General features: G+C 34.8%; 7 protein-coding genes and 1 non-coding gene across 10 annotated transcripts in view; 6 read left to right on the top strand and 2 right to left on the bottom strand.

Annotated features, from left to right (window-relative positions):
* The first annotated feature begins 5,513 nt into the window (after positions 1-5,513).
* On the top strand, positions 5,514-12,406 carry LOC121236084 (UDP-glucose 4-epimerase GEPI48-like). The gene is made up of 9 exons (XM_041132577.1): positions 5,514-5,794; positions 6,716-6,765; positions 7,301-7,436; positions 8,244-8,345; positions 10,139-10,366; positions 10,586-10,664; positions 10,848-10,930; positions 11,534-11,625; positions 11,887-12,406. The coding sequence occupies exons 1-9, from the start codon at positions 5,612-5,614 to the stop codon at positions 11,978-11,980; spliced, it is 1,047 nt and encodes a 348-aa protein (XP_040988511.1). The 5' UTR covers positions 5,514-5,611; the 3' UTR covers positions 11,981-12,406.
* Positions 12,407-14,065: 1,659 nt separating this feature from the next.
* Positions 14,066-14,656, top strand: LOC121235516 (subtilisin-like protease SBT1.5). The gene has a single exon (XM_041131861.1). It carries the CDS (start codon positions 14,066-14,068, stop codon positions 14,654-14,656), a length of 591 nt encoding a protein of 196 aa, XP_040987795.1.
* A 4,064-nt stretch (positions 14,657-18,720) lies between these two features.
* Positions 18,721-31,292, top strand: LOC121234878 (dynamin-related protein 5A-like). The gene is made up of 16 exons (XM_041131011.1): positions 18,721-19,083; positions 19,946-20,009; positions 20,101-20,208; positions 20,457-20,558; positions 20,970-21,020; positions 22,863-22,924; positions 24,327-24,417; positions 24,559-24,623; positions 27,347-27,541; positions 27,667-27,786; positions 27,994-28,064; positions 28,175-28,400; positions 29,000-29,050; positions 30,376-30,604; positions 30,700-30,839; positions 30,954-31,292. Exons 1-16 carry the CDS (start codon positions 18,955-18,957, stop codon positions 31,080-31,082), a joined length of 1,833 nt encoding a protein of 610 aa, XP_040986945.1. The 5' UTR covers positions 18,721-18,954; the 3' UTR covers positions 31,083-31,292.
* Positions 31,293-34,185: 2,893 nt separating this feature from the next.
* LOC121236282 lies at positions 34,186-34,315 on the top strand. Its single transcript, XR_005934716.1, has one exon. It is a non-coding gene; the product is annotated as a small nucleolar RNA snoR80 (small nucleolar RNA).
* Positions 34,316-36,681: 2,366 nt separating this feature from the next.
* Positions 36,682-41,838, top strand: LOC121234646 (GDSL esterase/lipase At4g10955-like). Its single transcript, XM_041130673.1, has 3 exons — positions 36,682-36,971; positions 39,742-39,852; positions 40,549-41,838. Exons 2-3 carry the CDS (start codon positions 39,791-39,793, stop codon positions 41,519-41,521), a joined length of 1,035 nt encoding a protein of 344 aa, XP_040986607.1. The 5' UTR covers positions 36,682-36,971; positions 39,742-39,790; the 3' UTR covers positions 41,522-41,838.
* Positions 41,839-43,010: 1,172 nt separating this feature from the next.
* On the top strand, positions 43,011-47,145 carry LOC121234645 (GDSL esterase/lipase At4g10955-like). 3 transcript variants are annotated; one of them, XM_041130670.1, is made up of 4 exons: positions 43,011-43,215; positions 44,746-44,856; positions 45,495-45,633; positions 45,880-47,145. In XM_041130670.1, exons 3-4 carry the CDS (start codon positions 45,572-45,574, stop codon positions 46,850-46,852), a joined length of 1,035 nt encoding a protein of 344 aa, XP_040986604.1. In that variant the 5' UTR covers positions 43,011-43,215; positions 44,746-44,856; positions 45,495-45,571; the 3' UTR covers positions 46,853-47,145. The 3 variants fall into 3 exon arrangements, with proteins under 3 accessions (XP_040986604.1, XP_040986606.1, XP_040986605.1); XM_041130672.1 differs by having other exon boundaries at positions 45,782-47,145; XM_041130671.1 differs by lacking the exon at positions 44,746-44,856.
* Positions 47,146-48,792: 1,647 nt separating this feature from the next.
* LOC121236204 lies at positions 48,793-49,636 on the bottom strand. The gene has a single exon (XM_041132740.1). The coding sequence runs from the start codon at positions 49,548-49,550 to the stop codon at positions 48,936-48,938; it is 615 nt and encodes a 204-aa protein (XP_040988674.1). The 5' UTR covers positions 49,551-49,636; the 3' UTR covers positions 48,793-48,935.
* An 8,199-nt stretch (positions 49,637-57,835) lies between these two features.
* Positions 57,836-60,948, bottom strand: part of LOC121236022 (phosphatidylinositol 4-kinase gamma 4) — a 3,209-nt gene continuing 96 nt past the window's right edge. The window contains exons 1-2 of the mRNA XM_041132510.1: positions 58,900-60,948; positions 57,836-58,418 (exon numbers count right to left, since the gene is read on the bottom strand). The exon at positions 58,900-60,948 is cut by the window's right edge and continues 96 nt beyond it. Of these exons, the coding sequence (XP_040988444.1) occupies positions 58,038-58,418; positions 58,900-60,270 (1,752 nt within the window). The 5' untranslated portion in view covers positions 60,271-60,948 and the 3' untranslated portion in view covers positions 57,836-58,037. The remainder of the gene's footprint in view (positions 58,419-58,899) is intronic.

Below are 60,948 nucleotides of genomic sequence, written 5' to 3'. Positions count from 1 at the left end.
CCAGCAGTCAAATAAAGGTGTCAAAATGAGTGGGCATCCTAGTATTTTCCTTTACAAATTTCCTTATACCAGTGCTCATACTATTTATCAGAAATTCAAATTAAAAAAATTTGGGCACTAAGAATGTGGGAATGTAATAGTGATTTATTTTTCATCATAAGATTTTGCGTCATGATAGTTTTATTTATGAGATGAGTGAAATAATTATATTGCGCAGGTGGGTGAGTTTTTTAACAATTTTTTTTTTACTACTTATTAAATAATATGTACACAAATAATGGAATTAAATGTGGATATGATACTGTTGTCTTTTTATTGATAATTATTTTGTTTTATTTTTATAAATTTCAAGTTAGAAAAAATTTGCATACAAAAAGTAGTAGGAAATTATTTTGAAATTTATGTTTGATTTATGTTATTTATTAGTAAAATATTTAATAAATTAATTATCCAATCATTACAACAACTTCTCAATCATTAGTGTGATTCATACCTTTTTCAATTTCTCATAAATAAATTTAAATTCATCTTAATATCTAAATATATCACTCATCTTAAGTGGGTTCTATAAAACTCACTCTACTATCTCAACTTATTACTATTCATAAAGAATTTAATTCAACTTAATTCAACATCTAAACACAACTTAAGGCTATTGATATTGTGCCGATCAGATCAATACTGGGCCTTTCAACGAATATCTCAATAAAATGACAAATATGCGCTAAGGTTATAACTTCCAGCTCCCTTCGTAAATTAGATTAGACTTTTTCATATTCAAAAAATAAAAATCAGTATATCACCGATTTAATAAATTCGATGATTAATGATAATTTTAAATCGATTATTTGAATTTTAATAAAAAGTATTAAAAATCTTATATAATGCAATGCAAACATTTTATATCATGTACAAAAGAGTATAAAATATAAATTTATTGACTAGTTTCAATAAAAATATGATATGAATCTAAATAATTTTAGTAAATGTCTTGATTTATACATTTAACCTCAATTGTCCACATCTTTTTACCTCATATACGAATATGAAGAAGATAAAGACCATTAAATTATAAGCACTTGACAAATGTAGTATTTTATGCATAACCACAAATCTAATATAAAATACTAGTTCGTCTCTTGATTTTTTTATTTAACTAAAGAAAATAATGAACTACATATTTTATCTTCCAATTTTTATACGATTCTTATTGAATTCAATAATAAAAAATTTAATAAATATTTAGTTATATCATATTTTTATACCATAACAAAAATAAAAATAAACCTCAGTTGTTAGACAATATAAAAATAAATATAATTTTCAATAAGTCTAAATCAGTCGATTGAGGCGGTTCAGAGAACAATTTAAAAAATTTATTAAAATCAGTTCGATTTCTAATTGAATCGGCTTAAATCAAACAATTTTTTCAAGCCTTGATTTACATGGTCACGATGTTTTATAATTGATTTCACGTTGGAATATGAATTTCTTAGAATTTTGTTTGGATTCAAAATAAGAGAGGTATATATATATAAAGAGAATCCCATAATATTTATTAACCATTTAATGATATTCAAAAAATTCACATAAATGTTATGAAACATCTCTCTCACCTTACGCCATTTAATTCGAACAGGAACTCTAGGGATCTAATTGAATAATTTCTCATTTTCATCTTCAAAGTAGGTAGATTCAAATTCAATCTATTCAGTTGTCATCTATCTCTTAAATACAATAAACATATGAAAAAGTAATAAATTGGATTAAAATAAATTATGTCAGATGTGTATCAAGAATATTCCGTTGTTACATTAAGAGCTTGCTTGGTAACGTAAATGAGATGAGAAAAATTTCTCATAATGTTCTTTTCAAATATAACTCAAACATAAAATTTTTTAATTTCAAATATTCAACTTTCTCATGTTATCATTAATTAATTATTAAAATTTTTATAAATTTAAAAACAAAATACAAAAATAATACAATATTTTCAAACTTAAATACGAAAATAAAAATAAAAAATTATATTCAAACAAATTTTTAATTTTATAATATTATTATTCAATTTTTTTCTCATTTTTTAAAATCTAATAAAATATCTTAATTCCAACCATTTTACTATTTTTCACATTCTATTTTACTAGTATATATATAATCATGATATACTCAAGTGCCTAAACAAGTCATAAATTGCATCATATATAACAATTATCTCCACAATTTTTGTACTCGTGAACATTATAACTCTTTATTCTCTTTAGTATTGTAAAGAGATAGACATGTCAGTTGAGTTACGGCTCTAAGAGTATTTTTAATGGATTAGTCAAAGTTAAAAGGATATTTTTTATGAATGTAAGAGAAATTTAACTTTTAACTATTTCATTCATATAAATTTTCACATCGGATAGTTATTTTTTTATTATATAACAATAAAATAATATAAAATGAATTTAATTTTAGTTATTCACATAAAATCTTCACATTGGATTATCTATTTATTCATTATATAGTAATGAGTAACTAATAATTTAAAAAATATTTAATTTTTTTAATTATTAATTTATTTAATTTTATCATATTTTACTATTCTACCTATTATATATTAATTAATAATCATATTCTAATTAAATTAATATATCACTAACTCAAAATAATTAGAATTTAGCTAATCCATTGTGAGCATATTTTACTCTCTAATAGCTAAATACTTAATAGATTTAACTTTTAGCTAATCTATTGAGAATGCTCTAAGGTCTAATAAAATATAGAAAATGCCCACTGATACCCGATTTGTTTTTTGTTTCGTTTTCATTTAATGGTTAATGAAGTGCTTTTAAACGAGTATATGATTATTTTAAAAAAAAGTTTAAAGTGATTTAAAAAACATTAAAAAAAAATACAAAATAAAAAATATATATTTTATACTTATTGGTGGAAACTCTTGAGAACACTTCTCGGTGGCCCTAACAGTGTGGCACGTCTCCCCTTTATTTTTATTTTTATTTTTATTTTTATTCTCTCTCCTCCTCCTCCCCCTTTGCCAACCCCTCACTGATGTTATTGCCGCAACCTCTCACCAACATCGTTTTTGAACCTTCCTCTCCCCTCGTCAACGCCATTGTCGCACCCCTCACCTTCATCGCCACTTGCCGATGTCGCTTTTCATCTTTACTTTCGCCATCATCGTTGCTGCTGCCGCCTCTCATTGACAGGTACAAAATTTCTCTCTCTCTTTTCTCTCCGTTCAACTGACGGGGTGGGGAGAGGGAAAGGGAGAGGCAGAGAGAGGCACGAGGAGAGGGAGAAGAAAGAGAGGAAAAAAAAAAGGAGATGTGACACATTGATAGTGTACTATTTCAATATGTGGGTTCCATCTGTAAGATTATTTTGTATCTATAATATTTTTCTTTTAGTTACGCAACACTGTCTAAATATTAGTGCACAAATATTATTTTCTCTAAATAAATAAAAAAACACTGGAATCCGTGGCTTGGACGGCGAACTTTAGGCGGAGCATTCACGAAAGCGGTACCCTTTCCCCCTTCCGTGTTAACGACGTCCACTACGAAGGATGGAAAATGGCTTTTCTTTCTTTATTACTTTACACATACGTATTTCACCTTCCAATTGAGAATATACATAATGAGAATATACATAATTGGAAGTAAAACTCAGATTTGTTCCATTTTATCTAATATTTATAACAATTGTTACAATAATAAAAAGATTTTATAAAATTAAATTCATACGTGATTTTATATAATCTATTAAATTATTATATGATAAGAATTTTATAATTTGATGTACAATATCAAATTATGTCAATTGATAAATTTATTTTTATCAAATTCTTTTATTTATCAATATAAATATTTTCAAAACATTAAAAGTGAAAAGTAATTAAGTCCTCTAGAGAAAAAAAAATAATGTTATAATTCCAATTTTCTTTTTTAAAAAAATTATACTTCATTTCCCCCTACATTCGTTGGCAATCTATTATATTTAAGAAAATGATACATTTATAATTATTTTTTACAATTTTTATATAATCATGTATAAATTTTTATATAATCATGTTTTATACATGATTATATAAAAATTATAAAAAATAATTATACATTTATCGTTACTATTATATTTAGAGTAATACTAGGTACAAACTTAAAAAAAATAAGGACTGATTTGGTTACACAAAACTAAACTATCTTATCTCATTTAATATAATTATTACAACTTTCCAAACTCTCACTTAAAATATAATAAATAATTTAAATTTTTTAAATTTCAGAATAAAAATAATATTTTAATAATATTTTATTTAATTTTTAATTTTATCTCATTTCATCTTATCTCATCTGTATAACTAAATGATATTTATAAAAAATAAATCTCACTAATAAAAAATAATTATTTTTATACATTTTTTTTAGATTGAATCTACTTTTTTACCATAAACTTGTCTGAAGTTAGTAAAAATTATTGGAAAATTATTTATCTTGCACTTATGGGCATGTCAATAATTGGGGGCATTATGATTCTTGCGTGGTTGAATGAGATTCAAATTCCATGAATGAATTGACGTCTGGCTGACAGACAATTCATGTTTTAATATTCGTCGGTGCGTATAAATTATTATATGCTAGCCCTACGTATGAAAATATCTTATCATTAAAACTTTTTAAAAAAGATATATATATATATATATATATATTACAAAATTCCGACTTGCATAAGGAATTTCTTTACAAATGTACGTCCAATAATTTAAAAATTATTTAGATAGGATGATCTCTAAAAAATTATTTACATATTCAATCATTCGTTTGGTTATTAAACCTATCTCAATTCAACATTACAATTTTTTCAAATTTCAATACAAAATATAATAAATAATTCAATTTTTTCAAATTTTAAAATAATAATAATATTAAAAAATAATATTCTAATAATATTTTATCATCTCAACTCAACTCAGTTCAATATTCAAACGTAATAATTATTAGATCAAAGTCTGAAATCATTATTTTAGTTTCACCAATGTGGCATACAAGCATTAACTATAATAAGATTCTTTATTGAATTTATGATATTATCGCCTCATTATATAAAATGCGACTTTTTTTTTTTATCTCTCTTAAATAATCTTTTATTTTAAAAAAAAAGAGCTTAAAAATTGATAAATAATGTATCATAATGAAATAAAAACGTGGTATATCTGTCACATACATGAATTTATGTCAATATTATACTAATGTTGTCGTGCAAAATATCACATAAATAATTTTACGTGAATCTAATGTTACGAGTATAACATTATTTTCATTTAAATAAGTTTTGTGGGTACATCTTTTCCTCAAAAATCAAAATAATAATCCCATTTTTTATTAGTTTTTTGGAATTTATTTATTAAATTCCTTAAATTTTCATCATTTAATGTGTTGTTATTTAATGTTTTAAAAAACGTCAATCCTGGCAACAACAGGAGCAGTCAATTCCTATAAATAGGCAGCAACCTCATCCTTTTCGTGTTCCTGTTAGGCTGTTATAACTAAAACTCGTTCCGAGCTTCGTTGCTACCGTCTTGCCTTTCGTAACGCTTTGAATCGCCATGACCAAGAACATCCTCGTCACCGGTGGAGCCGGTTACATTGGCAGCCACACCGTACTCCAGCTCTTATTCGGCGGTTTCAAGACCGTCGTTGTCGACAACCTGGACAACTCCTCCCCCGTCGCACTCCAGCGCGTCAAACAACTCGCCGGCGATTTCGGCCAAAACCTCTCCTTTCACCAGGTTCCAAGTCCAACTCTTCCCATTTCGATTTCCCGAGTTTATATTTCTCTTCCACGAAAGAATATATCTGAACTCTAGACGAAACTTATTTATTTTGTATTTGTTTTGGTCGTTGTTTAATTTCAACACGCGGTTTGCTGTTTTGGTTTGGAAAGGTTTGAGCTTTAATGGTTTGTTGATTCATAGGTTGCCTATTATTGCAGTTTACGCGTGTTTGAAATTAGGCTCTGATCCAAACATTTGTATTAAATGTTTATATACGTTGGACGTAGAAATGTGAGTGTACATATACACATATACATACTTATATAAATTATATATTGCTTTATGGAAACTTTATTCTGAACACAAACGTAAAGTTACGGACTTTATGTGGTTGATCTTTTTCCGCAACGTATTTTTTGTTTAGCGGTGTTCCGATTTAGATTGATTATGTTTTCCTTCTGCTTTTTGTTCAACTTTTTTTTGGGGTTTTTTTTTTAGTTTTTTTTTTCAACCTTTTTGTTTTTGTTTTCATATTGATGTTTTTCTACAGTGTTGCGACTTATTCTGATGGTCCTTGGACCAGATAGCATCTTTTCCCCCCGTAAATAAGAGGTGGAGGGTCAGATTATTGTTTCCATCCCTGAGTTCGTGAGTTGTGTATTGACCTGCCAAAATATAGAAAATGGATCACATGTTATTGGGCTTCAAATTTTGAAGTTTCAAGAGGAGAGTAGAGTTTGTTTGATGCGGGTTGTTATGCAATAGTCTAGACACGTGCCATCACTATCATATTCTGGTGTCATATATATCAATCAAAGAAACTTTACCTTCTTTAATCTATATGCGCGGACCAAAAGTGTCGTGTTGTAAGATCTGATGCGAGTAAAAACACATGGTTATAGTGCTATTCTTTACATTTTCTATTTCCACTCTCAGGTAGACGTCCGGAACAAACCAGCACTTGAACAAATTTTTGCTTCAACACAGTAAGTACTTTATGTCTATGATAGACATGACAGTTTTACATTATGTTTGAACTTCCGTTTAGATAGGAATTCAGTCATATGACCCTTTCTACCCGTTGTCCTCTGACTGTTATGCACATTGTTTGCTTCAAACTTTGATGGCTATCATTCTATGCAACTGTTGTCAAATATTATTGCACTTCTTCAACATTTTCAAAGGCAATCTCCTTTGCTACAGGTGGTTTTCCTTTTGGTACATGATTTTTCAAAAGTAAATCACCAGGGTTTTTTTATCCAATCAAGCTCTATGTAGTTATATTAATGTTTCTACCTTGAAGACAAATATAACCTCTGATGTTAAGGCATGTGTAAGATCGTCTCGCCTGAAAAACAACCTTTTTTTTTTTCTTTTTCTTTTTTTTTTTTTTTAATTTTTACTCATACAAAACCATTTATAATTGTTTTTGAAAAAAATTGATATTTTGTTCTTAATTTTTATCCTCGTGCTTAATTATTCAGGCCATAAGTTTTCTTGTCTGTCCTGTTTTCACTGCAGATTTGATGCTGTCATACACTTTGCTGGGTTAAAAGCAGTTGGTGAAAGTGTGCAGAAACCATTGTTATACCACAACAACAATTTAATTGGGACAATTACTTTGTTGGAAGTCATGGCTGCACATGGATGCAAAAAGGTATTCTGCCATTTTTTGCTTTAAAACACTGGCACATGTGTATACACGAGGTTCATGTTTTTCTAAAACCAAAGGTGTTTTAACAAACGCAAATTTTTCTGCTTGTCTATTATTCTGTTCTTAGCTTTAAGAGAATATCAGTACTCAGGAAAGGGTTTCTTAACAAACACTTGTTTTGTTATCTAGAATCGACGATCTCTTTTGGACGTCCTCCTTGTAAATCTGTGGCAATGATTTGCACTGTTGGGATTCTCTTCTTTAAATTGTTCGCTTCAGTGTTTTTCTGGCCCTGCAAATGTTCTGTTAATGCTTGTACCTCAGTTGAATTGATACATATGCAGCATCTGATCTGCTTATATTCTTTTCATCAGTATTAAAACCTCATTTTTTCACTAAAAAACTGTAATTACAGTGGAACACTAATATGCCCTTTCCTCTTTTTTTTTTGTATAATTAAGAAATAATATGCTCTTTACTACGGGAACAAAAAGTATCTATTAGTGAAACAAGAGCCATGTAGTTCAATTCAACTAAAGTCCAGAGCCCGCAATTGCCTATATTGCAAATTAATAAAACATGATGCATTACGGCTTAGTTAAGTTTGAACATGACATTCGTTACAGAGGCCATATCTTTGAGTTGTTCCTATTGTACTCTTATGTTGATCTCATTATTGTATCTTTCTTTTAAGTTCCATTTCCCCCACATTTTCCCCCTCGATGGTGCTCCTTACCTGAAAAGCTATCTTATAAATAATTACATGACTTTATATTACTTGAACAATTCCTTATTCTTGAATTATTTCAGCTTGTGTTCTCATCTTCAGCTACTGTCTATGGCTGGCCAAAGGAGGTTCCATGCACAGAAGAGTTCCCTCTTTCTGCAGAAAACCCATATGGACGAACCAAGGTATGTAATACATTTATTAGGTACTTAGTAGGCAGAAAGCCAAACATGCATCTGATAACTAGTCAACAACAAAAATGATATATTGTAATCAATAAAAGATAAAATATTTGGGGGCCTTTGACTCGAGCCCCCTACTTGTATTCACCCTTGGATTTTTTGGCTTCCCACAATTTTTTTTTGATAGTTAATAAGAGAATTTTATTCCAAGTAAATAGGCATAGCCCAAGTACACAGGATGTATACAAGTGAGTACACCTAAATACAAGCTAAAACAAAACACAACTAAAGCAAAACATTACAAATGTTCCTATCCCTTACAAGATTCTTCACCCAAAAACTTAAAGTGCTAAAAAAAAAGTCCCTGAGTTCCCCCATAGAATGTTTACAATCTTCAAAACACCTCCCATTCCTCTCCAACCATAGGCACCAAAATAAACACAAGGGGATCATCCTCCACATTGCTGCACTGCCTCTACTCCCCACTAGACATTGCCAGCAAGCCAAGAAATCGACCACATGCATAGGCATCACCCAAGCAATGCCTACCCTTGCAAAAATCTCATTCCACAATGCCGTCACCACCTCACAACGAAGAAAAAGATGGTTAACGGATTCACCATCCTTCTTTCACGTATAACACCAATCAACCACCAATAAACCGCTCTTTCTCAAATTGTCCGTGGTTAATATTTTCCGAAGAGACACCAGCTAACAAAAGAAAGCAACCTTGCTAGGCACCTTTGCCCTCCAAATACGTTTCCAAGGATAGTCTTTAGCTCCTTGACTAGTTAACACCTTGTAAAAAGATTTCACTGAAAATCTGGAGTTATTAGCTTGCACCCTCAGCAGACTCTCGTCCCTATTCTGATCAATCTTCATATCATATAATCTTCCAAAAAAATCAGATACTTCACCCACTTCCCAGTCCTGCACATCTCTGTTGAATTCCACGATCCAATGTAACATGTTATTAGAAAACTGATAAGAATCAGCCACTGCAGCCCCTTTATCTCTAGCAATCCTAAAAGGATTAGGATATGCATACTTTAGAGTTGAATCCCCGCACCAAGTATCATGCCAAAAATAAATTTTTGTCCCATCCCCCCACTTTGAATTTTATGTTTTTGACAAAATCCTCCCATTCCAACCGAATGGACTTCCACAAACCCACCCCATGCACCCCTTTTACTCCATTAGTACACCAACTCCCCCACATCCTCCTATATTTAACATCCACAATTTGCCTCCATAATGCATTACTCTCGTTATGGTATCTCCAAATCCATTTCCCAAGTAAAGTTTTGTTGAAAAGCTTTAAATTTCTCACACCCAAAACTCCACATGAAACCGGTTGACAAACCTTATTCCAACTCACCAAATGAAAATTTCTTTCCTCCCCATTACCATTCCACAATAAATTCCGAAAAATCCTCTCTAATCTTTTTGCCACCCCGGTAAAGGAAAAAGAGAAAGGAAATATGTAGGGAGATTAGACAATATACTTTTATCAAGGTAACTCTTCCCCCTTTTGACAAATAGAGTTTTTTCCAACCAGCTAACCTCCTCCCAATCTTCTCAATAACCCCATCCCAAATAGAAATTGATTTGTGAGGAGCACCCAAAGGTAGTCCAAGTTATCTCAAAGGTAAAGAAGCTAGCTTACATCCCAAAATATTAGCCAAATAAAAAATATTCCTGACCATACCCACTGGAACAATTTCAGACTTAAAGTGCAATTGAGAAGCATCTCTTTAGAATTTACTTATGACATCGGATGCGCCTCATACTTTCAGCTCTTCATTGAAGAAATTTGTCGTGATGTCTACCGCTCGGACTCTGAATGGAAAATCATATTGCTAAGATACTTCAATCCAGTTGGTGCACATCATAGCGGTGATATTGGTGAGGATCCCCGTGGAATTCCAAACAACCTCATGCCCTTCGTGCAGCAAGTTGCTGTTGGCAGACGACCTGCACTGACTGTTTTTGGAAATGACTATTCGACTAAGGATGGTACTGGGGTATGTTCTTTTAACTTGATTCAATTCTCTCATTACTGGCTTGGCATCCATTTTTCTTATCTGTGTAAGTGTAGTGTATGAATAATTCATACATATTTTGTATATTTGTCCTGCATTACTGTAGAAGAAAATTTGGGGTCATTATAACTGCATCTATTATTTTTCCTTCTTAGTTTCTGGTCCTTGCTTTTGATTATGATACTGCTCATCTCTTTTCAGGTGCGCGACTACATTCATGTTGTTGATTTAGCTGATGGGCACATTGCTGCCTTGCAAAAGTTGGACGAGCCTAGTATAGGTAGGCGCTATGAAGCTGATGTGTTAAATGATTATATGGTTGGTTTTATTACAATATTTGATGGGGTTATTATGACAATTTCACAATAGTCATATTTCAGGCCTAAATTTCTTGTGATGTTTATTACTTAAGTATAGAGTTTCCTCTGTACCCTTACATTTACCCAATCTGTAATATCCACAGGTTGTGAGGTTTACAACTTGGGAACTGGTAAGGGAACATCGGTTCTGGAGATGGTTTCTGCATTTGAAGAGGCATCTGGCAAGGTAAAAGAAAGAGAACTCTACTTTTGTATTCAGTTTTCCAATTGTTCCTATACATTTTACTGAATTTTATTATTTATTTTTTTATAGAATAATTGCTTGGGGGTTCATTTTGCTGAACCCAAGTAGTTCATGTGAGCTAATTGTTACTCTGGGCGTTCTCTGTTATTGAGTAGGGCGTCCATTATATTTGGTTTCCAAAATCCAAGTTTCATGGTGTTCTACCTCAGTGGGATTCCTCTCGTTCCTAGTTTTGAGTGTTGCCTTATGTACAACCTTTGAATTTGGGTTAGAGGCAGAATATTGCATGCATATACCAAGAATACTGTATAAACTGTTGTGAAAATATGTTAAGCATGGAACAACTGTTCTGATACTAACATAGCCACAATCTGGACAAGTGTAATTGGCCCGTCTAAGCATAAAACTTCTGACGACGCCAAATTTAAATGTTAGATCTTTATTCTGCCTGAACTGGAGTAGGCTTGCATGAGTCTGGTTCCTTGATGTAGGCCTTTTTAATTCTCTGAATTGCGCTGGAAGAATCTAGGATCGCATTTGTTTTTCTTAAGCTTGAGTTTTACTTCAAATATCTTACTGTTCCAGAAAATTCCACTCGTAATGGCTGGGCGGCGACCTGGTGACGCTGAAATTGTTTATGCATCAACAGCAAAAGCAGAAAAGGAATTGAATTGGAAGTAAGTACTAATTTACAAGCAAATAAGTACTCAGGTGTAGATCATTCAATCAACACTAGCTAAAGGGATTCGTGATGTCCACATGCTAACACTTCCCATTATTTTAACCTTATAAGTTCTGCTATAAATAACTATAAAAGGTGAGAAAATGTATCAAAATTGTTTTTGTTTCCTTAAGTGGTAAATTTTTTTCAAGGCCTCTAGCTTTGGGGCATTTCCATGTGGTGTTGCATCTTCTTATAAGTTTAATGTCCTTTGCAGGGCCAAATATGGCATCAACGAGATGTGCCAGGATCAATGGAACTGGGCAAGCAAAAACCCTTATGGCTATGTATCACCCGAGTCCACGAACTAGTACGTCGTTAATATTCCATTTAAAGGTTACATGTCGCCTGTGGTGTCATGCTGTTGAAGCCTTCTGAGAATAGGTGTAGCTAAATTTTAAATTACAGGATACCGTCCTTTTTTTTTTTTTTTTAAACAAGGGTATAGCTGAATTTTGTTGGTGGACTTTTAAGCTGATAATCATTGTGGCGTCATAGGTTACTAGCCAAGTCCTTCTTGTTTTATTTATTTCATCATCATAAAGGTTCTATTAGGTTTCCCCCTCAAGAATTGGTGGGACTTGAATCACTCATATATGTCTGCTATAATCCCCATCTTTAAGTTCACGAACATTTTGTATGCACTTTAAAGGAGTCTCGTGGGCTTGCAGCCTTTTAGACCGGTGTATATTGCAATAACATTATTACAATTCAAATACAACTTTACATTAGAAAAATTATGCGTACAACTTTGCTAATTCATTCATAGTACAGCTTTTGACCTTCTAAGAACAGGTAAGTGAATGCCAGTAAGCACTAAGCAGTCCTGCCTTGGATTAGGTGAACAAGTTTTTTAAGACGAGAAACAGTCGTCTGTGGTGTTTTACGAGTAGTTGCCAGTGTTGGCGGTGGAACAACACATGCCACAAGGGTTGAGGAGTCCATGAAAATTGTGTGTGGTGGTGGGTGAAGGCTGCACGATGATCGGCTGACTATATTTCGTCTATATATGGGAAAAATTGAAGGAAAAAGGCAATGAAAATAAGATAGAGGCTTTGCAAATGGCAATTGGAATAGGCAAAAAGGGAGGGAGCAGTCTAAAGGGTGATCCTTTCAAAAGAAAAATTATATTCTCAAGGTATAGAATGAATAAAATTTATTAGAGTGATATTTTAGTGAGCAAAGCGCATTGTTGAGTGGAATTATTTTGAACTCCAAGTAGTGTTGGGTGGGTGGGTTTGCTATGAATTTGAATTGCAATAACCGTTGGACATTTTGAAATTTAGGTCTCGTTTGTTTTCACAATTTTTTGAAATTCATCTCATTTTATTTAATCATTACAAATTTTTTAAAGAATATTTTGGATTCAGAGATGAGTTGATATGATTTGTGAATAGTAGAATAAAAGTTGAATTATTTATTATATTTTGTATGAGAATTTGAAAAAGTTATTTGGGATTTGAAAAGTTAAATTGTTTATTATATTTTGTGTGAGAATTTGAGAAAATTGTAATGATGAGATGAGATGAGTTGATATGGGTTTTGAATGCAATTGAAGCCGAATGCAAAATAAAATAAATAATTCAACTTTCTCAAATCTTAAAATAAAAATAATATTAAAAAAAATATTCTAACAATATTTTATTCAACATTTTATTTTAATCTCAACCTATCTCATCTGCTAAAACAAACGAGACTTTAGTTAGGTATGGGATTTCTCATTGGCGACTTTGGATTTGTCTCGTTTGTTTTCGCATATGAGATGAGATGAAGGTTAAAAATTAAATAAAATATTATTAGAATATATATTTTTAATATTAGTTTTGTTTTGAGATTTGAAAAAGTTGAATTATTTATTTTATTTTATATGAAAATTTAAGAAAATTATAATAATTAAATAAGATAGAATAAAATTTTTTATGAAAACAAGCGAACTCCCAACTCCAAGGTTGGAGTGTAAATGAGAGTTTGGCTACAGGCAACGGGGGTTGGGAACCTCGGGGAATCGGTTGTGTGACGTCAATCGAGATATATTAAAAATAAATAAATAAAATCTATAAAAATGGAGAGAAATTTCTTTCGTGACACAGCACCATCATTTGCATTTCCAAAGTCATCTCACTCTTCCCTCCAATGGCTCCCTCTCTCATCCTCTTCCTACTCTTTCTTCTCTCACCCATCTCTACCTTCTCCGCATCTTCTTATTTTTTTTCCACTATTAAAGATGATCAGAAGAAGACTACTCACATAGTCAAAGTCCAACCCGATGCCAAGCCTTCCATTCCCTACCCATCAGCTCTGGTACGAGTCTTCACTCTCTGCATTAAGGAAAACGAGGACGGAACCACCAGCATGAACCACCAGCCATCTCATCCACATATACTCCAACATATTCCATGGCGTCACCACCAAGGACTTCCCTTCCTCCTCCTGCAACTGCAAGCTCATCGACAAAATACTTTTGCTCTAGTTACATCTTCCCGGCCTCTACCCTTTGTTACTCACGTGGGTTGCTGCCAGCATGGCTCCCAAAGCTCGCTTGGCCTCTTACAATGTTTGCTGGAACTCAGGCTACTACGACCCTCGTAGCATTCGACACCGTAGTGGCTGATGGAGTCAACTTCATCTCCCTGAGTGTAGGCGTCGTCTTCGTACCATATTACCTTGACACCATCGCCATTGCCGCTTTTAGAGCCTACGATTCCGAGGTCTTCGTCTTTGCCTCAACTGGTAACGACGGTCTGGGTGCACTCTTTGTCACAAATATTGCTCCCTGGGTGACTACGATAGGTGCCGCCCGTGCCTGCACCATTGACAAGGATTTTCCCGCCGATGTCAAGCTGGGGAATAGAAAAATCATACCTAGTGTAAAGTGTTTATGGCGGGTCGGCTTTAACTCCGAGAGGGAGAGGCAGAGACGAAGGGGAGTTGCCGTGCTGAATGGGTTGAAGAGGAATGGTGGCTGGAGTGAAAACAAAACTTGTTGAAGACGAATGGAGGGATATGAAAACGGAGTGAAGAAAAAATACTAAGGGAATAAACAGAAAAAGGGGCCCAAAACGCCTCGTTTCATTTTCCATGGGGCGAGGGTTCCCTGCAGTTCCCCAAACCTTTTTTTTTTTTATAAAAATGATCTCATTCCATTCATTTAAGAGGACATACAACTTTAACTTTAAACAACAAGTCAATTACAAACGTTAGTAGAATTTCAGTACACTACTGTGACTGACATGGTCTAGTCCAAACGGCTTATCTCTAAAGACCGAAATCTAAGAGATAGCACAACTCTGTTCCCAACAGAGTTCACAGTAACCAAACATAAAACTTCATACCCAACTAGGTTGAGTATGGAGAAATCAAACTCCAACATCACCGACTAAGCGGAGGGGGGACAACACCCTTTGGACCTAAATCCGAAGGGACAAATGTTTTTGAGTTTTTTTGTTTTCTTGAAAATAAAGACAATGCATAAATAAATTATATAGAGAAAATACTGTAAAAAGGAAAAAATAGTGCACAAAAAACGCTTCGGAAGGAAAAATCGACTGTCAGTCTTGGGAGATTCAGAGTCGCCGGTTCGGGAGCTGCCGCGCGTTGCAACGACATATAGCTCCTTGGTGGCGCGTGAGGGTCAAGCACCGATGAGCTTCGGAATTTTCGTCCCGCTCATGAGGGCAACCGCGGTTCCCCAAACTGATTGCATATAGCATTTAAGTAGGAAGAAACATTATAGTGGCTGATTTGAAATTTTTAAGTCCACACCGATTGTAGTAAGTTGTCCTGTAGTTGTCGATATATGATATATTTCTAATGAAAAGTATCACAGATACAAATAGATTATATTAAAAGTAAAGTTACAAATTAATATAGTTTTATGCGATCCATTAAATATGCTTTACAATAAAATTAATTTTATAATCTAATGCATCACATCAAGCCACATTAGTTTATAAGTTTATTTTTGTGTAATTCTTTTGTATAAAGTATTTCTCATTTACAATTAATTTAAAACTATTTCATAATTTTATAATAAAATAATATTTTCTTAATTTAAATATATTCAAATTAGTTCTTCATAAATTAATTTTAATTAGATAATTACCGTTTGGATAGTGAGTTGAGTTGAGATGAGATAAATTGAGATAAAAGTTGAAAGTTGAATAAAATATTATTAGAATATTGTTTTTAATTATTATTATTGTTCTGAAATTTGAAAAGGTTGAATTGTTTATTATATTTTATGTGAAAATTTATAAAAAGTTATAATAATGAGATAAAATGAGATGATATGAGATGGAATACTTTTACTATTCAAATGGGCCTAAAGTACGATTTGAATAGTGAGTTGAGATGAAAATAAAGACAATGCATAAATAAATTACATAGAGAAAATACTGTAAAAAGGAAAAAATAGTGCACAAAAAACGCTTCGGAAGGGAAAATCGACGGTCGGTCTTGGGAGATCCAGAGTCGTCGGTTCGGGAGCTGCCACGCGTTGCAACGACATAGAGCTCCTTGGTGGTGCGTGAGGGTCAAGCGCCGATGAGCTTCGGAATTTTCGTCCCGCGCATGAGGGCAACCGCGGTTCCCCAAACTGATTGCATATAGTATTTTTCAAGTAGGAAGAAACATTATAGTGGCTGATTTGAAATTTTTAAGTCCACACCGATTGTAGTAAGTTGTCCTGTAGTTGTCGATATATGATATATTTCTAATGAAAAGTATTACAGATACAAATAGATTATATTAAAAGTAAAGTTACAAACTAATATAGTTTTATGCGATCCATTAAATATGCTTTACAATAAAATTAATTTTATAATCTAATGCATCACATCAAGCCACATTAGTTTATAAGTTTATTTTTGTGTAATTCTTTTGTATAAAGTATTTCTCATTTACAATTAATTTAAAACTATTTCATAATTTTATAATAAAATAATATTTTCTTAATTTAAATATATTCAAATTAGTTCTTCATAAATTAATTTTAATTAGATAATTACCGTTTGGATAGTGAGTTGAGTTGAGATGAGATAAAAGTTGAAAGTTGAATAAAATATTGTTAGAATATTATTTTTAATTATTATTATTGTTCTGAAATTTAAAAAGGTTGAATTGTTTATTATATTTTATGTGAAAATTTATAAAAAGTTATAATAATGAGATAAAATGAGATGATATGAGATGAAATACTTTTACTATTCAAATGGGCCTAAAGTACGATTTGAATAGTGAGTTGAGATGAAAGTTGAATAAAATATTATTAGAATATTATTATTTAATATTATTATTATTTTAGAATCTAAAAAAATTAAATTATTTATTATATTATTTGAGAATTTAAAAAAAATTATAATAATAAGATAAAATCAAACTAAACCTTTTTATACGTAAACGGGATTAAATGACCAGCCACTCGGATTTCTTGATTCAAAGGTAAGGGCGTGGTACCATGACAACGATGACATGACCCAACATACACGCCCAAGCGAAGAGTCTTTTGGACGGTGCTATATTTGGCCATAAAGTGATTACCATAATGGCTTCTTTTTGAAAATTATACGTTCACAAGTAAAACACCAGCAACTTCTTGCGGTCCATTTACAATTTTATAGACTTTATATTAATTCTTAATTTTTTAAATTAGCTAATAAAATATCGCCACTTAATATCCAGTTTGTATTCGTAACTCATCTCAACTCATTTCAACTCATCTCTTTATTATTCATTACTATTCATCAAATTTAACTCATAAATTTCACTACTATTCACAACTCATCTCAACTCATATTTGAATCCAAACGACACTATATTATCACACCAATTCTTAAGTCTATATTATTAGAAATATGATAGTCTAAACATTTTATTTTTATTTTTTTTAATGACAAAACACATACATTACAAACCAAACATTACAAGTATTTCTTAGACCAGAGGACTTATGAAATACATTCTAGGAAAGATCCCCACCACATACAAATATCATCTACATTTCAAACAAACTTTGCTAACTTATGGCCACCCTCATTCCCGTCACGTATAGTATGTTGAATAGTGTAGCCGTGAAACTTCTTCGTTTGGTCCTTTATCTCCATGATGAGGTTTCCCAAAAAGGGTATAGATCTTCCAGTAGATATAAGAGTAGTTTAGATTTAGAGATGAGTTGACGTGAGTTGTGAATAGTAGAATAAAAATTAAATTATTTATTATATTTTATATGAAAATTTAAAAAAATTAAAATAATAAATTGAAATGAGTTGAAATAGATTTTAAATACAAATGAGACTTAAATAACATTAACCATTAACAATGAATCATTTTCTAAAATGAGATATTGTATTCCTTGATGAACACAAAGTTGCAGTCCTCTAAACATTCGATTTATATTGGTTGTCTTTGCCACAAATATTGTGATGAAATGCCATTTGTGCCGTTTGCCTACCCCACTCCAAAAGATGGTGAGCCATATTTGTTTAAATAATAATTCAGATTTTGCGTTTTTTTTTTTCTAGCAATTATACTTTTTCAACAATCATAATTAAATTTTAGTGTGATTAAAGATTTTGTTTCTAAAATTCAAGTTAGTTATGGAAAATATGTAGGAAATATGAAATAAATAAATAAAAAAAGAGAAATAATTTTCTTTAAAAAGACAAAGAAAATATGTTGAAAAATACTTTATACAATTTTTTTTTTCCTTTTAAAAGGAAATGGTCGCAACACTTTTTTTATTTATTTATAAAAAAATAATGTTACTTATCATCTTAACTTTTATCATTCTTTTATTATCTTATAATGTAATAATAAATAATTAAAAATTATTTATTATATTTTAATTATGAACTTATCATTTAATATTATATCATGAAATAATAAAAAAATAAAGAATTTTTTTCTATATACAGTATCTCCTTCCCACTGCCGTTGGATTTACCATGAGTATTTTCCATTTTATAAAGAAAAAATCTATCCATTGTATATGGTACAGCTGGCGGGTCACGTCACGTCTATTGAATTTCAAAACGTTCTCCTACTTAAATATTTTCTCAATTCTCCTAAAAATTATCATCTCTTCCTAAACGCGCTTCATCACTTTCACCCACCTCCTTTCCTTCACGACTACAAGCTTCAACTTCTACGGCCATAACCCCTCCCCAGTAGTCAATCTCTTTCTCTCTCAGCCTGCGTATCACTTTCTCAGATCTTTTTCTCTCTTCGGCCGTCCGATCCAGCAGCTCTGAACCTGAGGCGGCTCTGAGAGGCTCCGTTCTGATCAGAAATGGAGAACTTGATCACTTTGGTGAACAAAATCCAGAGAGCTTGCACCGCCCTAGGTGACCACGGTGAAGCCAGTGCATTGCCCACTCTATGGGACTCCCTCCCCGCGATCGCCGTCGTCGGTGGCCAGGTCAACTCTCTCTCTCTCTCTGTTTCTCTCTTCTTCCTCTTGCACTGAGGAAGCCCAAGCTTGTTCTATTCTATGAGCTTCGGTTGGTAGCCTGAGCTGATATCTCTCAAATCTCTCTCGTATTTTGTGAAAAATGATGATTCTTTCAATTGTTTTGGAAACATTCAATATCCGTTTGCGTAGGTGTGTCCGTGTTTTTAAATTTCTTTGGGATCCTATTAAAACTTCTGTGCCGTTTACCAAGCTGGATAAATTAGATTTCGGTTTATGAAAAGTTAAAAAATGAAGGTGTCCATCAATGGTCGCGTTATGGACAATAAAATTATGACCGGCATTTAAAGCTCCCGATTCTGTTGCTTAGATGTCAAATGATTCTGAAAGCGCTTTTGGATTTTAATTATCTCCTCAAGTTCTCCTGAGCAGTATTCGTTGCTGTCCGGGGGCTACTGAACAGTTTGAGGATGGTATTTATTATTTGTTCTGCTACTCAATTCTTGGTGCTTTCCTCATTTAACATGTCCTTGTAGAGCCGTCAATTAGATTTGCAGCTCCACTTAAAGATCACCTAACTTTTTATGGTTAGAACTTATTGAGTTGTATTTTTGCCTCATTTACAAATCAATGTATGAACTTTTTTTTATTCCGTCAGCTAACACACTTGATAATATGATGAGTTAGGATGATGATTGTTATTATTTCTCTGGTTTATGCATTCAGGGCAGTTTCTAGATACTCTTTTGAAGTTTCTGAAGGGGAAAAGATCATAATGATTTCAAATATATAACCTTCATTGAGAATATTTGCCATTTATCCATGCCTGAAGAAAAATTGTAATTTCATTCTGTCTTTTATTATCCCACAGAGTTCGGGAAAGTCTTCTGTGTTGGAGAGCATTGTTGGAAAGGACTTCTTACCTCGTGGATCTGGTAATTTATGGAACTCAAAAATTTATATATACATGTTTGTTTCCTTATTTTTCATGTTGAATGTTAAAATAATAGTGTAAATTATATGCAGGAATTGTTACTCGGCGTCCACTTGTCTTGCAGCTCCATAAAAGTGAGGAAGGCAGCAGAGAATATGCAGAGTTTCTCCACCTTCCAAGGAAAAGATTCACTGATTTTTGTAAATTTCTTTATCCTCATAAAGTTTTTAACTTATGGACTGAGTTTGAAATGTGAAAATGCCATTAATGTTTTATTTTAATTTATTAAGCTGCATTAAAGATTTTCTAATCATCATATGCGACATCATGCCATACCTTAATATATCGACAACATGCATGCAAACTATTCATGGGGAGGGAGAGAGAGGAATGTAACCATTTTTAATGTTGTTTCGCTTTACACATCTTCATTAATGATATTGTGCAGCTGCTGTAAGGAGGGAGATTCAAGACGAGACTGATCGAGAGACTGGCCGTAGCAAGCAAATCTCCAGTGTTCCTATTCATCTCAGCATTTATTCTCCTAATGGTAAGATAGAAATCCAAAATTATTTTTGGTTCATTCTTTCTTAACTCTGCCTGCATGAATGTATCATTTATGTTTCTTTTATAGCAAACTAGATAGGTTTTATCTCTTATGTACTTCCTTGTGTACTTGAGCTTTACCTATTCCTATTAATACTACCATTTACTTATCAAAAAAAAAATCATTATGTTTACATGCTTTTACTGATAAAAAAAAAAAAAGAATCTATCATTTATGCATGAAAATATTTTCTAATGTGGGCACGAAGTCATTCCTTTGTGCTTGATTGTATGTTTTAATTAATATTAAATTGTTGTATAGGAAAATATGTTCTAATGTTATAATTTACTTGGTTCTGATTTCCTTATCAATTTTTTATTTTATTTTATTCTGATTTCTCAAATTTTTTGGCAGTTGTCAACTTGACGCTCATTGACCTTCCTGGGCTTACGAAAGTAGCTGTTGGTAAGTTACACTTGTGTCTTAATTTGTTATGTGATTCATTTACTGACATTCTTCTCTGTCACTTTTCTGTTTTGTTGCTGAGAAGCACAAGAAAAGTGAAGGGAGAGGAAATTTGAAACCACAAGCCCTCATTATTTAGGCTGTGACTTATTCAAAAAATGTATTCCTATAAAAGACTCATTAAAAAAGTGAAAAAAAATCTACACGCTAAGGCTGTTTTTGTTTCGGCTGAAAATAATATTTGGGGGAAATGCTTTCATCTATTGGTCTGTTTGGAAAGGGCAGAAAATAGAGGTCAATGGAAAAGGACTTCTGGGTCAATGGGAATCTTGTGTCTAGGGTGGAAAATGATTTGCTCCTTTTCGACTCCTTGCTTCACACATTCTTCTCCACCCAGACAAAAGATAGATGCTTTTTGCTCAAATAAAACATGTGGCCCAGCCATAAACAGCCACATGTCGATTTTTTCTTAAAAAATCTAATTAAATATTTTTTATAATAAAAGTATATTTTAAAAGTATAAAATTCACTTTTTATTTTAAAAATACATTTTTATTTATTAAAAAAAATTAATTAAATAATTCTTAAAACCCTTAGGGGTTGGCTCAAGTATTAAAGGCCTTGGGCTTGGGGGTATGCTCCCTCCCCCCCCAAAAGATTTAAGGTTCAAATCCCCTTGGGTGCAAAAAATCTCTAGGAGCTATTGGACTGAGGGAAAAATCCTTTAATTATCCGAGGTGCACTTGCAGAAAACTTCTTGCTAAGGGCCTGTGCACCCCCGAGATTAGTCGGGACGCTGTTCCTGAACACCCGGTACCAGTAAAAAAAATTAAATAATTCTTAAACTAAATTAGCACATGGCGTCTGTGATTGGGTATGTGTTTTTATGTTGATGGTGATTGATGAAAAAATTAACGGATTATTCGATTTCTAATAAACTCATACCAAGGTTATTATTACAACGAAGTTTTTACTGAAAAATTTTTTAAGTGTAAATTATCTTAAAAGTTATTAGATTTTCAATATTGTTTGCAACGCTCCAATGGAAGGCCCAAACCACATGTCCTATACTCCAAAAGGACTAGTCAATGATACAATTAGAGCCCTATTGGAACTTTATAAAGAGCAAGAACTTCTCATTCTTAAGCAATGTGAGATCTCATACACCACCAACCCTTAACCATATTATATGGGATATCACAATCTACTCCCCTTAAATTCCTGACGTCCTCGTCGGGCCTGTCCATTGTAGGTGGCATGGCTTAAGTCCCACATTTCTGGTTGGGATAATCTCTCATACAATTTGTAACGCCCTAATGGAAGGCCAAACCACATGGCCTATACTTCAAAGGACTAATCAATGATATAGTTGGAGCCTCATTGGAACTTTATAAAGAACAAGAACTTCCCCTTCCCAAACAATGTGAGACCTCATACACCACCAACTCTTATCCATATCATATGGGGTATCACATTGTTAAACTATATTAATATGATGAATCAAAATTGTTGTTGATAAGTCATATAATTAAGTAAATGTTCTTCAATGCAACCGAACACTTCTGCATCATTTTCAACGTACCAATCAAACATCAGAAAAATCAGCAATTCTTCCAGAAAATATTTTCATCTGAATACATTTTCTGATTGTCCTCATTTTATGTCAAAATAAACACAGCCTAAGTATTGTAGAATTATTTGGCTGGCTTATCTTTCTGTTGGAACCTTTTGGCTCTCCTTTCTTTTTCTTGGCTTTCTAATTTCTATTCAACAAAAAAGTCCTTGTTTTTTTGTATATATGAATGAGAGGATATTGTATCTTACACTTTCTGGGTATTATAGAGGGCCAACCAGACAGTATTGTGCACGACATTGAGAATATGGTTCGCTCCTACATTGAGAAGGTAATATTTGTGTCAAGTAGTGGTTTTTTTCTTTTTTTTTTGTGCAAATAACCAATCAATCAAATTAAGTATGAATTTTTATGAGCAACCAAATTATGTATTGGTCACGTGCAACATTCTAAACTCTTGTAAACCGGAAAATTTCTTAAAGTGGTTTGATAGATTAAGTTTGTGTTTCAGTAATGTGAATTTCTTTGGATTTGAACAAATTTTAGGGTGCCTAAGAAACTTTTCCTAAATATAAGAGCCATGTTTGGCTAAGAAATTCTGAGATTTTTTTTTGAAAATGTTGAGATGCATTTTTTTACTGGGTTTTGTAAGGGTAGATAGGAAAATCTGAATAATTTTCTTGAAGGGGGCGGCTACTATGCCGCCCCATTTTGACCGCTGGGCATACCGCCCAGCGTAAAATTTTTTCTTTCTTCTTTTCACATTTTTTTAACATATTTAAATATATTTAAAAAATAAAAAAAATACACCAATACACTTAAAATCACTTCCTTAACCACTAAGTAAAAAAAAAAAAAAAATTTTGACTAGCGGTCAAATGGAGGTGTCAAGTTGGGGAGGCAAAGTAGACTTTCTCTTTCTTGAAATATGTTTGTTTTGAGATTTGTGAAAGTGGATGGGAAGAGTTGAAAAAAGTTTTTTAGATATTATTTTTTAGGATATTTTTGTTTTGGTTTTTGCAAAATTTGTTCTGGATTTTGTGTTTTTGACTTTTCACTGAAATCTAGGTAAATGGTTGGATGAAAAATTGATATAGTAAAAATTTTTGAGATTGAAAGACTTATGGTTTGGAAGTTGAAAAAGTATGAAATTGAACTTACCAAACAATAGCCAAATATTCTTCCGGTCCCTCAAGATTGTGGATATGGAACTGGAGACCCTTTTTTCCTCTCTAATCTTAGAGAAAAAGAGGACAAGGATAATCAAAACCTAAATTGGTACTTCACAGTCTTTCATTCATATCTAATATGTTGGTTATCTTCTGAGTTCAGAGCTTCTACCTGTGCTTTTCTAGTATCACATTGCCCTGAAGATGGTAAACTCCTTAAGAGTTTGGTTTTGAGTAAGCAATTTCTAGGAAACCAGAGGTGGATGGTGCTTTTTGCACTCTGTATTTAAATTTTTATTGCTTATAAAAAAAAGAGGCTCAAACCATTCTGTAAGACTTCTTTCCTATTATGTTTAGACCCTTTTGTTTTTTATTCACATATTTTTCTGTTGATCAATGTGGTTCCTATATTTTGCTGGTCCATTCTTGGGTTAAATTCTCCATGAGTTATGATTTTTCACCATTTATGTTAGGAGTAATTCTTTTGCATTTTAGCCTGTCCTTATTTATGATTTAGAAGCTAAATTTCTATGTTATTGTTTTGTCTTCTGTACTTTTATGCAGCCCAACTGTATAATTCTGGCCATTTCACCCGCTAATCAAGATCTTGCTACATCCGACGCTATCAAAATCTCACGTGAAGTAGACCCTACAGGTAACCCCAATATTGTTTCTTTCAACAGTATCATCTTCTCTTTTCACAACTCATGTATACCCTAATGAGTGCCATTTTCATTATGTGTAGGAGGGGCTCTTTCAATGTTCTAGTTCTTGATTTACCATTTTCATTTTGCAGGGGAGAGAACCCTCGGGGTGTTGACAAAGATTGATCTTATGGATAAGGGTACTGATGCAGTGGATGTAAGTTGACTCGATCTCTGACCCAGAATGATTTGTGATGCTTCAGTTATGCTTACGAAAGAGAGGAAATTTTTTTTTTTTTTCGATAAGTAAAAATAAGTATTATTAACAAGAATGGGCAACAGTTGCCATTACAAAAAAGTATGCCCTATTTACGAGGGCACGTTAGAAACTAAGAAATCATGAAGTTCCATGCCATTAAAGTCCACAGCAATGGCCCAAGTACAAAGAGTCCTAAAAAAGAAAACTTTTAGCTCCGCCAACGATCTCTCCTTGTCTTCAAACGTCCTCTCATTTCTCTTTTGCCACAGGCACCACATGATACAGATAGAAATCATCTTCCAAATCGCTTTGATCTGGTGCACACCTCAGATAGAAGTCCAACACGCCAATATATATCCACTACGGATTCCGGCATAACCCATGCTAGATCCATCCTTTTAAACACCTCATTCCAAAGCGTCCTGGCTACCTCACAATGTAAAAGTAAATGGTTCACCGACTCACCCCCTCCTTTACACATACAACACCAATCTGCAATGACTATCCTCTTTTTCAAATTATTTGTGGTAAGAATCTTGCCTAATGCCGCTGTCCACACAAAGAAAGAAGCTTTGGGAGGGGCCTTGTGTCGCCAGAGCCTTCTCCAGGGAAACTGTGTCTCTGACACTTGTGCAAGGACCTTATAAAAGGAACGAACAGTGAAAACCCCTTTCCCTGCAGGGATCCACCACAGACCATCTTCATGCTGGATATTTGGACGATAAGAATACAAAAAACTATAAAACTCTGCAAAAGTCTCCATCTCCCAATCTTGTGCCGCCCGGTTGAAATTGATATTCCAGTGAAAACTCCTTCCTGAGATTCCTATAAGCTCCGCCACTGTAGCCTCTTTGGCACTTGCTAACAGGAATAGACTAGGAAACAACTCTTGAAGAGCATTGTTACCACACCAAGCATCCTTCCAAAATCTGATCCTGTCACCTGTACCCACCTGAAACCGAGTGTGTCGATGAAATAGCTCCCACCCTTTTCTAATGTGCTTCCATAGCCCCCTACCATGAGCCCCTCTCACTTCTCTAGTACACCAACCCTCCCCTAAAGCCCCATATTTATTTTCAATTACAATTCTCCATAGAGCTTTTGGTTCCTTGATATAACGCCATAGCCATTTACCAAGTAGCGCCCGATTAAACAACCACAAATTTCTAATGCCCAAACCGCCACTAGAAATAGGATGGCATACCCTCTCCCATTTGACAAGATGAAACTTAAACTCTTCTCCTAATCCACCCCATAGAAAATCTCTTTGTAATTTCTCGAGACAACCCGCCACACTTGCTGGAATAGAGAATAAGGATAAGAAATAAGTGGGTAGATTAGAAAGTGTGCTTTTAATCAGAGTAATCCGACTCCCTTTCGACAAGTACATTCTCTTCCACCCTGACAGCTTCCTTTCTATTTTTTCAATTATTGTATCCCAAATCGAGCATGCCCTCGAAGCTATACCCAAAGGTAATCCCAGGTACATCATAGGAAAAGAAGCTATCCTACAACCCAACGTGTCAGCCAACTCCCTAATATTCTGCACCTCTCCAGTCGGCACCAATTTGGATTTATCATAGTTCACTTTTAGACCCGTCATTGCTTCAAAACACAGTAGACATGCCTTCACAACCCGCAACTGGTCCCGATCAGCTTCGCACATAATCAGCGTATCATTTGCAAACAACAAGTGAGAGATAGTAGTAATACCCCTGTTTGGAGAACCAATTTGAAAGCCACTAACAAAACCATTAGCCACCAAAGCTGAGATCATCCTGCTTAGTGCCTCCATCACAATAACAAAAGTAAAGGAGATAACGGATCCCCTTGTCTCAAACCACGAGTACTATGAAAGAAACCCTCGGGGCTGCCATTAATCAACACAGAGAACTGTGCCGTAGAGATGCACCACCTAATCCAAGACCTCCACCTTTAACCAAAACCACACCTACCCAATAGATATAGGAGGAAGTCCCAATTTACATGGTCATATGCCTTTTCCATATCCAGCTTACACATAATTCCTGCGTTTTCAGCCTTCAATCTGCTATCCAAACATTCATTAGCAATTAGAACCGCATCGAGGATCTGTCTTCCCTTAACAAAAGCATTTTGAGGCACTTATCTGCATCATGTCCATCAGAGGGGTCCGATGGTTCCTGGATGTCTTATTAATTAAGATGGGGATATTTATGCCACTAGGCCTGATACATTTGCATATGCATGATAATAGGTGCTGATGGTGCGTACAACTTTGACAGGGGTCCAGAGAAACCACATATTTAAAGTACACTGGAATAGTTTTCTAGTAACCTCAAACTTTTGCATATGCATGATAATAGGTGCTGATGGTGCTTACAACTTTGAGAGGGGTCCAGAGAAGCCGCATTTTTAAAGTACACTGGGATAGTTTTCTAGTAACCTCAGACTTTTGCCAAGGACCCTCTCCGTCTCCTGACTGGCTGTCCCTGTTTCCCAGATACCTGAATTTGTTGTGATCTGGTATTCCAGCCCATGCCATATCTTTAGCTAGTATTAATATATGAATAGGTGCCCGCTCATTCAATAAAAATTGAGATTATCTAAATGTCTTATATGAATTCTATATGTTGTTATACAGCTAGAAGCATTACATGCTTTGCTTTTCTAAATTTTGAGTCACGTGTTTTGTTTCTTAGATATTAGAAGGGAAGTCTTATCGGCTGAAATTTCCTTGGGTTGGTGTTGTGAATCGGTCGCAAGCGGATATTAACAAGAATGTTGACATGATTGCTGCTCGGCGTAGAGAGCGTGAATATTTCTCGAATACCCCTGAATACAAGCACCTAGCTCACAGAATGGGTTCTGAGCATCTGGCAAAGATGCTTTCGAAGGTGGGTTAATCGATATTTTTACCGTTCTAGTTTTTTTTTTTTTTCGTGGAAAAAAATGTGGCAGTTGTAGTTGGATGTAGTTATTATGTTTATGTCCTGACTTGATCGAGTGATTCATATTTCAGCATTTAGAAACTGTAATCAAGTCCAGAATCCCGAGCATTCAGTCCCTTATTAACAAAACAGTTTCAGAACTTGAAACCGAGTTGAGTCGTCTTGGAAAGCCAGTTGCTGCAGATGCTGGAGTGAGTTTGATCTTTCTTACTAGTTTGGCTTGCTTTAACCTTTAAATATTCAGCTTTGTTTACCATCAAACTGAATAATAAGCTTCCTCTCTCTCTCTCTCTCTCTCACACACACACACACACACAATTTTTTCTTGGCCTCTTTATTTTTCAGGAGATCCTCATCTCTGTAGGATTTACTAGTTATTAATTGCTAATGGCATGCAGGGAAAGTTGTACATGATCATGGAGATTTGTCGTGCTTTTGATCAAACATACAAGGACCATCTTGATGGGGTGTAAGTTTCATATTTTCATCATCGTCCTTGATTAAGGGCAGACAGCGGGGATTCCTTGTGATGCAGGTTCTATAATAAATCTAATTTATTGTGTTCAATATTGTCTGCAGGCGTCCTGGTGGTGACAAAATTTACAATGTCTTCGATAACCAGCTTCCTGCTGCTCTCAAAAGGTTGCAGTTTGACAAGCAACTTGCAATGGAAAATATACGGAAGATTATAACCGAGGCTGATGGATATCAACCTCATTTAATAGCTCCTGAACAAGGATATCGTCGTCTCATAGAATCAACTATAATTACCATCAGAGGTCCTGCTGAAGCAGCTGTTGATGCGGTATGCATTAAAATTTAGGAGAAACATATATTGAGGAACCAAAATTCTACTTGACATATGTTTCATGCCCATTTATAATTGGTTCTTCTTTTTGTTTCTTATTAACCATCTCAATGTAGACCCTTTAAAAGATAGTCAGAGTATTATGTTGGCATCGCCATCAATCTGTGTAGGATGTATACCAATTTGATGGGTGTCTCACTCCTATTGACGCCTGTTTTTCGAAGTTCAATTTTTCTGGCAGTGTCAACACCATCATGAAATCATCTGACGAATGTGACCATTTGCCCCTAATAGATGGGCCTGCCCATTTGTGTGGTGTTTTCACCCAATAGTTCAATAGACTGTTGCTTGGAAAGATTAAACATAGATGAAACATAATGGGTCTGATTGTTGGGTTGAGAAAGTCAACCCTGCTTTGGCCAAAAGTCTCATATCATGGCTTTGTAAAAGGCAGTGGATTAATATATGATGAAAAAATTTTACCTGAAATCTTCGGTATAGAGTTGCCGAATTTCCTTCATATCCAAATTCTGACTCCTTGCTGAATCATGATTCTTGCTTCTTGATGACTCATTTATGTTTTATTATGGTTCCAGGTCCATGCCCTACTGAAGGATCTAATTCACAAGGCTATCAGCGAAACTCTAGTATGTTCCTAACATGCCAAATTTTATTTCTTGCCATTATAATTGTCCTGAATGTTTCTTAAAGTTTTGTGTGATGAATCTAACTAGATGACCTTTTCATTATGTCAATTTTTTCAGAAGTATTTTTTTTTTTTTTTTTATAGGTAAAAGTAAATTTTATTGAAATAATTATAGTAACAGAGTACCCCAGAAGAATACAAACAGATCATGAAACCTAATTACATCTAGGTACTAGTGAGAGATACAAGCAGATCATGAAAATTGTCTGTATTACAAATAATGGCCGAAGCCCAAGAAAATACAGTATTGTAAAAGAATCCCTTCAGCTTCAATTTTTTCACAAGTAATAACTCAGAAAAAGTATGGGCATTTCTGAAACGACTTGATTGAATGATATACATGGCAGTGACTCATATTTTAAGTGTGTGCAGTGCTGCTCTTATGTTAGAAACAAATTTGGTCCAATCAAGAAGACGAAGATATATCTATAATCCAATTTCCGCCTTGTTTTTCCTATAACAATAGAGGCAGAAATATATTGTAGAGGTCAATGGAAAAAATTGAAAATTTGCAGAAATCTTGACACCTTTACAAAACAGTGTGCGGTCATAAAGATTTGCATGTAATTATAGGATCAAATCCCACTAAGAACCTCTATGAATAATATTACAAAATTTGGAATAGCAGAAGTCCTAATTGGAATGAAGTATGAGAGACAGTTTCTTTTGACAAAAAAGAAGTATGAGAGGCAGTTAACAACTGATGCCAGTTTGTGTACATTTTATAATTCAGAAGTGGAAGTTTGATGTATTTAACCTATATTATGTTCAAAAGATCGAAGTAATAGATATTATCGTAAAGTTTGGAACTTGGAGCTTTTGAGCCCCTTGTTTCTATCTTGGAGAAAGCTGCCTGCTATCTGAGTTAGTAAAGTAGTTTAAGGTTATGCCAAAAGCTTGGGCAAACGTTTTGGCATCAGTTGACCTTCATTTGCTTGACTGATGACAACACATGAGGCTACCTATACCAGTCAACATCCACGCACCTTCACCCACCTGCATCTGAACCTGCACATGAGGCCACGCCCAGTTCAAGAATACATGTACTTTTTGCATCATTGTGTTTTGAGCCCCTTAAAAATTGAAATTTTGCTGCTTCAGAAATCGGGTCAGAAGAGGTTTTCTTTCCACTCTTTCCAATCATGTAAAAAGACATTAGGCACTAGACGCCCTTCCCCATTTTCCCGGTTCCTTTAACCCTTCTCTTGGATCGAGGATCACAAGTTTTCAAGCTTTTTTTTAAGTGTAAGTTTGCTTGACCCGCAGGAGTTGAAACAGTACCCTGGCCTCAGAGTAGAGGTTGGAAATGCAGCTATTGAATCACTTGACCGGATGAGGGAAGAAAGCAAAAAAGCAACACTCCAGCTTGTTGATATGGAGTGTAGTTACTTGACAGTTGATTTCTTTCGGAAACTTCCTCAAGATGTTGAAAAGGGTGGCAACCCAACACATTCAATCTTTGATAGATACAATGATTCATATCTTAGGCGAATTGGTGAGTCTTACAACTAAGACAATTGTGCCTGAACTTGTCTTTTTTATCTTACCTCTGTTTCTCTTAGCTGATTTATCCGATGCCTCTGTAAACAGGGACAACCGTATTGTCGTATGTCAATCAGGTCTGCGCAAGTTTGCGAAACTCAATTCCCAAGTCCATTGTTTATTGCCAAGTGCGGGAGGCCAAAAGAAACCTACTTGTCCACTTCTTCACGGAGTTGGGTAAAATGGAGGTGAGAATCGATCCCTCTTTCACGTCTTTGGAGCAAAATTTTTGGTGAAATTGTTATCTTTCGTTAAGCAAAAACTGATGGATGTTTGGCTTTAAAAAAATCCTCCTGATGCAGCCGAAGCGGCTATCAGCCTTACTGAACGAGGATCCGGCCATCATGGAGCGACGTACTGCACTCGCAAAGAGGCTGGAGTTGTACAGGGCTGCACAATCTGAAATCGATACAGTTGCTTGGTCCAAGTGAGCTGTAGTCATTTCTTTTTGTCCGATGGATTTGGCTACTACACGTCAGCCTGTCATGTTGTATGTAGTTTCCGAATTATGTTCTATTTTTCTTCTTACTTTTTTATTTTTTTAAATTTTTTGGTATCATTTAGTTGTAAAGAGGTGATTCGTCGTCTTCGTATGCTACAATTTACACGTTCAATATTATATATGAATGCGTCATTAGTTCTTATTTTTCTTTTCTGAAATTTTATTGTCAGTGTAGATAATATATTTAATACATTATTTATATGGTATAATTTAATTTAAAAGATAAATTTTAAATTTTATCATTTAAGTGACTTGGATGGTAGTATTAATTTGAGAATAGAATAATATTTTTTGTTTGCACATAGTCTCTTTCTCCTCTCTTATAAAAAGGCCATAAATACCCAAAAAGTTGATAAATATAATCTTTTTATCTTAAAAAAAAAAGTTAATAGTTATAAGAAAAATATAAAGATATATATATATATTTTAACTTTTTGCCCAAGGCCTCATTTGGCATTGATCTGGCTCTGCATGACGGCCATGCCTTCGTCATGAGCCATTCTATAGCACGTGTGATATTAATAAATTCACAGAAATGATATTTGATGTTAGTATTAGGGATGGCAATATGTGACACGATCCGTTAATTCAATACGAACACGACACGATAAAAACGGTTAAGGTTTATCCTTAACGGGTTCGGGTCAAAACGGGTTGATCCGTTAAGGCACGATAGCTTAACGGGTTGATAACGGGTCAACTCGTTATGACCCGTTAAGAAAGTTAAAGTTACAATTATACCCTTATACATAAAAAATAGAATTGTTGGGATTTGAATTTCGATATTTTTATTGTTTGGATTGTAATTTTGGATTTGTAGTTAGTTTTATATTTTTTTTATAGATATTGTGATTTTAATATTTATATAAAGTTATGCTAAACTTAACTAGATAAAATGGATTAATTTTGGATCTGTTTCAATCTATTTACATAAACGAGTCAAAACGGGTTGACACGACACGACCCGTTATATTAATGGGTCGTGTTAGGCTTTGAGATTTTGACACGATAAGCTTAATGGGTCGGGTTAGGGTTGACTTATATAATATAATATACATGTTTTGACACGACACGAACACGACCCGTTAATACGATTTGACACCCCTAGTTAGTATACTCATTTGAAAAAACAGATAAATTTTATATTTATAAAAAAACTTTTTTATTTTTTTATGGACGCTACTACTATGACACCCATTGTTTACTGTTGGAGGTGCGTGTAAATTGTATTTTTTTAAAATATTTTTTTAAACATTTTTAAATATTTCTTTTAAAAATATACATAAATATAATTTTTATTGAGATAAAATCCCTGCATTGGAATAGGCAAAGCTATATTTTTCTAATTTATGCTACAGTAAATCTCCTTCTCTCGTCATTATTGGCGAGTTCCTGTAGAAGGATCAAATAAATATTTTATGACCATCCGTCCATCTGCCCCTCTCTTTTTCTCTCGTGTTTTCCATTTCCCTCATGTTTCCCTCGTCTCTTGTCTTTCCCTCTTTCTCTTGCCTTTTTTTTTTGTCTGAAACCCTTCTCCCTCTTCTCTCCCTCGCTCCGTCGCTCGTCTCTCCCTCTTCTTTCCTTCCACCATTTTTCTTTTCTGAAACCCTTCTCCCTCTTCTCTCCCTTGCTCCGTCGCTCGTCTCTCCCTTTTCTCTCCGTCTACCATTTTTCTTTTCTGAAACTCCTCTCCCTCTTCTCTCTTTCTCAATCGATTTTATTTCTGTTCCTGGGTCGATCTTCCATGGTTATGCAATTTCCTCTTTCTATCGGCTTGGCTCAACAACACAGTACTCTCCCTCGGTTTGGGATAGTAAAACTACCGAAATTTTATTTGGATAAGCTTTGTATTGAGTATTTTAGTATAAATTTGTGAAATTTTGAAATGGGTATGAATTTGTTTGGGTAAGCTGGTTATTATCGTTACTGATTTTTTTACAGTTGGTGTTGTTGATTTTTCTGAAGTTTGTGTTGCTGATTTTTCTTCAGTTGTTTATTATTGCGTCCAACCAAACCTCCTCTCAGAGTCTTAGAGTTGAGCCCCCATATTTTTTTTTGTTTTCTGTTTTCGGTAACTACAACCTGTTGTTTTTGATTTGTTGTTTTTGGGTTTGTTTGCTTTTCGTGTATGGCCATTTTCTCGTGTCTCACTCTGTTTACTAGTCATTTTGTGGTCGAAAAGCTCATTCGGTCTCTTGGTTTTCTTTACTTTGCACAGCTTTATTTTTCATAAGATAAATCCAAGTTGACACGGTTTGGTGGATAAGAGATTATGCAAATTGAGTTGTTGTTTTCCAGTATAGTTTCAACATACATTCTCAAATTTATTAAGTGTTAGAAATAAGACCATATACCCAAATTGAGTTGAAGATAAAAAGCTCTTGCTGAGTTTTTTTCGGTTCTTTTTTTTTCTGTTTGCTATACAATACTTGGTTTTGTATTGTTTATTGTTATTGTTTTTGTATTAATTCAAGGTTTTGATTTGGACCTCTTGGAGTAATTGTCAATCTTTTAGAATACGTGCAATAAGGTGAATGCCATCTGTGAAGTTGACTTGTAAAATTCTTATGGAAACTAAGCTTGTTGATGCTGAAAAGCATACCCTTCTGTACACCTAAAAACAAATTTAAAAAATATCCATTATTCGTAGCATTAGGGAGCCTTCACAGATTATCTGTCTGCTCATGAATACATCAGTACAGCTGCATGATTATAATCTTAAGGCGGTTTTGTTCAGAATCTGCTTCTTCCCTCTAACTTCAAACTATATGCGTCTATTTTTTGGACATGAGCTATTGTTTTTAATTTTCTTGCTAGTCTTCTTACTGCAACCTCATGTGCATCTAGTAACATATTATATACCCTATACAGTTAAGAATGTGGTGGTCCAAAAGCTCTTTCCATAAGCTTTTTATCTTGCTGAGTTTTTTTTTTTGTTTTTTTTTTCAGTGTTTGCTATACAATACTTGGTTTTCTATCACTTTGCTGTTATTGTTTGCTCTCTCCTTTCATGTAAGCATGTTTTATGGTGTATTTATGTGTGTATGCAGTAGTATATATATGTGGGTAATGGCTTGGACGCTACATATAACGTTTGTGGCTATCCTGATTGAGGGTTTCTTTCAATGCTATTTGATCCCAGAAACACCACATATATTATTTGTTATCATCGTTAAGACATTTTTCTGACTCCACAGCTAAAAACACAGTTTACTTTGCTATTCTTTGCAAAACAAATGAGGAATAAAATGTGTTTGCTGTTCTTCTTTGCAAAACAGAACAAGAAGTTTATTTTTGTTGCTGTTTTGCAAAGTTGCTGTTTTTCTTTGCAAAACAAAATAAGAAGTTGATTTCTTTGCTGTTTTCTGCATATTTTTCTACATATTTCTTTGCATACCAGCTTATCCAAACAAATTGATGATGTAATATTTGTTATTTTGTGGGACTTGAAAATTTCTAAATTTTTCTGACTATTTGAAAATGTAATATTTTTTAAGCATGGGCATACAAATTGATGATGATCTATTCTTCACCACTCAATTACAAAGTGGAGGAGATGGTTGTAATAGCACCCCAACGCAACATTCTAATATTGTGCTCAAAGCAACATTCAATGACGGTGAAAAGAGGCATCCTCTAAAAAAAGTTTAAAGGGGTGCATCTTTCACTACAGAGGAGGATAATCTCCTCATCTCAAATTGGCTCAACATTAGTATCGATGCAATAAATGGTACTGATAAAAAATCTACTCAAATGTGGGAAAGAATTTTTGAATTTTATCATGAATATAAAAAACATAATAATGTGAACTGTTCTGTAGTTTCTTTGATGAATCGGTGGTCCTCGATTCAGAAATGTACAAATAAGTTTTGTGCATTTTTAGCACAAGTAGAGTCATTGCATTCGAGTGGTGCAACGGAGCAATACAAGGTATGTAACATTTTCCTTTAATTTTCACAAACATGTAGGACTGATTTATGAACTAACAATATTCCTATGTATTTGTAGATTGAGAATGCAAAAATTTTGTATAAAGAGATGGAGAAGAGTAACTTCACAATGGAGCACTGTTGGTATCTTCTGAGATACCAACCAAAATGACAACAACACATCCCCACCCTTGGGATGAGGAGAAGGCCACAAAGTGAAGCTGCTATTGACAAGGTGGAAGAGAACATGGAGGTTTTTGCTGAGAGACATCTAGGCAAAAAAGCAGAGAAAGAAAGTGAGAGAAATCGGAAGTCAATGGAAGACAAAGAGTCTGAGATCAGCATTTCCTTAGCTAAAATGACCGAGTATAGAGCCACGACCATGGAAGAGCGGAGAAATGCTGCTTTGAAGGCAGACCAAAAAAGTGAGAAAATATTTTAACTAAAGAAGAAGAAGTTTGAACTAGAGAAGAAGAAATTTGAAGGCAAAATGATGATGCTAGATCTACATGGCATGAATGCCATGTAACAAGAATACTTCCGTAATATTCAACTAGCAATTTTTGAGGATTCGAAGTCCCATTCCGGAGGTAGATCTAACTCTCATTCGACACCTTATTATGTAGATATCTAACTTTTAATATTTATAGAACTACTTTTTTTGAGAATTTAGTGGCTGCCCAGCCACATGTGGGCTAGATAAATATGTGGCTGAGTAGCAACTAAATTTGTGGACTGTGGATATTATCTTTGTTGGTAATTTGTGGACTGTTTTGGTAACTATTCTGAATCTTTTGGTATATAATTTGTGGACTGTTGGTAATTCTGACTTGAATGGGACTGTGTTGTTGGACTTGAATGGGACTGTGTTGGTATTTATTTGTGGGACTCTTTTATATGAGGCTATTTTGTATTTGCACTTAGTTTGAGACTGTGTTGCTGGACTATTTATGGGACTGTGTTGCTAAATTTGAATGGCATTCTTTTGTATTTGCACTAAGTTTGGACTCTGGTTTGTGCATGGTTTGTGTATGGCTTGTGTATGGTTATGTTTTAACATAGAAGGACACACATACTCCATTGATATAGTATTACGAAGATGCATAATATGGTTATGTTTTGGACTAAGTTTAGACTCTGCTATGATAACTTTGTTGGTTATTTTTTTTTACTTCACATTTCTCTCATTAGTTTAATAATTTCAGGTTCTTCTATATATGATGATTGGAACTTCTATATTTTTTGTAGATGAAAAATAATAGGTTAAGGAAAAAAATTAGTTAGGAAATAATAATTTAAGTATCAAATTAAATTATTAATTAACATATAGTTAATGTAATTATAAAATATGAAAAAAAAAATTAAAAATATTATTATTAAAAAAATAATATTATCTTATTATTTTAACTAATTTAATAACTAGACCATATAAATTCATCTAGTAAAAAATGATAGCTAAAACTTAAAATTTTAGATAACGGCAACATTGCCGATGCTGCAAGCAAACATCAATTCAACAATCTGTCTCCTCACTGTCGTGAGTCGTGACTCGTGCCTTTTAAATCTGAATCATCGGACCCACTACCTCTCGGGTGTGGAGTGTGGACCCGACAGACACCAACCCATCCTTTCCTTCCTCCTCGGATGCGTGATCCACATCTATACGACACCGTCTTTCAAAGGATTTCGCTCTTCGAATATGGTTCCAGATTCCATGTTGAGCTTGAGTCATTTCGAAAATTCCTGTCATCCCATTGCCCATCGGATGGAGAATTGGTGACATTTCGCATTTGTCTCTCAACAGCCATCGATTCTATGGCCCTAATTCTTTACCTCAAATTAAACCTCCTGCACATTTGGTCAGATCTGATCTAGATTTCTTGAAGGTCCATTTCTCTTACTTTCTCATGTTTCAGTTACCTAAGTCATTTATTTGTCTGATTATTTGGCTTTTGAGACGTTAGAATGCCGGTTTTATTTAGCAATCTTGGACAATGTTCAGATAGAAAATCTTAAACTCTTATTGTGAGTTTTGGTTGAATTGGTTTTGCATGGAAGAAATCGGCTCTTTTTATCGGCAATGATTTCTTCTAGTAAACATATATGGCTTTGTTTGAAGCATTTACCATGATGGGTTTTCCTTTCTGTCCCCAAAGTAGTTATTATGTTTAGTTCTAAGTTGATTTTAATGACGACATTTTGACGTACCATCTTTTCTTTTCTTTTTTTTATTTTTATGTATGAAGTTTGAGGAACCAAAAAACTGGGCTGTTGATTAATAAAAAGAGGTTTATGATATGGATCTAAGTTGAGTAAATTATACATTTTTGTTTTATAAAGGGAATATATTATGTTCCACAGTGAATAAATTAGCCTAAAATATTTGATCTTTTGTTGCCTTGTGAAACTTTTATCTACCTGCACCATTATCCTTCTTGCTAGACTACAAGGTGAAAAGGACAATGTTAGCTTGCAACACTGTAGCAAAATATGAATTTTGGAATTAAGGGGTCAGGGTCTATATGAAAAAGTATGTGGTGGTGTCACAACAACCACATGCTTCAGCGCTGATTAATGAAGTATTCCTTTCTTAAACGTTTAGATATAGCCTGAAGTGACCATCCGTATATTGGGGATAAGGTTTAAATTAGAGTTGCTTTGTTTCCCCTTTTCAACAAGCTAGCTAAGATTTCATTAATAGAAAAAAATCTGGGTGGTACCTAGCTAGCTACACAGAGAGTATTCTATGCTTAAACAAACAAAGAAAACAGAGCAAGAAATCCCTTGAAAACCAGAAATAGAGCAAAAGTGAGCAGACAACCAAAGATAAAGGCAATTAAGGAAGGATTCTTGAGTTTCTCCACAGTCCTCTCACAATCCTTAAAACTATAATCATTTCTTCCCCGCCAAAACCACCTGACTTTTCTGAGTCGCTTACTTCTCAATGAGCACTGGCAGCTTCCAATGCGCCAATCTTCTGTTTTTTGATTGGTAAAAAAAAAAAAAAAAAAGGCTAATAGATCCACCATCATTTGAGGCAAATGAAGGCCAAACAAACTGATGCTAGAGCTCCATAAAACTCTAGCAACCTCACAATGAAACAAGAGGTAGATATTCTTACATCTCTTTTGGATGGTAAACTCTATCGAAAACTACTTTTGGATAGCTTGTATTCCACCCATTTAAGACATTGTGAGGAAAGGCTTTCTGGGTTCTCTCAAAGCAAGGGTTCATAGGTAGATCGTTCTATAAATGATAGATCATCTTACCCTTCGAAGAATATTAGGAAGAGTAAGGCTCCTTTTTGAGTGGCTTTCTTTGTTTGGACGGTAGTTTTAGGGAAGATTCTCGCTTCAGAAAACGTAAGGAAGCAGCATGTTCTAGTGATAGATCGGTATTGTATATGTGAAAAGTGTGAGCAGAGCATTCCTTCCGCCAGTCTTTATAGGAGTAGGGGAGTGTGGTGAGATACACTTTTCACCATAAAGGAAAGTGTATCTCATAAAGGAGCCTTACTCTTCCTAATATTCTTCGAAGAGTAAGATGATCTATCATTTATAGAATGATCTACCTATGAATGCCCCTTGCTTTGAGAGAAGCCAGAAAGCCTTTCCTCACAATGTCTTAAATGGGTGGAATACAAGCTATCCAAAAGTAGTTTTCTATAGAGTTTACCATCCAAAAGAGATGTAAGAATATCTACTTCATAATCCTATGCTGCTCTGATAAAACCAACATCCCACTGATGAGAACCATTGGAAAATTGTAGATGGTTCACCACTGAAACTTTTTTGACGAGCAAACCTATATTGCACTGGATAAATTGCCTGAAGGTTCTGTCTAATCACTGTACCACACATGATGCTAGAATTTTATCCTTGAACCATCTGCCACCTCATATCTAGTCAAACAGGAAAACTTCCCTTCACAACGTCTGAACTTATTTCCAAAGTCCAACCTCAAATGTCCCATTTAACTTTTTAACAGATCCATCCATCCCACAAGCATCCATATTGAGCTTCCACCTCCGCGTGCCATATACTTTCACTTTCAGAAGTATACCTCCTTAACCATTTCTCCAAAAGAGCTTCATTGAACATAGTTATGTTTTGAGGAACATGCATTGGTGTAGTGAAAAGGGACATACAATAAGTTGGCGAATTTGAAAAAGTATTCTTGATCAAAGTAATTCAATCTCCCTTTGACAAGTACAGCCTCTTCCATCCAGCTCAAGACTCCCATCTTCTCCAGAATGTCATCCCAAATAGACTTTCTCTTGTGATCTAAATATGTTGTTGGCAAAGACGCCATCCTGCACCCAAGGATATTAAACAGAGTCGCGTTGTTGTTTTAGGTTAGTGTCTAGGATCTAGAACTTGGTTAACCTCCAATTATTAGGGCTTGCAACCTCATTGACATGATTATAATTGAAAATATCTAATTAATTACCTGTTTTCAATTATGTTATAAACTGCCTGAATGGCGTTATACTGTAAAGAAAAGAATATAGGAATTTTTTAAAAATTATTGTGGTACTCCTTATAATGAGTTCCCCTAGGGTTTACATTGCTTTTAGATCGTTTATGATCAATTTTTTTGCTTTTAATACATAGTCTATGATGACCTCTGAAACACTTCTTGACTTGTGCATTGCAGACAGCTTTTGAGGATATCGAAAGGAAGACAGAAACGAACGTGTGGTGAAATGGCGTCTGAGAGGGAATACTTTAGCCTTTCTGGACCATTACACCTAACTTCAGTTGACTGGTGAGAACTTCAAACCTAACCCCCCCCCCCCGCCCAAAAGAAAAAAAAGAAACAACATAAAAGGATAGATAAATAAATGTCCTGTTTAGTGTTTTACTATATCTTTTTAGGTCTTAGGCATCTAAGGTTGCTTAAGATGATGTGTAGGGATAGCGAGTTCAACTTATTGACTGAGATTGGTATGCTAGCTTGATGTCCAAACAAAATAAAGATGGCTTGTTTCTCAGCTGTTTCATTGTTTTGCAAATACAGTGTAGTCAGATTACACTAAACTGAAAACTACCGAAAGTTTTCTGGTGCAATTTATAGGTTGCAACCATAACTCATAGGCTTCACCCCTTTCCCTCCTCTCTCTCTATATTCCCTCAAGAGTGGCATGTGTTCTAATTACACCCAGATTTATATCTTAACACATCTAGAAGCTGGCGTCCATTTATTTATTAAATGCGTATGCCTCTTTTCCTTACTAGTCATTATTCGGCATATGCTTGTTGACATGACTTGGGTCCATAGTTTTGTAAGAATTTGAAGATTCTGTTCTTCGCTAAATTTCCCAAAGATGGGCTGTTTTGTTGCATGCTGTTAATCCAATGCCATCCAGTATTGGATTAGTTTTAAGTCAGCATTGGTTTTGCTGGATATCCTCTCTCTTTTTGTAAGATCGTGAGGGTAAAAGATTTTACATGCTATATGCAGGGAGAGTGCAGATGATCAAAGGTCTGTGGCTGCCTGTTTGGTTCAGGGTGTCTACATTCTTGAGCGGGACCGCCAAGAGAAACGTCAAGGTGCCCACGCCCTTGCTCCTCCTTGGTGGGAGTTTTTCCATTTTGGGTTGCTCCGTTGTCTTGTGGACGATGCTGATTCTTCCATCTTTGGTGCCATTTTTGAATTTAAACCTCCAGCATCTTGCTGTAACCACTCACTGGATGGAAGTCCACGATACGTGCTTGCTTTCCGAGGCACCATAACTAAGCAAGACTCCCTCTCACGGGATCTCGAGCTTGACCTCCACTTGATCCGAAATGGACTTCACCAGACATCTCGCTTTGAGATTGCTATGCAAGCTGTCCGAAACATGGTTGCTGCCGTAGGTGATTCAAATGTCTGGTTAGCCGGCCATTCCCTTGGGTCAGCGATGGCAATGCTTGCTGGAAAAAGTATGGCCAAGAGTGGTATCTTTCTCAAATCTTTTCTTTTCAATCCGCCATTCTTTTCTGCCCCAATTGAGAGAATCAAGTCTAAAAAACTGAAACATGGGATTCGATTTGCGACCAGTGTGATCACAGCAGGACTCACTCTTGCTATGAAGGCTAAACACCAGAGTAATAGGGCACAAGAAGATCCATTTACTGCTTTGTCTGCATGGGCCCCTTGTCTATTTGTGAACCCAGCAGATCACATTTGTTCAGAATATATTGGCTATTTTGAACACAGGAAAAAGATGGAAGAGATTGGAGCAGGAGGTATTGAGAGGTTAGCGACCCAGAACTCGTTAGGAAGTCTGTTAATAAATGCAATGGGGAAGGAGGCTGAGCCACTACACCTCATTCCTTCCGCAAGAATGACAATCAATGCAACTCCTTCCCCAGATTTTAAATATGCTCATGGAATTCATCAGTGGTGGGGACCTGATCTGCAGTTGCGGTCTGAGCTTTACAAGTACAAATAGATGTTGCCCTACCTGTCGATATTATTTGCTGAAAGACTTTCTATTGGTGTTGGTCCTCCTTATAATGGATTATAAAAGAAGCTTTTGATCAGGTTCTTATCCTGCTACTTAGTGGTCTCAACCGGTCAATTTGAACTTGTAGCGAAGGCTGTTTTATTTTATGGACAGATGAGGGTCAGAGACTTATGTTTTGAAGCATGGAGCTTTGAGGCCACCGGCTCCTTTGATTAATTTGAATTGGTTGTATGTGCTTAGAGCCATGGTTACATGTAAAGAGAACAAACTGACTGTAATGTTTAAAATTTACTACTTTGGTATATAATGTTTATGTATTGTTACTTTTCATTTTAAATTTTGTCATCATTAATCGAAACTTCTGATGTGGTTAATTTTAAGTGATTCGATATGTCTACTACTACTTAAATAGACAAGATCTAAAATAATAAATGTCTAATATCTATGCTTTGTATCATTCTCCTGAACTGGGCGAGTGAAATGGGCCTTGTTAAGAGAATGATAATTGTCAGGGGAACAATGCTAGTCTTCCCGCTGCTGGGTGCTTCGGTTGGAATTTTATTTTTATTTATTTTTTACTTTATGATTAAGAAAATATTTTTTAAAGATGTTGTGATTTTTTTTTTAAATATTTAAAAGTGTTAAAAATATATTTAAAAAAAATAAAATACACATAAAGTGACAAAGGATTTAGTTTATTAGTTATTATTTTTTTTAAAAAAAATAAACAGAATGACTTTTTACATTTTAAATAGGTAATAATATATTAAAATTATGATTTTATCATTCACTTTATAATTAATAAATACAATCATACAATTTTATTATAATAAATTTTAAATTGAAAATACTATCTTTCATTAGACTTAAAATTATAAAAAGTTATAAATTAGGTGTTTTTTTATATAAAATAAATATAATATTCATTTAGTAGAAAATATTACCAGTCGTGTTATACGAACTTTCACACTATATACACTATTTAAAAATATGTAAAATATGAGAGCGAAGCGATAAAATTACAGATATGCAGAGCATAAGACTTATTTTAGAATTTTTCTATTTTAATCATTTTACCTCCTGTTTGTGAGAGAGAGAGAGAGAGAGAGAGAGAGAGCCCCGTGTATCGTAAAAAAGTAGACGACCATATCTTGCATCCGCCAGCAAGCAAAACAAAGAAGAGGTGGAAGATCCGAGCCTGCATCTCCATGGTGACGTTCTTCGGCGGCGGCGGCAGCAGCAGCAAAAGCACAGTTGCGTGCACCCGGAGGATATCCGACGCTGCGATGTGACGTGTCGAGTCTCGGCCACCACGATCATTGAGGACGAGTTGATACATTTCAAGTCATTCAATCACTCTCAACCTTTACAAATTGAATAAAAAATTTTCGGAATGACTCTATCCTATACGTCTTCAATCCAAGGGGAACGAACGAACCACGTCCCCGAATTGAAAGGACACCGTCTTTCCCAAGAACTCGCCTTTAATGTACTACAACCAAACTGGTCCCGGGATTCCGCAAGTTTCTGTCATCCTATGCACTCTAATGGTGACAACTTCCATGCCGTTTGTCAACAGCCACCGACTCTCAATGCGAATTCAACTTAAATCGCCTTACATTTCAAGCTGACCCCTCCGCCTATTCCATATTATCTGCTCTACCTGTAATTTCTTCAAGGTACGTTTCTCTTATGTTCTCATGTTTTTTCTCTTTATCTTTCATTTCTCCGATTCTTTTGGTATTCGAAATGAGTCATCAGAGTGTCGGTCGATTATCAATCTTGGACAGTGTTCGCAAAGAGAAGTCCCAACTCTAGCTATGGATTCGGGTTGAGTTGGTTTTTGTATGGAAGAAATCAAAGCTTTTTTCACAAAATGACTTCTTAGAAACCATAGGGAGAATGAAGTAGAGGAAATAGGGCTTTGTTTTTCCAGTTTTTATTTTTTTATAAGTAAAAGATATTTGTATTGATATGATTAGGCATAGCCCGACTACATAGGGGTATAGAAGAGTTTACACCTATTAAGAGGGAGAGATATAAACAAGAAAATCATGAAAATTTATGCCATTACAATTTCAACACTCGCCCAAAGGGACAAAATTTTAACAAAGAACACTCTAATCTCTTCCAATGTTCGCTCCTTATCTTCAAAAGTCCAATCCTTTTGTTCCTTCCATAGGCACCAAAGAATATATATAGGAATTATCTTTCACATGGCTGAGATTTGTGGAATCCCGTCCAAATTCTTCCAACTGGTCAGGAGCTCAATCACTGTAGAAGGCATAACCCAAGCTAACTCCAATATTCTAAAGACACCATCCCATAGTGACTCACAATGCAGTAGAAGATGATCTAGAGTCTCTCCATTCTTTCTGTACATACAATACCAATCCACATCACCCGACATTTTCGTAGATTATCCATAGTCAAGATCTTGCCCAGTGAAACTGTACAAGCAAAAAAGTTCGCCTTAAGAGGCGCCTTGTTTCTCCAAATACTTCTCCATGGAAAGCTATTCTGCTTCGGATGAGGGTCTTATAAAAGGAGCAGACAGAAAAAGCACCTTTTCAAGCAGGTGTCCACCACAGGTCCACAGCTTATCAGTACCCTGATTACTCAGTCTCATGTCATACAAGGTTCTGAAAAAATCAGCAAAACTGTCGGCTTCCCAATCATGAGCCACCCTCATAAAATTCACATTCCACTGGATTGAGTCACCGACTCACCGGACATCTCCATGAGATCCACAACCGATGCTTCCTGTTCACACGCAATCCTGAAAACTGTAGGAAATGTGTCCTTAAGAGCTCGATCTCCACACCATAAATAATGCCAGAATTTTATTTTAGATCTGTCACCCATCACAACTCTAGTGTGTCGAGCAAATACCCCCCACTCTCTTCAGATATGCTTAGATATGTTTATTATGATGGGTTTGTTTTGTTTTGGTTATCTTATGCAAAGCTTAGATCTTTTTGGGCAATTGGTCCTAGTTTAAGACACCGTGGTGGTTTAAGGAACCAAAAGTTTGCAAGAAACAAAAAGAAAGTGTATTATTTGGGTCAAATTTGGGTAAATTATATCAGTTTATTGTAAAAGCAGCATATGTTATGTTCAAGAGAGAATGAATTGACATAAATTATTTGGTTTTCCTCTGCCTTATGAAACTTTCATCTTCCCATATCATTATTGTTCTTGCTACACAGTTCGCTAAAAGATGAAAAACAAAGACATTGTTAGCTTGCTTTACTGTAGCATTTGTTATGATGCAAAATGTTAACTTAAGGGCGATAAGGATCAAGGATCTACATGAAAAGGTATGTGGTTGACCTACAGCAACCAATGTTTCTGTATTTATCTATAGATTTCTTTTTAAAATAACAAGACATATTTGGTTGATTTCTTATAAGTAATATTTGGTTGAAAAGTAAGAAATATGGGTATGGTTGGTTCTAATTTATGAAGCCTGGAGTGACTATCTGCATGTGAGTGGGTGGGGGTTCCAATCTCGATCTGTTGATTTGGCTTAATTCAGTACGCATCATCGAAGAGCGTACTCTATAATCAATAAGCAAAAGGACCCTTGGAATTGAGTGGGTGTTAGAACATGCTGAAGATCCCGAAACAAGCCTGGGTGCTTTTCGAGTTTTCCTTGAATTTATCAAAAAAGAAGTTCGTTTCATATGTTTGTTCATCAATTTTTATGATGTTCACGCCAGAGAATGTCTTGTGTTCTTGGATATTTTTGAAAGTACCTTTCGTTTAGATGACTTGGTAAAGCAAATAAAAGTTCCCTGAAGGGTATAGTTGTTCTGAGATTGTTTAAGATAAATTGTTTGCTGATACTTACTAAAAAAATATAAATTGTTTGCTGATTTAGTTCTTGTACTAGCATACACAAGAAAAATCTATGAGGACCACTGAGCAGTTTATTTCCTTTCCTCATGCATTGCAGAAGAGCTTTTGAGGAGATCAAGAGAAGAGAGAGGGACATCCAAAGGAAGAGAGAGAGAGAGAGGGACATGTGGTGTAATGGCCTTTGAGAGGAACGCCTTTAGCCTTTCAGGACCATTACACCTAACTTCTGTTGACTGGTGAGACCTTCAAACCCCCCCCCTCCCCTAACCTCCACAAAAAAAGGAACACTGAAATAAAGAAATGATCCTGTTTAAATTTTACTTTTGTCTTAGGTCTAAGGGCTTTTGCTTGATGCTAACATAACATAATTTGTTCATTTCATAGAGCAAGGGAATAGTTTTAAGTTCACATTGGTTTTGCTGAATGGTCTCTTTCTATACTTTCAAGATGATGAGGGAAAAAGATGCTATCTGTATATGCAGGGAGAGTACACATTACCGAAGATCTGTTGCTGCCAGTTTGGTTAAGGGTGTCTACATTCTTGAGTGGGACCGCCAAGAGAAACTTCAAGGTCCCCACGCCCTTGCTCCTCCTTGGTGGGAGTTTTTCCAATTTCAGTTGCTCCATCATCTTGTGGATGATGTTGATTTTTCCATCTTTGGTGCCATATACGAATTCAAACCTCAGCCATCTTACTATAACTATTCAGGGGATGGTAGTCCACGATATGTGATTGCTTTCCGAGGCACCTTAACTAAGCCAGGCTCCCTCTTGCGGGATCTCGAGCTGGATCTCCACTTGATGAAAAATGGACTTCACCTAACATCTAGATTCGAGACTGCTATGAAAGCTGTCCAAAACATGGTTGCTGCTGCAGGTGCTTCGAATGTCTGGTTAGCTGGCCATTCACTAGGGTCAGCAATGGCAATGCTTGCTGGAAAGACAATGGCCAAGGCCGGTATCTTTCTTGAATCTTTTCTTTTCAATCCGCCATTCTTTTCTGCCCCCATCGAGAGAATTAAGGGTAAAAAAGTAAAGCATGGGCTTCGAATTGCAAGCAGCGTGATCACAGCAGGACTCACTCTTGCTATGACTACTAAACATCAAAGGAATAGGGCTGCTGAAGATCCATTTGCTACCTTGTGCGCATGGACCCCTCGTCTATTTGTTAACCCAGCAGATCCAGTTTGTTCAGAATATATCGGGTATTTCGAACACAGGAACAAGATGGAAGAAATGGGAGCAGGAATCATTGAGAGGTTAGCAACCCAGAACTCGATCGGGTGTCTGTTAATGAATGCAATGGGGATGGAGGCAGAGGCACTACACCTCATTCCTTCTGCAAGTCTAACAATCAATTTAACTCCTTCCCGGGGTTTCAGACAAGCTCATGGAATTAATCAGTGGTGGGGACCTGATCTGCGGTTGGGGTCTGAGCTCTACAAGTATAAATAAATGTTGCTATAATTATCAGTATTATTTGCTGAAAGAATTTCTAGCTGTGTTGGAGATGAATTGTTTTGGTCTTCCTCGTAATTGATTATGGAAGCACTTTTGATCAGTTTCTTGTGCTGCAACCGAGTGATGGCAGCCAGCCAGACTGTCAATTTGCAATTTTCAACCAAAGCTGTTTTTGTTTTATTATTATGGACAGTTAAGGGTTGAATCAAAGACCATGTAATTCGATTTGCACCATTGTATATACTTAATTAGAGCCATATTTAACAAGAATATAATGCCTTGTAACATAAGAGAAATGGTTCGTTCATGATATGGATTACAACTTTTAAGGAAATTTCGTGTATATATATATATATATATATTTAATTTAAAAGTTCAAATTTTAATAGTTTAGTATATATTGTCCATAGTAATACTAATGCTAAATATAATTTTAGACATACAAATATCGTGTATTTCCTTTAAAAGATGTGGTTTCGCTATTAAAAGAAAATATTTTTATATACTTGATTTAGGACGTCTTTTGGCGCTGCTGTCTGCCAGGGTTAGTGGACTGGTGTGGTCTGGAAAGGCGTAAAATCGCGGCTTTGTTGAAAGAAAATATCGATATTCGATAATGCGAGGGACAAAGGTTTTATTTTATACTTTTTTTATTATTACAAAAGTTGAAAAATCAAGGAAAATATGACGTCGTTTTCTCGACATAAATAAGGAAGCAGCCCAAAGGGGGAGGGTAACTTTCGCGGTCAATGATTGGGGCTTTTACCCGAGCGGTGAGATTTGACTGTAGAAAATGATAAGTAAAGTACTTTACAAAAATGAAAAATATTTTATTACAAAAATAGTTTATGAAGAAAAAAAAATTACATATTTATAAAACTCCTTTGATTATAAATTTGATGTATTACATTTAAAACATCAACATGTAAACTTCCTTTCACAAGATTTGTGCTTAAATTTAACACTTCACTTTAAAAAGAATAAAACAAACATGAGATTAAAAGAAAAAAAAAATCACATTTTTTTAATTGCCAACTGTCAATTTCTTCAAAGGACACGTAGGACTAAGGCCTCGTTTATTTTTAGAAAATATCTCATCTCATTTCATCATTACAACTTTTTTAAATTTCTACACAAAATAAAATAAACAATTCAATTTTTTTAAATCTCAAAATAAAAATAATATTAAAAAATATATTTTAATAATATTTTATTTAATTTTTTAACTTTAATCTCTTCATATCTCATCTCTAAAAATAAACAAACGCATAAGACTCTGTGTAGCTAATGTTGCTTTTTAAGTACTTTTAACTATTTGGCATGACTCCATTTAAATATTAAGAATATTTTAAATAAAGTAAGAATAACGGTAAAATAATTATAAATAATTGAGGTGAATGTAATAAATCATGAGGTGACTCTTACCGCAAGATTATTTTTATTTTGGTTTAAAAAAAAAAAAGATTATTTTTATTTTTATTTTTATTTTTATTTTTAACTTTGTTGGGCCAACGTGCAGATTAGTCAGAGAGACAAAGGACCTAATTTACATTGGGATTCGAGTCTCCTTTGTTCGATTCTCTTATGTCTACGTGGGTGTGGGTGTGGGTGTCCCATTAGCGAGCGCCCCAAAACCACCACCGCAACTATCACACTCACAAGAAAAAGCTACGCTTAACACTACCGCCAGGAATTAAAAAAAAGTTATACTAAACAAGGTGTTTAGGGCATCCACTTTGCTGATCTCCCAATTAATCTCCTCCTATTCATGCTAAAAAAAGGCAAACCCAAAAGCATATATCATCTTTCTACTTAATTCCTTGTGACACTCTGAACACTACCCAAAACTCTCTTCCTCAAAGCTTATGAAAATGGAAAAAAAACAAACCAAAAACAAGACCTACTGCTCTACCTGAAAGCTCAAATGCAGATGCTTTTAGCAGAAGATCAATGAGTTATTTTATACACTTTTTTCCTAACAATTCTGGGTAGTGCTACAAATTTGATACTAAAAAACAACCAAAATCCCCAAAAGAAAGACTAACTACAATTACACGAATTATGGAATAAATAAGTGTTAGCAGTGGAAACCCAAGACAGATCCATCACTCACAGCGACGACGACCTTGCAGCCCGCTCTAGCGTCCACGTGATGCGTGAAGAAGTGCAGCACTCGAACCCGGCCCGCCATCTCCAGCCGTGACTGGATCTCCATGGTTGGCCCGATCCGGAACCCACCCCCACCGCCAGCGACTCCGCCTCCGGGGAGGAAGGAGGTTCCCATGACGCCAACAGTACTCTGCGGAGCCGTCGTCAGCGGGAAGGACTGGACGGCGAAGGTGGCAGCCATGTACTGGGTTTGGCCGGCGTCGATCTTGCCTGCGGGTATGAACAAGAAACCGACCTGCCTGCCGGAGTAGAGTAGCCGGAGGGTGCTGTCGTAGTGGGAGAAGACGGCCCGGTTGGGGTTACGGACGGCGACGTACTGGGAGAAGGTGAAGTTGACGGTGCCGTTGGAGATGGAGAAGGAGGGAAGCTGAACGGCGTTGACAGAGATCTTGGGGTCGTGGGGCTTGAAGACGGTGAAGTAGACGATGAGGATGATGATGAGAACGAAGATTAAAAAAATGGTGGCCACAATGCATGAGGCCAGGTTGGTATGACCGGAGGGCGGCCTATGGGGCTTGCTCATGGCTCAAGATCGAGCACGATGATACCTGCGAGTATCCGAGTGAGAGAGATAAGGACTGGGAAAAGCCCGTCTCTATGCAAGGTTTGGTAAATATATAGAGAAATATTTTAGCCAAGTGAATTACATAATAATTAATCTCACAAATTGATATTATTATATCTACTTCGCCAAATTATAAAATTATTAGTTTTATTATAAAATCTAACGAATTACATAAAATTACGTTAATTTATAAAATTATTTTTATATAATTTCTTTATAATTATAGTCGTCTTCAAATATATAAGACAGGAAAGAGGAGTCAAAGACTAGTAGCCTTTATTTTATGTAAAATTTTGAACTTCTATTAAAATCGAGACTAAATTTTGGTTCATTGGCTTATGATAATTTAGGGTTTATGTTATAAAATTGATCATAATTTGAAAGAATGAAACATAATCTATTTTTTTAATTATTACTCCTTGTTAAGGTGTGTTTTGTAACCACCAAATCGAAAAGGAAGAAAGAGTCATTTTTTACCCACGGTGATAACTCAAGCCTTGGTTGGTGTCATTTGAAGCCCATGAGGGTGGTCTGGAGCGGCGGACAGTGTCTGTACATACATCTATAGTAACGAATAAAAAATAAATATAACAAATATAAATAGAGAATAAGATACATAAATTTACGTGATTTAATATAAGACTTACATCCACGAGTGGTTTGGGATGCAAATCCACTTTAATAGAAATATTTATAATCTCTCGTATCTTAATATACAAATGAAATCAGTGACCCCAACCGCCTGGAAAAAATAATAAAATTGAAACTTTCATATAGAAGTTGAAGAGGCTCTTTTACCAAGTTGCCATGAATTCCTCTCTCTCAATCTGATCTTTTTTAAAAAAGTGAAGAATTCAGTTTTACGTAACTTCGTTGTTATTGCGTGCGTACCCTTTTTTCCCTTTTCTACATTTTTCCCAATACTTTCCTTTTTTTCCCCTGACTTCCCCTGTCTCTTGTGCCATCCTTATCGCCTTGTCTTCATCTTTCACTTCCTTTACGAAGAAACCCTCCTTTGGGCTCGGCCTAGATGCTATATGGGCCGAAGGACATTTTACCCCCTTCCATTCCTGTTTTAAGTGATTTTGATGTTGGCACCTTAATATATATGCATTAGAGAACTGTGAACACGTAATCTAAAATAGACATTTCACAATTGAGATGTGTTAATATTGTTACTAATCTAAAAAATTGCATTTTTCATATAGTATTTTAGAATGACTTGTGATATTCTATATTAATTGATAAAGATATATAGTGTATGAAATCTCACGTTACTTAAAAATGAGAATTTTTATTTTTTTATTTTTATAATAGTTCTAATGAGATTCTAATTATATTATTGACCGATCATTTTAAAGAATATGCCAAGATATAGTTTAGACCTCTCTTAAGCTTTACACAATAACTAGTTATAAGTAAAGTATATAATTATGCCATGTTTATTAAATATTAAATGTAATATTTAATTCATTTGCGAATTTTGTTATCTTTTAATTTTAAGTTTTATGATAAAAGAAAAAGGTCGTGAAAATGAGAGTTGGAGTGGTGAGCGTGCTGTTTAACTTTGATACTTGCTTTTTAATCTCACAAATTAATGTAGTTTTATCTGATTTATTAGATCTATTTTATAATAAAAATAATTTTATAATCTGACAAATTACATTAAGGCACATCAATTTATAAAATTATTTTTATATAATTCTTTTGTGACTAGAATATTTTCCTTTATTTATTGTTTTATTTCTTTTGCGTTTTTTTCAGTCCTGTCTTAGAGGTGGTTTTGGTTCGCGTACACATGTTTTAGGAACATAATCTCGGTACAGATAAGCTTAGAATGTGGAATTCAATTCCCTTTTATTGATCAAAAGTGAGAATAAACTCACTTTGAATGGTACAATGCAATCCGTTCCTTCCTTTTACAATTTTTTTTAAAAGAAAAAAAGAAGGAAAATATTGCATCGAGAAAAGTTAGATTGATATTTTATTTTATTTTTTTATATTTTTTTCTTCACTGTTGAGAAAGTATTTTTAAATGAATTATTACTTTTTTTAAATGTTTAAAGTGATTTAAAAAATATTTTTAAAAAAACACTATACATATATTTATATTACACTTATCAATAGCAATCATTGGTCTAGTCTTGTTTGGCCACAACATTATTCAAAAAAGAAAGAGTAATGATATACACACAACACATTGTACAATTATATTATAAAATGAAGATATTTTTTTAAAATTATGTTACTTTTATAAGATATTTTATAAAAAAAATTCCTCATTTAAAATATATTTGTGTAAATTGTTATAAAAAAATATTATGTATGAATCATTTTTAAAAAAGAATTTTTTTTTAAGAAAACAAAAAAAAAAAAAGAAATCTTTCGGCAATGAGTGTGAAATTCGGTGGAAAAATGACATGTGATCGGGTTGGTTTGTGGGTACTAAATAGTGTTGGAAAGGGTTGGCAAGGCAACAAATGACTCTGACTGAATAATTGTGTGTCAGGACTCAAAGGAAGGGTTTGCCGGAAAATGTTACTTTGTCTACTTTTACCTTGTCTTCTCATTTTCACGGTTTATATATATATATATATTATTTAATAATTAAGAAAGTAATTATTAATATATTGATATTTTTTTTATATTTATTATAAATATTTTAAAATAATAAAAAAATTTGAAAGAAAAAATTAAAAAAAAGGCCAATTGGCCTAGCAGTATAATGGAGCAGTGCTACTCAGGCGGCAGAATGACACTGCTCGAGATTTGCCATATGAGTAATGAAATATACGCAGCAAATTTTTATAATACATTTTACAATAATATTATAAGATAAAGGCATTTTTATAAAATGATACAATTTTTACAAGATAGTTTATAAAAATATATCTCATTTAAAACATAATTATGTAAAATATTATAAAAATATTATGTGTAAATTATTTTTCTTGGAGTACCATCATTATTCACCTACTGAAAGTTACTATAAATTCAAATTAATTTTTTTTGTGTATTTTTTATTTTTTAAATGTTAAAAAAAATACACAAATATAGTAGTGATAACATTTTTAACTATTTAAAAAATAATGCTAGATACAGTTATATGTTATACAAATGTCGCATACTTCTTTTTTACAAAAAAGTGGAATCTACAATTAAAAATTAATTTTTTCTTGTGAATCTTATATTTATTTGCTTTTCAAAACGAGTGTGTGACATTTACATACTCTACTGCAAATATCATTTTTCTTCCTTGCTATAATGCCTGCCAACTCATGTTGTTGTGTTGTGTAATCATACATAACATCATGCCCTAACAAGCAAGGCACTTTGTTGAACTCAAGGTTTCAAACCTCATATAATTACTTATCTACATATGTATTTTATTGATAAAAAATGAATTCAAGTATAAAAGAATCTCAAGGGGAAGTTGTATACACAATGAAGCCAAGCACATCAATGAACCAAGCATGATAAAAAAAAGGGAACAAACTCGCAAATGAAGCTCTTAGAGTAATTTTGTATATCTCTTGATGAAATTCAAAATTGGATTAAGGCTCAAAATTAATCTTTTATCATAAAGTATCAAATTGCATTTTTCACATGTGTATGACATATTTGAAAATGAAAAAAGTTATATGCAGTCGCCTGGTGCAAGCGCGGGGCAAACACGTCTGATGTGAAAAAATAAAAACGCACCGTTGCACTGCCTCTTTCCATTTTTCCAGATCTCTGACTCTCTCTCCTTCCATTTCTCTCTCTCTGTTCTCTCCCTTGAAGACGAATTCCATTTCGCCGAGACTCTCTGTGTTTCTCTCCCTCGATGTCCGCGACCCATGACGTGCCCCACTCCGTCTCGAACGAAAACAACCCTGATTTTCTCGTACTTGAAGAGCAATTGAACCAATTTGGAGATTGCCCATTTGTTCTGTCTTGCAAGTCTGTTCCTTCTGTACAACAAACCCATACAGATGGCCATGAAAACAAAGATTGATGCATATGCACATGATAGACCCATAACCAGAGCTTTGTTTTTTGATTTCAGGTTTTTAATGCTGGAGTTTTTGTTCAAAGGGTTGTGTTTTTTGGGCGGGTCTGCGACTGTGAGGAGGGGTTTTGGAATGAGGTTGGACATGAAATTTTGTAGCTTGAAATTTTGAGGTGCACTAGCTTGGTGAGGTTGGCGAACCCAGAAGGCAAAGCTCGGAAATTGTTGCGAGAAGGAACCATTTCTCGTGGTGGGTTCAAAGGCAATGCTCCCTCCAAACCGATTCTTGGACAAATTAACATATGCCAAGCTTGGAAGGGACCAAAACCAACCAGGCACAGACCTTTGCAGAGAGTTCCCAGAGACAGAGATCTGGAAAAAAGATCTGGCAGGCTTTGCCTTCTAGTGCGAAATTGCAGCGATGCTCAACTACTAGTGTGAAAGCAGTTTGTTTAGATTGCAATGGGAGTGTACTATTGTGATGCTCTTAATGACGAATCTCATTTGGGATGTTATTCCCTTGCAGCGATGCTCAACCCAACCCAGAGATAGTGATGCTCAACTACTAGTGTGGGTGGCCCCGGCCCCAACCCCTGGGGATTTCTTCCTCACACTCTCAAACGAGAAAATATTGCCCAATTTCCAGTACAATTTATACATACGAATTGGATTTTTTTTCCCTTTCATCGAATTTGCAATTTCTCAGGATTTCGTGGAGAATTTCCAGGCTTTATCATGTAACATGGAGGGGGATGGGGATACAAAGATGGTCACGACTTGCACATCATCAACATCGTCTGGTAGCTCATGAGGATCAGGGTATCGATTGTTCAGTCGCCAAGCCTCAGTCCACCAGTGCATGGGTGGAGGTGAAGCTGCCGATGTCCTGTTGTGGAAGCGGCAGAATGTATCTTTTGGCATCATTATTGTTGCTACAGTTGCATGGCTTCTATTTGAGCAGTCTGGATTATCAATCTGTTCAAATGTCTTGCTGATTTTAATTGTGGTTCTGTTTCTTCTTGTCAACTATGTTGTTTTAAGAGATAGTTCCTGCCTTGTACAACAAATATGAAGAGCATGTGGATAGGTGTTGTGGAATGATCCACCGACAATTTTCAAAGCACTATAAAATAGTGGACGAAAGTGTTATTAGTAGACTCCCTCGGAAGTTTTCAAAGAACAAGAATGTATAATTCTAATAGCCTTGTTTCAGTGAGATGACAATGCATAGAGGATTGTTTCGAAGTTTCATATGATGTTTTGAAGTCATCTATAATTTTGTTGTTTTCTAGATGTTGGACCAGACTGAAATCCCTGGTTCTCAGTAATGTTTGGATTCTGCCCCGTTATCTTTCACTATAGTATAGTAAGATAAAATGTGAGGGGTTGATATAGGCACCTGGATCTGCAAGTTTTGAGTAGCCAACTGTTTTTCTGGTATTCGCTCTTGAAGAGGCTTAGTCGCAAGTACCGAAGCTGTGCACTCTGTAACCATACAAAACAAATATTTTGGCAAATATGAAGATTCAGAGATGCACGACGACGATCTTGTTATAGGAGATAATAATTGCTGGCTGAAGTTCTACTAGTAATGTTTACTGCTTAAGTTGAGACAAAACTCAGAAGTGAAAAATATAACGCATGTTTATTCTATTTTTCTTTTTTCTCTTTCATTTTTCAACGTTTTAATAAATTTGGTGTAATATGTTTCTTGATCTGTGATCTAGGCGTGAATGCAGCAAGATGATTCTGATCTTTATTTGAATTCCAAGTTGAACTTAAAAAAAAAAAAAAAAACTAGTGTGAAATTGCAGCGAAATGTTTGCAATGCACAAGCTCGCGAGCTTCTTATCCTCTTCTGCATCTATGCATCTTTTTTTTTTTTTTTAAAAAAAATATGAAGTGGCGTCAACGATTGCAAGCCGATTGTATATATCGACTGTCTGTAGAATAATTGTTTGAAAATTAAAAGTTTCAAATTTAAATTTTTGAATGATGATTGATTGTCATTTTTCACATGTGCATGACATAATTAAAAGATTTGAATATTTTGAAAAGTAAATGATGTTGTCTTTGACAATTACGAAAAGTAAAACCTTGATTTGAATATTTTGAAAAGTAAATGATGTTGTATTTGACAATTACAAAAAGTAAAACTTTGATTTGAGTATTTTAAAAAGTGAATGATATTGTCTTTGACAATTACGAAAATTAAAACTTTGATTTGAATATTTTGAAAAGTGAATAATATTATTTTTTACAATTATAGAAAGTAAAACCTTAATTAGAAAAATTTTGAAAAGTGAATAATGTTGTCTTTGACATGTGAATCTTTTTAAATTTGAAAATGAAGTCTCATATATCTATAAATAGCTCATTTGAGATTTTCAAAATCAATCACTACAACAAGAGCGTACGCATATCATTGTAAGTTTTACAACATTCATTCAAAACTTTCACTCTCTCTTCTCTAAGCATTAAACCTTAATCCTTGTTCATTTTGAGAAAGATATAGTTTGCGTTGTATTATTTTTATTTCACTCATTGAGAAGTGTTTTATGATAACCTACCCGCTATCAGTTTTTGTATCAGTAAAAATGTGTGTATAACCCTTGTGCGTGTAGAAGGTGTTCTACACAAGAAATAAATGTTGAATCACCACGTGTAAGGTAATTTGTAAGTGTGAGAGTATTCTACATGAATTCTTTGTAGCGGCACTGCTCACAGGTATAATAGATTTCTATCTCCACCTGAAGGAGGTTAAATAGTGAATTTGTGAATCCTCAATGGGTAACTTGAGGTGAAGACGTAGGCAGTTACTCTTTATATTTATTATTATTTCGTATTTTGTTCATATTTTATATTGTGTATTTGATTTATAATTGTAGATTTTTAAATACAACCCATTTTACCTCCCTCTTGTATTAGTCATATGAGCAACATACTTCGTCGACATTAAAGATCCATATCTGAGTTTATAAGAGGAAATGGTGACAACGGACTTGAAGAAGAAGATGCAAGTAAAGTTGCAGACTGAGGAGTTTGGGTTTTTACGTTTGAAGAAAATTATCATTTTAATATTTTTTCTTAAACGTGTTTTTTTTAAAAACTCAGGATGTAGTTCAAATTTTAAAAAGACTATTAATATATAAAAATAACTATACAACTTTTAAATAATTACAACTTTCAAACTTTTAAGAATATGATCGAAATCTTTAAAAAATCAAATGACCGTCAACGTACTTTTTTAATTTATTTCCAAACAAATATAACATTTTTTAAAGTGCTTTAAACATACAGTTATCAAACAGTAAATAAGTTTTTAATAATAGAACGTATTACTTAAAGTATAAGTGAAAGTCTTAAAATTATAAGATATATTTTCCAACACAATTTCAAACATACGCTTAGAAAAGACTTGAGATGGGCCTCTAAATTATGAGTAATGGTATATACAGTCGTGGAGTGCGCAAGCACCGTGCAATCGCTTTAAAAAATAGTAGAGTCTACTATTAAAAAAATATTATTTTTTTATGTGAGTCTCGTATTTATTTATTTTTTTCAAAATGATTGTATAGCGTTTGCGCACTCACGACTGTGACTATCATTTCTCCTAAATTATATACTACAATCTACATCATGAAATAGATTAGAATCCACTGAGACCATCTGCAATATTTCGAAATTCCAATAGTATCGGTGATATGATATACATACAGTACACCTGGGTTTCTATATAGGACTTGTACTACTTTTATTTTTGATTTGGTCATTACTCAATTATCTTTGTATGTATCATGCAAGACATGCATGCTGATGTGTTCATGCATTTATAAATTAAACAACAACCATTTAAAAATGTATCACATGAATTAATATGACTTGAAAATAATAAATCTAAGATGAAAAAGAGCTATTTGCTGCTCACTCAAGAAATATGAAAAAAAGGACAATGATACAACACGCTGTCTTCTCACTCATTCTCATTTGGAGTATACAAGATAATCCCGGCAGGCAATGGAACCTGAGCACAATATATACTCTCCTATTTGTAAATCTCAATTGCCTACAGTCATTAGAATCCATTTTCTTCGGATAACATTGAAACAGTTCAGGATTCCAACCGTCAAAAGAAACACTTCACAGACTTTGGTTGGCTAGCCAACCAACAGCCCCTTCTTGGAAGAAATCAACATTGAAGATCGACATTTCTGTACACAGCTCCGAATTGTAAATCTTAATTGCCTAACAGTCATTATAATCCTGCAGAGCACATCTTATTCATAATTTTTTTGTTTTTTTTTCGACATCCCAATGCAACCCCAGGTAACAGTTGACAGAAGTAAAGAGAAACAGCTTCAAGCCTATACATAAAAAGATAAGCCATCCACATTTTGTATGACATTCAGTCCATCCAAAGATGGACCATTTAATAATACAAAGCAGAGTTTCATTTATTTAGCGTGTTTATCAAGATGGGAATCCATGATCCGGAAGACAGCTTCAAGGAATGCAGCCTCACTCATGCCAGGGAGCAAGGAATCCTTGGCTTCACAAACAATCTTCTCTATAATAGATTCCTTTGTCACAGTTTCCCTGCACATAATGCTTCCAATGGCAAAGGGAGTGAGACCTCTCTCCACTCCTTTCTTCAGAAGCATGGTGGATATACGGAGCGTGCGGGCACACTCAAGTGTAATGTCCCCCCATCCATAAAATTTCAGTAGTGCTATATCTTGTTCAGCATCTAGAGAATTTATGTACTCAATGGAGGCAGGAGAGTAAGGTTGGCGAGCTTGAGGCCAGTAAAGCCATTCAAAAGTACAATCTTCAAACTGCAAAGAGGGCAAATCGGCTTATAAGTAAAACCTAATTGATCTCAATTTTAGTGAAACAAGATAACACCTTGTTTACTCCAGTCACGTTGGTGGGTAATAACAATTGCTACATAACTACAAAGTGCATGAATTGTTCCACATGTTTTGAAATATCAGCAACAAACTGCATCTCAAGTTCAAGAAAGCTCATAAAATCATCATACAAAACAAAGCTAAGCAAACAAAAAACGTTTAGCACAAAAACATGGAATTGTCCACACATGCTCCTAATTTTTGCTTACCATGAAAGTATGAACGAAATGGGGTCTAAGCATATTTCAAAGTTCAAAAAGAGACCAGAAAATGAGTTATTTTATATGCCAGTCAATTGTTATTCTTAGACTCAACTTAATTCCTACTTTTGGCAAAGCATGCAGGTAAAACATATAATGCATTAAACAATTAAAAAGAGCCATGGCGAAAAGGAGAAGAAACATACATTTTCAGGTAAGCAGTATCCATGATCAATTGGAATGAGTACATTCTTCCCCTCCTCCCCTTTGCGGAACAATATGTTGCCAGCATGCCTATCTGCATTTGCCATTCTAATATCAAGCACACTGATCTTATGTACCTCATCCACGGGGAAAGCCCCGGGACCAATGTCCTCGCAACTTCCATCATTCTTCATGAACAATTGCAATGAGCCAATCTTAACATTCTTTGACGTGCAATTATACCCTCCTGGATGATTAAATCCTTGGTGCAAGCAGCGAACCATGGTTGTCGGGGGTACACCGGCAAATCCCATTGCTTCGCCTGATAGCATGCGAGGTCCAGCCCTAGGATGATCCAATATGTAAGCAGCAACTTCCCTCAATGCTCCTTCTCCTACCTTTGTTCCCCTCTTCAACCCTTCACCATTTGATGACACGGGTAGGCCTCTGGGATTGTGAACGGCCATGGGCTCCTCATCAATGGGCTTGAAAACGGCAACATATTCCTGACCAGATGAATCTTGCATGAAATAAGCTCCTCCGGTGCCTTCAGAGGACCTGATAGGTTGATTTCCTTTCTCTAAACCAGCGAATGCAGAGTCAATCATATCCCGAATACTAGAGGGAAATTCTACCTTTGTATTAACAACGATCGGCTCCAACCAGAAATCTCCACCTAGTGGCTCCCTCGTAACTACTTGAAGCGCCCCGGGTTGCTGATCTCCTCCAAGTCTGTCATGGCTCTCTTCAGTTGCAGTTGCAGTTGCTGCCACAACCAAAAGTTCCAACTCCTTCTCAACAGGCTTGGCTCTAAATTTTGCAGATTTCTGAACAACCAAATGAATCACTGCATCGTTATCCTTGCATATATCAGCAACACGTATCTGGTCGTTGAGCTTCTCGCCGTTACAAAAAATTTCTTGGTCCTGAAGATCAACAAAACCTTTCCCCTCCTCCTTCCAAATGCGTTGCTTGAGATACCCTACATTACGATACCGATCTACTTGAAACACAATCTCTTTCCCACAAATGGTCCTAACGGTGATGAGTAGGAGATCGGAGAGCCTTAGGACCAAATGTAGAACATCCCCACCAGTGACACCATAGTCCTTGATAAGATCATCGTTCCGGGCCAATTCCCTACCTGCATAGACTAACTTTTGCTTCTTCACTACGAACCCTTTATATTTCTGAATTCTAAGCTTCACTGACGTTATCGAATCGGACTCCAATACACGCATAGGAATCACTGAACCGGCAACAGTAAGGTATATTAGGATCGATTCTCTAGAGCAAGGTTCTGGTCTGCTTCGGAAATTTCCGGCAGAATTCACCAGCTCTTTGCGAATCGGAGTAATATCAGCAATAGACATTGTTCAGATATCTTGAAAACCCACAAGAAACGCAGGGTCTGTTTCTTGTTGCGTTACAAATCTGAAATTACGAGGATTCTCAAACCTCTAATAAACCCATCAATATTTACAAACCCAACAAGGCCCTTCGATCAAATTCGATCAAAGAAACCAACTTTCCATAAGATTTTCTAAAAAACGTGAAGATTATATAACAAGAGAACACGGGAATCGGAATCTAAATCCCCAGAAGGAATTAAAATCCCAGAGATTCAAGAACAAACCCTTGTTAGATTGCAATAAGATGGAAACACTATAACCCAAAACTGAGCGGAAAACAAATTCTTAGAGCTCCTGGGGCTGGAGAAGCTGGCTTCAAAGATGAATATTCTCCAACCCCAAGAGAGAAACATAATCTTTGCAATGCAGGTTCCCGGTCTGGGACATGACGGGTATTTATCAACCTGTTGGGGACTGAAACCTCTCGAAAAAATGTTTTAAGGATGAGCAATGCGATGGAGAGTGGATTCTCACCGGAGGAAAAGAATCGAAGGGAAATGGACGAAGACTGAGTGCTTTTAAATGGGGAGAGAAACTAATGGGTGGCAACTAATCGCAGATGAATTGAACCGGTGTTTTCAAAATTCCCCGAATTGGTGTGTCATCGGTTTCGATTGGTGCGAGGTTTTCGCTGAGGTT

The sequence above is a fragment of the Juglans microcarpa x Juglans regia genome, chromosome 6D (genome assembly GCF_004785595.1).
Source record: "Juglans microcarpa x Juglans regia isolate MS1-56 chromosome 6D, Jm3101_v1.0, whole genome shotgun sequence".
In the NCBI taxonomy this organism is placed as follows: Eukaryota; Viridiplantae; Streptophyta; class Magnoliopsida; order Fagales; family Juglandaceae; genus Juglans; species Juglans microcarpa x Juglans regia.
The sequence above is the reverse complement of the archived record's forward strand: the minus strand, read 5'-3'. Positions and strand labels throughout refer to the sequence as shown.

Excerpts from the sequence above, each read along its gene's own strand:
- LOC121234645 (XM_041130671.1), top strand. The coding sequence starts at position 45,572 with ATGGCCTTTGAGAGGAACGCCTTTAGCCTTTCAGGACCATTACACCTA. Across the intron at positions 45,634-45,879 it reads CACCTAACTTCTGTTGACTG|GGAGAGTACACATTACCGAA; the intron begins GTGAGACCTTCA and ends CTGTATATGCAG.
- LOC121236204 (XM_041132740.1), bottom strand. The coding sequence starts at position 49,550 with ATGAGCAAGCCCCATAGGCCGCCCTCCGGTCATACCAACCTGGCCTCA.
- LOC121234878 (XM_041131011.1), top strand. The coding sequence starts at position 18,955 with ATGGAGAACTTGATCACTTTGGTGAACAAAATCCAGAGAGCTTGCACC. Across the intron at positions 19,084-19,945 it reads TCGCCGTCGTCGGTGGCCAG|AGTTCGGGAAAGTCTTCTGT; the intron begins GTCAACTCTCTC and ends ATTATCCCACAG. Across the intron at positions 29,051-30,375 it reads AGGCTATCAGCGAAACTCTA|GAGTTGAAACAGTACCCTGG; the intron begins GTATGTTCCTAA and ends CTTGACCCGCAG.
- LOC121236084 (XM_041132577.1), top strand. The coding sequence starts at position 5,612 with ATGACCAAGAACATCCTCGTCACCGGTGGAGCCGGTTACATTGGCAGC. Across the intron at positions 5,795-6,715 it reads AAAACCTCTCCTTTCACCAG|GTAGACGTCCGGAACAAACC; the intron begins GTTCCAAGTCCA and ends TTCCACTCTCAG. Across the intron at positions 10,367-10,585 it reads CGACTAAGGATGGTACTGGG|GTGCGCGACTACATTCATGT; the intron begins GTATGTTCTTTT and ends ATCTCTTTTCAG.
- LOC121235516 (XM_041131861.1), top strand. The coding sequence starts at position 14,066 with ATGGCGTCACCACCAAGGACTTCCCTTCCTCCTCCTGCAACTGCAAGC.
- LOC121234646 (XM_041130673.1), top strand. The coding sequence starts at position 39,791 with ATGGCGTCTGAGAGGGAATACTTTAGCCTTTCTGGACCATTACACCTA. Across the intron at positions 39,853-40,548 it reads CACCTAACTTCAGTTGACTG|GGAGAGTGCAGATGATCAAA; the intron begins GTGAGAACTTCA and ends TGCTATATGCAG.